Source organism: Neurospora tetraspora, assembly GCF_033439725.1.
Source record: "Neurospora tetraspora strain CBS 560.94 chromosome Unknown B0H65scaffold_3, whole genome shotgun sequence".
NCBI classification, from domain to species: domain Eukaryota; kingdom Fungi; phylum Ascomycota; class Sordariomycetes; order Sordariales; family Sordariaceae; genus Neurospora; species Neurospora tetraspora.
This window is the reverse complement of record NW_026944385.1, coordinates 1,503,005-1,572,848: the sequence shown is the minus strand read 5'-3', so window position 1 is coordinate 1,572,848 and position 69,844 is coordinate 1,503,005. Positions and strand designations below refer to the sequence as shown.

Genomic DNA, 69,844 nt, shown 5'->3' with positions numbered 1-69,844 from the left:
AGTCCCTACGATCAACCTGTTGAACCGTGGCCGTCTTAGCATTAAGCTCGTTGAGGTCACAAAGCAGCTTGAACTGACAACACGGAAGCTCGGAGGAACAGAGTGAAAACAGCACCCTGTCGTCGGAACTAGCCAAGACTGAAGCGCCTCGTTGAATAAGGCAGAATCGCCAATATCCAAGATGGAATGACCAATATCTAGACGATATCGTCTAACATCTGGAGAAAATGGTTTAATGTCTGGGAGGAAATACATGTACAAGTAAAGGAAATGGAGGATAGGATGAACTTGGGGGTGGGGTACCAGGGTACCATGTCCAAGTGCACGCTCCAACTGCCCCTTTCGTCAATACGGTCAATTGTGATTGGATACTAAGCAGAATAGATTGACAGGCAATGCCTGCAGAGGTGCGCATCCCCTCTTTGACATTTTTTTTTTGACATTCTCTGGTATCAGGACGTTGAACTCTCCCTTGCTTTTAGGTTCCAGGACCATTTGAATCATCTTTTTAGAGGAGATGGGCACCCTATTTCAGCTTGTCACCAGCCCATAAGCGGACTACAACACCATCGCCGTTCGTGGATGACCCGATGTAGAGCCCGCGACGGTGGTTCGGCTTCTCTAATATAATGAGATGGACGGCCCATCTATTCGGGGTGCCGAGGATGTGGGTCGGGAACTGCTTTAGTTCCTCCTCAATGGTGGGAGATTCTTTGTTTGCATCTGGCACTGCGAAGAGGTTCCATGCAGATGACCAGACGGGCTTGGATATTAGCTTTATTACGCTGGATAGCTGCTTGCAGACTGCGTTTCTCATTGTTTTTCCCCCCGGTGATGGGTAAGTTTCCCTCTTCTGTTTGATAATCACTCACCGTCTTACTAACCGCTTTCACAGGGCCCTATGGACTAATTCCTTCTTAAGGTAATAAGTCGTGTTAAGTTCAACCTCGCTACCTGCCGCGTTACTTTCACTGATCAATTGCTCGTATCCAAAGCCCAGCCGCTTATCTCTCTCAACCCTCTCACGCCTCCTTTATCAGCCCTTTGTTTCTTTTACCAGTCTCGTACGACAAAATGTCTTGAGGAGTTGTATAACGTCGACGATCATAGTCAAGGCATACGGAACACAGGACCGTATTCGGTGACCGAGGAGGATTTACGTACCGTGTTGGAGACTATGACCAGTGTAGCTGTGCGCGGCGGCGTACCTCTATACGTCGACCACTCCGTATACGATCAATATGCCCGTCTGAGTCGCGCTACAAAAGACGGCCTCGGAGGGCAGCCAGAGGCACAGTTCGTCAACAAGTACGCCAATGCAGTGGTCCCAAACATGAGAAGGAGGGCTGCCATCAGGCGGAAGTATCTCGAGTTTGTTCCGCGACCTGATCTGGCGCACCGTCCCATCCAACCAAAGCCGTCAAATCACGCTGGCGCCCAGGTAAACTCCGTCACCGAGACAGGCCCCGTTGTCAAGTCAATCACGGCTGCTGCGTCTCCGGCTCAGTCTCGGCAGTAATCTGTCACATCCATCTCTTTTTTCCGTCGTCAAACCTGACTATCAGATCAGACGATGTGTGGTCTGCCTGATTGTCAGAAGGGAGTCTAATGCGGATGGATGATGCTTGGGGTTTACTGACGCCATCTTGGCTATCTAGCCGTGAGAACGATTCTCTTTACCCCTGGAGGCAGTGTTTTGGGAGTGCGAATGAGCCTTAGTAGCTCAGTACTGTTTTATTATTGATAAGAGATGATTTTGTTAATGGATAGTTGGAGGAATGGCTGGACGAAGTGGGAAAGGCGACAGTTAACTGAGAATCGAAGAGAAGAGGTGCGAGTGAGGAAGGAGGGATCCATAAATAGATATCGTTCGATGTTGATACAATCGGGCACTCGCTGTGTCAGATCAGCTGCTTGATCCTGGGTCAGTGTCTGGGCCGGACGACTTGTCCTGTTTGTTTCTAGACTACCATATGAGACGGAATAATAGATACAAACGAGACTGTGGGAATCGCAGTTTTGAGCCTTTGAGTCTGATTGACCTTTGAGCGAGCTATCCCTCATGTGAAAATGACAGACATTGAGCAAAATTTTGCCCGTCTTGCCCGCGACTTTACTTTGCTTTGTTGCTATGGTTTGTTCTTTAGTTTGTTGTAGTTGGCTCGTATACATCGATGATTCAGCTCGTATCCGTCTGCCAGTCACACTGGCAACACTGTCAGTTTGATGCCCCACGCCTCGCTCGACTGCGCAAATTCGCAATGAGTCTATGACAAGCTGTTTTAGACGGGGTGGATGAGGAGAGGGTCGTGCCTTCCGCTTTGCGCCCTTCACTCCGGCCGCGCTTCCCCTTCACTGCGTATCGGGCCCACTTGTTGCCGTCCTTCTGTTGACTTTCCAGGCTTCCTCTTCTTTTTCTAGCTCTTTCCACTTCTCCCATGAAGCGCACGAGAAATTCCATTTGTCCCAAACAACCAACTGCATGAATGAGACTTCTAGCATCGATCCCAATTGCCGCTTTATGTACAACAAGCACGACGACCTCCACACAGACAGACAGCAACCATGGCTACCCCCAGCGGACAGCAGGTCCACAACATGGCGTTCAACTTCTACGGTTGGGCCGTCGCAATCCCTCAACACGTAGATGGCTACGAAGTTATCAAATTGATGACCAGAGCCCCCTCATCTCGGCCCTCGATCAAGGCGATATCCGACCGAAATCTCCGGATTAGGCGAGACCTGCAGTTCACCGACCAAGAGTTGCAAACTCATAACGACCCGACGACAGGGGCGGAGGAAGTCTTGCTCGTCGGTTTTACCGTCGCCGACCTCCCCGACGCCGCCAAGAAAAGCGCGAGTAAGAAACTCGGCACGGCTGTTGGTACCGTTGTCGCGCCAGATCGTACGATAGCCGTCCATGACGACAACAGACTGATCATGGTCGTCACTCCTATCAGCGGTCTGGACGGCCAGATGAAGTTCTACGGTCTTGTCGACCAGCAGGATGAGGATGGGCTGTGTACCCCGCAGATCATGGACCAGGAAAGCTGCTTCTACTTGCCCATCTTCCGGGGAGGGGTAGAGTCTGCTTCCAAACGCGAGGTCAAGAAACAGTGGAACAAGAACATTCGAGACATTGTTGGAGGTGGAAGCGAGGTTTCGCCTGATGTCACTGGTAGTGCCAGTGCCACTGCCGACGACGGCGGCGAAAGACAAGTGTCTCCTGAAGCCACAGAAAGTCCCAAGGACAGCGAAGGGCAAGCCTCTCCTGATGCCGCAGCCAGTGTCAGGAACGACGAAAGACAAGTGTTTCGCGAACTCAGCACTCGTAGTTCGAGAACACAGAGCAGATTGAGACCCGATCACCCACAGTGGCAAGCCCAGAAGTTAACAGCCCAGCTTATGCCACTCCTTCACGACGTTATCGGAATCGAGCAGACTCTGAAAGAGGTCATTACCGCGGCAGACGAAACGGTCACGTCGTCAATGGAAGAGGTTGCCCCTGGAAATGGAGAAGTTGATCCCCATTCCGAGGAGGAGATTCGCGAGCGCAGTGTTTCTACCCTGCTCGCGGGCGGGTTCGACAAGATGTACAGGGATCTTGTTTGGATGACTGAAGTCAAGCGGCTTCGCGGCGATCAACGGGTCGTCAACACCATTCGTCAGATTGTAGATACCACACTGACGCCTTTGGTATCAAGGCTGCGGGAGATGGAGAGATTGATGGCGCCTGAGGAGGATGTCGGGTCTGATAATGGAAACTCTGAGAATGTCGACTCTGAGCACAGCGACTCGGATGATGGACTCAACGACAATGTCGACGAAGGCAACGACGACTCGGCGGATGGTACGCTTGCCAACAACAGGGATTCGGATGGCAGCCCGGATAGCAGTCAGACCGATGAGGAGTCCGACAGCCGGAGCGATACCAGTGAATGGAGCGGTATCCACGACTCCGAAGACGACGTGGAAATGGGAGAAGACGAGGAGATGGAAGACGACGCAGAGATGGAGGATCACCAAGAGATGGATGGCGACGAAGAGGTGGAAGAGGATCAAAATGTGGAAGGCGATAAAGATACGGAAGACGAGGAAGAAACAGAAGACAACGAAGAGATGAGTGACCAAGAGGTGGAAGACGAAGAGATGGATGACGATGTTGATTTGGTGCATACCTGGAATGAGAGCATCCGCTCCAACCACAGTCCGGATCAAGACCACGATGATGCCGCCAGCAGCTCAATTTCCGCAGAGGGTGCAATCGACGTTGCCAACGAGATCAACGAAGACGGCTCCCTCTGTCACAGCGTCTCCTCCCCCGTCCTCGGCGAAGACATAGTCCCGATTGCCGCCATGGCCGGCCGGGTGGCCGACAACGATGACGACGACGAGGACGAGGAGCTGGGTAAGTACTGGGAGAAGAGGGCTCGAGAGGCACAGGTGGAGGAGGCGGAGGGGAAGAGGCGACGGTCGTTGAGGTTTTACGAAACGTAGTGGTTAAAAAGAGTAACACTACCCGCACCCACTTCAGATCTACCAGCGCTAGAAATAACTCAACTCGACTCAACTCGAGGGTTCGAGTTAGTTGAGTGGGTTAATTCGATATTTCGAGTTGAGTCGAGTTGAGTTGAGTCGAGTTGAGTCACGTAAGTTGACTAGAAATATCACGATTTCTGGTGTTTTGGGCTCAAAAGTGCTTCGATTCTTACGATTTCTAGCTCCCTAAATCTCCCTTAACCTCCCTACAACTGGCAATCCCTCTATAAGGATAGTTATGGAATCGTATATATACTTTACTCTTCATCCTTATTAAACCCTAGTTCTAGTACTAGCCAAAATTTTAAGCTTTCGATAGTATTAATAGTCTCCACATAAAGACTATTCCTTTAGCTATCGATAATCAATTTAGCACTGCTAAAAGAGCACTTACAATCGTTTACTATAGAGGAGATAGAATAGAAGTCAAATATTATATAAGCAAGTCGCGGGTAAGTAAATTCGTTAGCCTTCAACTACCCTAGTATATTATCAATAGCGTAAATATCGTCGTTAAGGTAGCGCTCTAACTTATTCTCCTTCTTTAATTATAAGAGGAGGGTATTATAAAAATTAGAGTTAACTAGCCAATCCTCCTTTATTCTCTTTACTTATTAATTACTAATATTAATTAGCGGGTTAGCGATAAATTAGTTAGCGTAATTCTTTTTGTAAATTAATTAGAAGTTTTTAATAATTTATTATAATTATATTAAGTGAATTTATAATATACTTATTTACTATAGTAATTAGGGTAGAAGATATACACTATTTAGTATACAAAATAATCTTCTATTAAATTTCAATATTTTTTAAACTTCGTAATAACTTTATTTAATATTAGATTAACGGCTTTAATACCCTTATTAATTATATCGTTAGCGTAATTAATAAGATTATACTACTCTTATAATTAGAAGGAGGCTGTTTAGGAGGAAGCGGCTTAAAAGGAAGTAATACGGGTAAGGGTAGGCTTATTGCGTAATTAAGGGGTAATCATAATAATATTTAAGTTTAGGATTTCTAAACCCTTAAACAATTCGAAGGTAATATTACCTCTATATTATACGCACTTAATCTCGAACTTATTAATTAAATAATAAAAATTAAGTATAACTATTAAAAAAAAGGGACCCTTCTTTTCGTACTTCTTAGTAAAGTCTTTAAAAGGTTTTATTATATTTATAATAGCTACTAGAATACCTTAATTATTATTATTAAACCGGTCCTCTTTAGGGAGTCGCTTCGAAATATTAATGCAATTTATAGTCTTAGTAATATAGTAATTAATAAACTGATGAAGCTTCTAAGCGCAGCGGATTATTCAATAGTCCAAATTCTAACGGGTTGTATTATTAAAAATTATAGTAATTACTAATAAAACTTTGTCCTCCTCTATCGCTTTACGTATTAAGAGATTAAAGTTTTAGTTAATAATAGTATCATTACAGCCTAATTATATAATTTCTAAGAATTTTGCGCGCCTTTGTAGGCTTCGACGGATAAATTAAATAACGTTATAAAACCGACCAACCGGCCCCTCCTTACGCTACTCCTAGAGAATAATATCTTTATTAGCTATAGATAAGCGGGCAAATAGATTAGTAAATTCGGGTATTCGAATACCCCCTCTTTTAATAGCGGCTTTAGCACCGAAGTTTAAAACGTAACCGAAGTAGTAAAGGCGGCGATAAAGTAATTTAAATTTAAACTTCTTATAATTGAATGAGGGGAATAAACCTTAGAACGTAGTAGATATAACGATCGTTAGAATCGACGTTATTATATTAGAAGTAACCGATATTATTAATTAGGATTTCGAACTTTTCGAAAATATAGAAAATCGACGCCGCGATATTCTCGCCGTTATAATTACTATAGACTTTAAAAAAACAAAGAAAGTCGTTTCTAAGTATACGCTAGATATTTACGTAATAAATAAAGATCGAAAGGATAGCGAAGTGTTAGGTTGCCAGGGACTTGTTAGGCGTTGGACCCGTGCCAGTACCGAGGAGCGCCGATATCCGCACAGCACAGCGCCGTAGTATAGTGTCGGAACGGTTCGGAGCCGTCGCGGATTTAGCTACTATAGGATAGAATTTACAATAATATAAATAGCCGGTCGAACTCGCCTCTAAAATCATCGGGGTTAATTATTAATATATTTTTAATCCTCCCCTTACCTTAACGTCCCCTATATATTTACGCTATTTATAAATATTTTAACCTACTTTTTTCTACGATCCTAATATATTAATGGTTCTTCCTACGGGAATTGAACGATTACCAATAGGATATAAATATATAGCGGATAATCCGTTTTTTAGACTGCTAAAAAAACCCTTCCCTCTATTTCTAGTACGTAAAAATTATTTATTACCCTTCTTACCGTAGCCAACGATAGCCTTTAATAATAACATCCTCCTTCGTTCTAATATTATTAGCCGACCGTCGAAAAAATAAATAACGATAATTCGGATAGCGACCGCTCTTTTACCCCTTCGTACATTTCGTATAATCCCTTCTACTATTTAGAGAATAATATTATAATATAGAAATAAAGATTCTTTAAATCTTATATAGCGGTTATTAAATTACTTTTAATTTAATTCCTATTATATGTATTTCTTTATAATTAGAATAATTTCGTAGACCTATTAAAGCAAAATTAATTTGATAATTACCCTCCTATTCCTTTCAGATTCCACTACTAAAATTATTTCTTTTATAATTAAACGCACTTTTCGACCCTCCTTATTCCTATTATTACTCCTTAAATTGCGGCGCCTATTATTCCTATATCTATTACACCGATTTAATTTATTACTTTATTTAAATATTTCCCCAAATTTAATATTTTTAAATTTATTAGCGAGAACTCTTCCCAAGTATGTAACTTTATTTTCAATATTAACGATTATTATTTCGAATACCCCCGGATACCCTTTTTTTCGCTATTAATTATATCGAAGGTAATTTTAAAAATATATAAATTAAATATATTATAACCTTTAAGAAGAAGATTAATTATAACCCTATCCGTAATATTCCTATTTAGAAAGACCTACGTACCTTTTTAAAGAAGGAATATAACGGTAATATTTAAACTATTGAACGTTCTACCCTTACTAATTTTAAACGTATATAATAAAGCGCTACCGAAACCGTTCGTATATTTTATAACTATTTCTATACCGAAAAGTTCAATATATTTTACGAATAATCGGAATATTCGCGCGTCTTATAATAAATTAACCACCTACGTCCCTAATTATATAGCGGCGTTTTATTAGTAAACGGTATTAATACATTAACTGAAGTAATAGCGTATATAAAGCGATTAAAAAGTTTAGAAATTTTAAAATTAATAATATAATATTAGCGCCCTTAAGTACTACGTCCTTACTTATCTTCTCCCTCTTCTCTTCCTACTTTTATTTCTATTTCTACTCCTATATTTATTCCTAATTCTATTAATTTCTTTCGTCCTCTCCTTATAATTTCTACTAATTCTAATATTATTTATTATTATTATAATTAATTTAAATATACGTATAGTTAATACTGGGTAATAAAATTGCGTAATACTTACTATAAATATAATAAATTTCAACATTCGGCGTTTTCCTATTTTAAATATTCTTATTATAATTGCGGTAAATTAAATTATATATTATATTAATACCCTATTCCCTATAGTATTCTAATCTAAGGCGCGAATATTAAGCCGGTAGTACTAGTAAAGATTGTAACCACTTCGGTTTAAAGAAGCGTAGGTATCTTGTAATTATATTTAAATACGAAATTATTAGTAAAAATATATAGAAAGTAGCGAAAAACTTATAATTTAATAAATTCCAACGCGGAGTTAAACTTTATTAAAAGGTATTTACTCCCGTCGGATACTAAAATAAAGTTTGTAAATTACTATTTTATTAATTTCTCTCTCTAACCTGTTCCTGTACGTAATTTGATTACTTCATTTATTAAAATGCGCGACTCCTCTAATATTAAACGGAAAAAAAGGATTATATTTATAATTATCGATTCCCTTAGCGTAAATATTATTTTTAATTACTTTTAATTATACGAATATAATTTTAAAATTAATTAGCGTCGGAAGAAGTTCCAGTTTCAGATTGAAATATAAAATTTAAAAACGAGTAAAAAACCGACTAAAAATATATATAAAGCTATAATATTTCTTTATAGTCCGTATTAAAATTCAATCCCTATATTAGACCCGAAAGAAATATTAAAGTCTTCTAATAATTTTAACTCCCTACCATATTCGGCCGTCCTTTTTAAAATTCCCTTACCCTTACGCATAGAATTTTCAACCCTACTGGATATCCTAGATTTCTCCAATATTTCTTCCAATATACCTACTCTTGTAACGGGTCTGCACGAATAAAGTACAGCGTACAATCGTATAGTTGAAATACTATATTTAACAGAGGAAGTAAGAGAGGAAAGACTACACCAGAAGGGTATAGTCGAAAGAAGGTTTTATATAACCAATGCTAAGACCGTACGGGCTAGGTAAGTATGTGGGTCTGGCCAACTAGAAGGCTCGTATCTTTATCGATAAAATAGGATACGGCTTGGTAATAGCTAAGTTTAACTCTTAGGTTCTAGCCTTATAATATTACCCCCCTACTCCTCCTTAGGAAGCGCGGTCTTACCACGTAGAATTTATTATAACTAAATATATAGAAATAACCAAAATCCAATACCAAACACGCCTAACTAAATACCTATTTAAACGAGGAAGAAATTAATAATATTAAGAAAAATATTTATATTAAACCCCCAAATAAACGTTATACGATTACTTATTTCGTACTCGAATTAGTAGCGATATACCTATTGCCTACCCTTATAGAGTTATGCTATAGCTTAGTACTAAAATTAAATTAGCGGATATTTCTAGACTTTGCCTAATTTAAGGCCCTTTCTTATTATATTATATTAGTAATCTATAACGGAAATAATTAGTATTAAAGTTATTATTTAATACTTCGTATCGTTCTACTTTTCCTACTAATAGTAACTATTATTTCTTCCGCTAAAGAATAACTTTAATAGTCCTTATACCTACGAAATATAATATTTATTACCCTCCTATAGTTACGTATTATAGTAAATTCTCTTAGAAATATACGTAGAAGGGTAGAATAAAATTAATTAACCCCTAACCAATAAATACTATATTCAAATAATTATAAAAGTCCTTTCTTTACAGACTTATAAACCTCTTTCTATTATAATGTTATTAAAATTACCCTCAACAAAGTACTACTTAATTTAAAAATTTCTCCTTTTGATTATTATTATTATAACTATTTAAACCCCCAACCGGACTAGGCCGTAAATTATTTATCCTTATTTTTTTATATTATTTAAATTAGTAAAAACTACTCCTATAGTTCGTATACTTGCCTTCTTTCTTCTACCTATTTTTTTACTTTTGAAACGATAACGAAGGTTTAATTACCAAAGTATCAATAGAGGTATCTATAGGATTACTAGTGTTATTATTAATTAGGGCCTACTTTAATAAAGAGAAAGTTAAAAAAAAAGTATTACTATTAAAACGATAGAAATATTCTAGCAATGAAAAATACTACTTAGGCACGTCAATTCGGTCTAAAAAATGCTATTTCCAATCGTAATTTAAAATAATAAATATTTAGTTAACTTTAGTAGCATCCGGTTACGAATTTATATGAGCGTAGTAGAATACTTCTTCGAATTTCGTAATAAAGGCTACTATCAGTTCCTTAGGCTTTTATTTAAATTAATATAATTTTTAACTAATGCGCTTAATAGTGTTAGGGTCCCTATAAATAAAATAGAACTTATTAATAAATACTAACGGCAACTATAAAGATAAAGAATTAGCGAAAGCGATAAATAAGCGAGTAAATAATAGAATTACGCTTTTAAATCGCTAATAGCGGGGCTATCTATATAGAGTTTAGCTTATGCGCTCAAAACCTAAATTTCGAACTCTTTTTTACTACTTAAAAACTTTTCAAAATGCGGGAGGATTAGCTTATATAACGGCGAATTGAGAAGAATAGTTTTAAGAGCGGAAATCTCGAAAATTATCTATTTAATCGAGGAAGCAAATTATTGCTAACATTCTTAAGAATTCGTAGACTAAACGATTTAAAGGAGCTATTATTATAAAATATCGTAGATAGGGAGGGGAAAACTCTTTAGTATATTAGCGAGAGAAGGGCAATGGTATTAACTTAAAAAGAGGGTCAAATATAATATAACGGGTCTATACGAGTAAAGTATAACGTATAATTATATAACTGAAATATTATATTTAATAGAGGAAGCAAGAGAGAAAAGATTACACCAGATGGGTACAATCGAAAAAAGATTTTGTACAACCAGTGCCAAAACCGCACGGGCCAGGCAAGTATATAGGTCTAGCCAACCAAAAGGCTCGCATTCTTATCGATAAGATAGGATACGACTTGGCAATAGCCAAGCTTAACCCCTAGGCTCTAGCCCCATGACAACTCCTATATCTATTAATATATCCCCGGATATACCTTTTAGAATTTTTAGAATTATATTAAATAGAATTTACTTACTGTTAGAACCTTTATTAAAATTAGTAATTCCGAAGCCGCTCGTCGCCAAACTTATGGAGGAAGAGACGGTTGCCGCCGAACCGATAATCCTTCCGAAGTATAAAGAATTTTAATAAATATTCGAAGTATCGGCTATACCCCTACTATAATATAACTATTTAAAATATTACATCAATTTAATCGAAAGAGAGTCCGCTTCCTAAGGTCCTATTTACGCGTTTAATATTAAGGAATTAGAAGTATTCCGAGGATAATTAACGGAAGCGTTATATAAGAGATAAATTCGTTTATCTATTAATTTAATAAAGATTCCTATTATTTTTATTCTAAAGAAGGGAAGTAAATTAAAGTCATATATCGACTACTATACGTTTAATAAAGTAATGACGAAGAATTATATAGTGTTACCTCTTATTTAAAAGATTTTAGATCGGTTATCGTCGGTGAAGATTTTTATAAAATTAGATTTAAAGGACGTATATTATCGTATTCGGATTAAATGGAAGCAGTAAAGAGAAGACGGTATTTCTTACAAAGTACGGATATTATAAATTCTTAATTATATTAATAAGATTAATTAATATTCCTATTATTTTCTAAGCGTATATTAATAATACGTTAATAAGTTTAATTAATACTCTTCATATCGTTTACTTTAATAATATTATAATTTATAATAAAAATAAAGAAGATTATTCTAAAAGCGTTAAGGAAGTTTTCTAATATTTATACGAACGTAATTTATATATTAATTTAAATAAATACAAATTCTATACTAAGAGGGTATTGTTTTTAAATTATATAGTTTCGCCTAAAAGTATTTCGATAAATCCGGAGAAGGTTATAACGATTATAAATTAGGAAGCCCCGAAAAGTATTTATAATATCCAAATTTTCCTAGGGTTTATAGGGTTCTATCGATAGTTTATAACGTCCTACTTCAAAATTATAATTCTATTAACGTATTTATTAAAAGAAGAGAAATAAAAATCGTGCGAATTATCGGAACCGATTAAGGTAGTATTCGAAGAATTAAAGCGGCGATTTTAAGAGGTACTAATATTATAGCATTTTGATCCTTCCTTACCAATCCGAATAAAACTAAATATATCCGATTTCGTAATTAGCGTAGTATTAACGTAATTATATAAAATATATTAGTACCCTATTATATTCTTTTTTTGTAAAAAGTCCCCGGAAGAAACGCGTTATAATGTTAACAACGGCGAATTATTAATAATTATAAGCGCACTAAAAGTATAAAGGTAATATTTATTATATAATAATGAACCTTTGCTTATTATTATAAATTATTTAAACTTTTAATATTTTAAAAATAAGAATAGGGTTAGCGTATAATAATATTAATAAGTATTAGAATCAGCAGTATATAGTTTCGGTATTGAATATTAGGCGGGGAAATTTAATTTAACGGACGGGTTATTGCGGAAGCTATAATTATACGAAATTATTAAAGTAATTAAAGAAAATTATTTTTTAATATAAATTATTAAGAAAGGTAAAGAAAAGGGAAAAGTAATACGGAAAAAGGTTATACCGGACAATAGTATAAAGAGGGTATTATTAATCGGTTAGAAAATATAAAGAGCCGTAGCAGAGAGGAAAGAATAATACGAAGATAATGGAAAAGATATATTGGTTTAAGTATCGGATTAGGAAAATAATAATTAGGAAGGGGAGTATAAGAGTTATAGTACTAATAAAAATAAAGAATTATTTAAAGAGTATAAGGGTTAGAATAAAAACGAAAGGGTATTAAAAAAGAAAATATAATTTATAGACGAAGTCGCCGTGGGTTATAGAGGAGGGGTAGATAAAATCGTCGTTAATTATATAAAAATATATATAGTAGTTGTAAAAGTATAAAAGGAGGATAAGTAATTTCCTCCGTTAAATTAGTAATTATTAGAGGCGTAGAGATTAGATCCTTTTATATCGGAGGAGGTATAAAAAGAATTAGAAAGAAGTCAGAGAGTAAAGAATTAAAAGATAGGAAAAGATAGAGTACTATTTTATTATTATTAAATTTATATATTAGAGAATATACAATTAGAATGCTTTTATATTTATTATAATAATATTATAGCCGGATACTAAGGATAACGGAAAATATTTAAGAAAATTAATTAATATTATTACTAGCCTACTATCGCCGCCAACGTAGAGGACTATATCTATAAATATCCAATATATTAAAAAACTAAATTTCGGAATTATGAACTATATAGGCTCCTTATATCGTTGCCTATCCCAATAGTGTTATAATAAGATATCTCTTATAATTTCATTACGAGCCTACCTAAATTTTACAACCTTATATTTAATTGAATTTACAACGCTATCCTAATTATCGTCGACCGTTTTACTAAATTTATATTCTATATTCCAATATAGAAAATAATTACCGTACAATAATTCGCATTCTTATTTTAATAAATTATATTCCGGCTATTTGGGCTCATAAATTCTATTATATTTAATAGAGGGAGCCTTTTTATAAATAATTTCTAAAGAACTTATTATAAATTGTTAAATATTCGGCGCTGCTTAAATATTATTTAATACCTATAGATAAATAAATACACGGAACGATAAAATTAAAGCTTAGAATTATATTTACAGATTTTTTATGATTTAAAGTAGGTAGATTGGGCCGAAAAGTTAGCGATAGTAGAATAGATATATAATAATTACTTTTATATTACTATTAATACATCTCCGTCCGAATTATTCTACGACTATTACTTACCCGGTTTAGCCAATTTAAATCGGGGTCGCGGAAACGTACTCCCTACAGCAATTACCGAAAGGATTATAAAATTAGTTAAAGAATAAACCGCTATCGTTAAAGCTTTAGAGAAAATTAATAAAAATTATGTAAAATAGTATAATAAATTGCGTAAATTTAAAGATTTCGAAATCGGTAATTAAATTCTCCTTAATACGAAGAATATAAAATACTAGAAACCTAGCGTTAAGTTAGTAAATAAATTCTTAGGGCCTTTCTAAATTATTAAAATTGTTAGCGACAAAAAGATAGTTTACCGTTTTATCCTTCCGGAATATTATTATTTTTACCCGGTATACCCTATTACTTTATTAGAATTATATTATAGCGACCCAAAAGTAGTAGATTTCGTATAGTATAAAGTAAAAATAATTATAAAATATTAAAGGTTGGGAACGAACTAATAATATTAGGTAAAGTAGAAGGGGTATTCGGATAATAATAACGAATAAATATTATAAAAGGATTTAAATTGCCCGGAATTATTAAAGGTGTATAAAGTGAAGAAGTTGTAAAGGAGGAAGGCCGAAGGGGGCCCAGTAATTAAATTAATAAAAGTAAATTAAATAAGTTAATAAAAAGAAGTTAAAACAATTAATAATTATAATGTATTAATAATTATAGAATATTAGTAATTATAATATATTTAAAATATTAAATAATTATAATGTATAGAATATTAAATGATTATAACATATAGAATATGAAATAATTATAATATATAAAATATTTAACGTATTAGATTAGAATTAGGGGAATTATATTAAGAAGGCGAGCGATAGCGTATAAATGAAGGGAGGAGGAATTAATTAAAGAATTATAAAGGATAACGAACTTGGAAACGTAGTAGTACGCTAGTATCTAATTATCGATTATCTATTAAATTAATATTCTTCCCCTTAAATAATAATATTGTTAATGAAAGTAAAATTAGAAAATTATAAAAATAAAAGGCTAAATATTGTAATAACTGCCTCATCTAATCTTCGAATTCGAACCCAAATTATATATTAATATAAACATCGAACTTATCTTCTTAAAAATTAAATTTTCCCGCGTAACTACTACGCCTATTAATAAATAATTTAAATTTAAATCTTACCTTCGTCTATTATTATATTATTAGCTGCTAATATTAATACGTTCCTATCGTAGGGTTACAGGGATATTTTAATAAGTAATAAGTAATAAATATTAATATAGGCCGAATATATAATTTAAAAGATATTAATTAGACTAATTATATTTATAGGGGTAGCGGGAGCTATTAGGAGAGCGGGAATTATAATATCGAATTATTCGCTATCGAAAATAAAAATAATAATAAGGGTAATTTAATTAATAGGGTAAGTATTAATAGGATAGTAAAAGTCGTAACGCTTCATTTATTCGTTAAAGTGGCAGCTATAAAATTTAGAAAGTATTCAAGGAAAAATATAAAGGCGTTCGCAAAGGATATAGATTCTAATTATTAAAATATTAACGGAATTATAGAAAATAATAACGAGGGTAAGCGCAATACTATTTATATTTCCTACGTAAATAGCAATTATTTTTCTCTAAAATGAGACTGTGTAATTATAAAGGATTAAAAGGAAATTATAAAAGCGCCGGTTTAAAGTTTTAGGATACGCTAAATATATATTATTATTTACAAAAATAATTTTATTAGCGCTAATATTAATAAAAAAGGAATAGGAATTCAATAGACTTTATTAAATATAAACAAAGTAATTTATAGTTAGGATTATAGCGACGTTAATAATATTAGGGGGTAAATTCGCGACGGCGGTCGTAGCCTCCTAAAAAAAAGATAATATAAAACGGATTATAAATAGTATTATTAAATAATTAATATAGGAAATATAAAGTAGAAAGGAAAAGCGTTTATTAAAGTTAAGGGCGGTCGGGCCTAATAAAAAGGGCTAAATCATAAAAGGTATATTAATTAACGGAATTTGGGAAAATAATTATAATTATAATATAAGTAAATATATAAACGCGTACAAAGGATGGAAGAAAAAGAGTATGAGGAAAAGAGGGGAAGGAGGAAAGATTTTTATAATTAGAATTAAAAATATAAAATAGGGTGGAATCGGGGTAAATAACTAAAGTACGAAAATACGGGTATTATTAAAAACTTTTAAATAGGCTAATTCTAAATAATAGGGTAGGAAAGGTAATAGAAGAAAGCAGTAAAAAGGAATGGAAGAAAGGCGAAGAAGATAATTTAGGACGAAAGGACGGCCAATAAGCGTTAAAATAGTAACGGGGGGGCAAAATATAATAAACCGGAAGGCGGTCAATTTAGGCCTAAAATAGTAAAATATAATAAAATGGAGGGCAATTAATTTAAATTTAAGATAGCGACCGGTAGAAAATAAAAAGATAATAAACGGTAGGTAAAAAGCGAGTAAAGCCGGCGGGGACATTGAATTAATAAATATTAGATAGTAAATTAATATTGATATAAAAATAAAAGAAAATAAAGAGGATAACGTTTTAATAATAATATATTCGGTTATAAAAGTAAATTACGGAGGAATAGTAGCGGAAGAGCGCCGGTAGGGAGGCTACTGACGTAAAGTATTTATAAATTTCTAAAATAGAAACTTAGGAGAAGGAGGGTTATATTAGATCGTTAGGGACTTATTAGGCGTTAGACCCGTACTAATACTAAGGAGCGCAGATATCCGTATAATATAGCGATTAAGTATAGCGTCGGAACGGTTCGGAGCCGTCGCGGACTTAGCCACTATAAAATAGAGTTTACAACAATATAAATAGCCGGTCGAACTCGCCTCTAGAATTGTCGGGGTTAACTATTAATATATCTTTAATCCTCCCCCTACCTTAACGTCCCCTACGTGCTTGCGCTATCCGTAGGCACTTTAACCTACCTTCCACTACAATCTTGACACGAAGCCGTTAGGCAAAGTTTAAAAATCGAAAGAGAAGTACTTTTAAAAGTACGAATTAACTAACTTTTCTTTCAAAAACCCGAAATAGAATTAATATTTGCTTTTTATCTAGGTCAATAAAATATAATATAATTTAAGAAATAACGTATCGGCTATATTACGATTTATTAACCTTATTAATTTATAAAATATAGAATTTTTAATAAAGGTTAAAAGTAATTTCGATAATACAATTATTTTTACTAATAATTTGTAGAAAGTTTTGCTAATTAGCTTTATAATAGGGGTAAATTATTATTTGAGGAGGTCAGTTACCGATTTAGGCCGTTTAAAAGGTAATTCGTCGGCGGTATTACGGTTAGATAATTCCTTAAATTTGTAAACGCAACGAAGGTAGCTTACAGTAGAGGACGTAGCGAATAGAATATAAACCTTATTATAGAAATTATAATATTAATAATTTATAACTTCGATATCGCTAAATATTTTAATTAAGTACGTACTATAATCGCTAATCTACGAATTTCTTTTATAATGCTACTATAGTTATAATTTTAATATAAACGTTCCATCTTATTACTTGAGCTTCGGGACTTAAAATATTTTCGCAGGTAAGTCGTCCGGGTATATCGCTTTAAATAAGTTAATTTGCTCCCTAATAAAGATACGGCGGTTATTATTGAACGCTACGAAGGTAATAATTAAAGCGGGCGAATCTTTAAGGGAGACGGTCGGCGGGTTGTCCGCGGTGGAGGAGGTTTTAGGGTTGTAAACGACGGGTATTATAACAGCGGTATTAATAACGTTAAATAGAGGTTAATACTAATTAACAATAAGGGAGAGAGAGATTAATAGTTATTAAGAATATATCGAAAGCGATTGAGAATATTGGAGGCGGTTTGGTAGCGTCCAATTAACTAGGGGAAAAGGTTGGCAATATAATTTTAAAATGCTCAATTTCGATTGCAATCTAGAAATACTAAAAATTTCACTAATCTGGGTAGTTTGGGCGGCTATACTGGCTATTTGAGCGGGTATAATTCGATGGATGGCCGAGGGTATACTTTTGGGGTTGGGGTGGGTTAATCTTTTAAGGGTAAAAATTATGTATTTTTATACTTTGAACCCTAACCTAAGGATTTTGCCGGGTGCTAAGAAAGGCGGCCAATTCAGTAATTCAATTCGAGGGTCCCAAGTTGAATTGCAACTCCAGTCAAAATCTTTGAATTAAGTCGAATTGAATTAAGTTGAGTCGAGTCGAGTCGAGTAAGTTGAGTTATTTCTAGCGCTGAGATCTACACGTACCCTTTCTGTTCATATGTTAGCTGTCATGTGAAATAGGGGGTTTTAGCTGTATTTTTACCTGTAATCAATATCTGTCACATTACCGTCTGAATTACCCTTCCCCATGTGATTCTCACTGTGATTCTGTGCCTCCCCATGACGCAAATTTGGTGATATTTCATGGTGTTGAGTGCAAAAATGCAGTAAATTGATCGCTCTCTATAATCGCTGCGCTAGTCGCTGGGCTCAAAGTCGCTAAGCGACGAAAGTTCAGAAGTCGAAGATATTTCGATGGGCCGTCAGTTCAATATTAGTTTGTTTGCAGCTCGAGACCTCGCGTCAACTCCTTTAGGTGTTTTAATATCTAATTAATGCCTTTCGTTCCATCTTCGAAGGCTCGTCTCATCCAGAATATGCTGATTCCGATGTTGAATACGTCATGTTAAATCTTGTGAAGGTATTTCCGATCGGTACCTAGGCAATTTATTGTGTCTTTGTGAGGTTCGGGACAGTTCGGAGTAGGTCTGGTCCAGAGTGCTAAGGGGTGCCTCCATGAGGTTAGGTCTGTTGGTATTACCGCTTGGGGTCTTCGTGATCCTATAAGTGCTTGTCGTCCCCAGGTTCTCGATTGTGGAATTGTGATAGGAACAATGATGCGGATGATGAGCACAGGACTCGTGGAAACGAACTGAACGAATAGTGTATTCTCGATGGCTCTTTTTCTCGCTGTCGATACTGATGTGCTCGGGTATCCCAAAATAACAATGATACCAATGCAAAAGTTCTACAGTGTCACTCAGCCTCATGCAATCTCCGTGTCATGTCTCTTTCGTGGACTTCCGCAACTCCTCCCACTCTCAATCCCGATACGCCGTCCTCCGAACGAACCAATACTGCATAACATGTTCTCATTAACTCGATAGCAGCTATCCACTGGAACCCCCCTGCCAAGCCCTCTGCCTACACAGAATCACTCTGAATCTCATCATCCGCATCCGAGTGCCTCACATTCTGTTCCCCGGCCATCTCGTCAACCCCCACAGTCGAACAATTCCCCGCATGACTCGTGGGCGGTGACAAAGGTCTGGAAAAGTCAAAGGGTGGTTCGTCTCCTCCCGAGCCGTGCTGAACGAGTTGCTGCAAGGTATGCGATGCCTGATGGAGGCCATGGCTATGACCATGGGTATGGTGAGGATGCGCGTGACCCTGGGACCAAGGTCTCCCTTCCCACATGTGGCTTGCGCTCCTAGCGGACCTCTGCAACCGCGGCTTGGCGAGGGTGTGGGCAACCGGCGCTCGGGCGTGCGGAGTGACGCTCCCAGGGCGAGTGTGGGCACCTCTATGGTAGCTCATCTCCAGACGCTCGTCCTCTTCGGATTGGTCATCAGTTAGGTAGTCGTCGTCATGGTTTTGGTACATCTTTCTGTGTCGAGAGGCGAGGATCTGGACGCTGCTAGCAGAGCTTCTGCGGTGATGATGCCGGGTGCGATGATGCTGATGCTCGCCAGGCGTGGCTTCTCCGGAGGACGGAGGGCGCAGGAAGCCAGGGGTGGGCTGGCCAGCTGGGCCGAGAGTGGCGCCACTGATGCGACGGAGGTCGACTTGGCTCTTACCAAAGACGACGCGGGCCCGCAGGGCGTGGACGGCCTGGTCCAAGGCCAGCTCGATGGCTAGCCTGTCTCGAATCCGGCTCAGTTTCGGCCAGGTTGCTCGTTCACCTATGAGACAGTTTCGGATCATGAACTCAGATGTTGGGTTCTTGAGAATGCGAGGGAGGTCTTGCATTTCAAGTTCTGGCAAAATGGTAATGTCCCCAGAATATCGCTGGCTAAGGATAGACCGGAGCTTCGTCAGAAGACCGGGAAAGATGCCAAACTCAGTCAGAAAATGCAGTCGGTGGACGGCCTCATCTTTGGCAAGAGTGGTAAGGTAATAGAGCCACTCGCTGTTGTTTTCTTGTGCGGCAGCCTTTTGTTGGCGAAGGCGGCCGGGATGGTTCCGAGGATATAACCTGTCATCTTTAGAGAGAAAGGGAACGATATGGGGGTTGACCTGGGAAACGATAAAGTGGTTGACATTGAACATCTCGGCGAGACGGGTCATCGGTAGGTCGTTGTCCACGGAGCCATCAATCCAACGTTGCGGTGTTGGGTTCCACGGAACATGGGCGCCGGTCGTAGGATCCTTGACCAGCAACGGGGCTGCTTGGAAAACGAGCGGGACGGAGCAGGAAGCGGCCACTGCGGACCAGATCATGACATTCGGAGCCGTAATGTAGTTGAGCAACCGAGGTAGCTCGTAAATAGAGGCGGTCGAGACGCAAATGTTGCATATCCTTCGTGTCCGGTTGTAGGCCTCCTGAAACGTTAAGTCGCCAAGCAGGGATCGCATCACTCGGGTAAGGTTCGTTATGTCGGCCCAGCTCCCTTGGGTGAAAAGTCTGCGCAGACTGTCGGAGATGCCGTCGTTGGGGCCCTCGAAGACGTCGAGATCGCCATAAGGAAAGGTCTGGATCAAATCGGGTATCTCCTCGTCCTTCCTAGTGCAAAGGATAGAGCACACAATGGAACCAGCAGAGGCGCCCGAGATGATGCGAGGCAAAAGATTCGCTTCGAATAGGGACTTGATGACCCCAATATGCGACATGCCAAAAGTAGCTCCTCCACTCAGAAGAAGGGCGCTCCTCCCAAAGCTCTGTCTTGCGTACAACATGCCCTCCAGCAGATCCTTGGCCTCCATGTCGGCAGGCAATGTTTGGGTGCTTTGGTCCACCAGTGCGTCAATTGATTTGACGGCCGAGTCAACATAATCCTCGATCAATTTCTTAGTCCCGACATACGAATGGCGGTACAAGTCGATGTTGCCCATTCCACCGAGGTCGCGTGAGAGGGCCGTGCGGACCAGATACATCATTTCCCTTGTGTCGCCATTTTCCCGATCATGATCCAGGTCTCGTAGCTTGGTCTCGATGATGTCGGGGTGGTAGTCGCCGGTCGAGGGATCGAGTTTCCACGCGTCGTTGCCTTCGAGGTGGTCGAGTTCCTTGGCGGCCGTTTCCCATTCCTCTGCGCTGGTGGCCTGTATGTTACAGAAGAATGGTCAGCATTGTCGGAGGTGTGACGTGGACCAGCATGACTTGTGAACAGTTGGACAAACATTGTGCATGACATCCTCTAGGAACTGCATCCTCTCCTCGATCCTCCGCTTGTTTTCCCTCTCTGACTGGGTGAGGCCGTCACGCCATGACAGAACGTAGTTGCTGGCGCTGCGGATGACTTTCGAGAGGGGCCGGAACACGACGTGCTTTTCGACCTTGTTATTCTTTTTCTTGAGTGCCGAAGCCAAGGGTTGGGAAGAGCCCTTTTGAGTGCCACAATCACTGCATTCGGGGCTGCCGGGGCTGACACGGATGCCTGGCGGCCCGTGGACGAGGAGGTCGGTCATTGGAGTACGGTATTAGGAGATCGGACGGTCGGAGCACGGCGTCGGATGTTTACGTAGGTGCCTGCGGTGCGAGGGTTGGAGTCGGGTATCGATACGGAGGCCGGCCGTGGCGGAAGGGAGTCGGCTTGTAAGCGCCGGTGGGGAGATTCGGGCTCTAGGGTGGTGTAAGCGGAAGAATTATAGGCGCAGTAGCGTGCAGTAGTTGTTGTTTTTAGGTTATCGAGTTGTGGAGTACTGGCGACTGATGGGACTGGAAGCCAGGGAATCGGGAATGGTTCATGGCTGAGTGGCCTGTGTTGGGAATTCGACATGGAGATATGAAAGACGGACGGGGAATCCTAAAAGAATGAGAGCGAAAAAAGGTTGGCGGTCAAGAGATCGGTTTGTTGAGTTTCATTGCAGCAAGGCATCCGGGATCCTTCCTGCCCGGGTCCGTCCTGCCGTCATCAGAAATTCAGGCGCCCGGGTTTGGCGCGCAAGGGGAAGGGCCAGCTGACACCTTTCGGGCGCTGTCCCCGACGAAACAGGCTGGAAGGGTCGCTGGAAGGTGGCACGTGGGGGGCACGGGGGACCACCGGACCAGACACAGGGGAATGCAAATCGTGGAGCAACCCTTGCATTGGTGGGGTCATCAGTCAAGACGGACACGCGCGCACTCCCGGGCCATGGCCCTCTGGGTCCTCATTGTGCAATTTGTGTCTGACTAAGCCAGATCGGGACATTCCATCATCGGGAACATCCATCATCAAGAAGAAAAGGATCCGAAAAGGATGTCTGGGACACGGAATGGAATCTGGGGAACACACACACCGCATTTCTCACGGGTTCACACAGTCCACACCCCCCTCAGAGATCTGGGGCATGATCCCCGCTTGGTGACACGGCTTGGCCAACTAACTCTAAATTCTCGAAATAGACGCCTCGTGTATATTGCATGTCCATGTTCTGAATTTCAGCATGAATTACATCTTTACCTCTTGGGTAGGTGCTGAGATGTGAATGGTTACATTCCAATGACCTCAGGAACAGCCAGGCTTGGTGACTGCCCTTGCCTTAGTGCTGCCGATGATAAAGCAAGACATGACCAATGGTGTTGACACTGACGCTAAAACAAGGCGATCATTTACGTGGCTGATTAATGTGAAGAAGACTCGGCAAAGGCTTCATTCAATTCAGCAGGCAGTTCAGCGGAGTTGTTGCCATGGCGTTATGTACTGGTTAACCCATACACTTATTTCATAAATATCGAAAACTAGACTCAATTAGGAGGCATTGGAATCGAAGGGACAATACGACAATCGGAGGATAGCAATTGAGGGCTTTCACATGTCAGCGCAACTTGTCCAACACAACTCCCATTCGCCCAGTGGATGACGTGCATGCATTCTTCAACCATAGCGCAGTTGCTACCAGGGTACTGAAATCCAGGCGTCACCACCTCACTCAACAACTTTCCAACCCCTACTAATCAGCATTGATTCCATAGAAAAGGGGTGGAAATGGACTGTCTCTATGAGATCGACTTGAGATACCTACTGTCTCTTGTTCACAATCAGCAACATTGGATCGCTTGACAAGTTGAGACTGACTGCGAAGAAACAGCAGAAGCAGGAACCCAGGACAAAGAAGTGGACAAGAAAGACGTAGGCTTTGAGCGATGAAAGGTCGTCCGATTGGAAATGTCCGTCAGGAGTTCGGGCTCATATCGAATTGGACGAAAGAGGCGCGGGGCCCGGGAAGGAAGTCGGCACTCCACGCTGGTCCGCTGGAAGCTCCCGTGTTCCGGGTGGGGGGCCGAGTGGATCCCGGTGACGAGAACGGGCAAGGCGCTCTCCACTTCAGTTCAGTGCAGTTCAACCGCTGAAAAAAAGGAAAGAAGAAAAGGAAAACAACCTCACCAGTCGCGACCGCGTGGACCCGCCTTCAGTCACCTACACGACAAGGCGGAATTGACTTTGGAGCTCGTGCCCGTCGTACTCTGTTCTTTTTCTTTTCTTCGCTACTTTCGTCATTGCGCCGCCGGGCCAGTCTCGGAACTGCTGCGATTTGGCGCACTCGGCAATGACAGACGCCGACGACCAGCCCTCCCGGTTGGCAAGATCACTGCTTCCAGAGCCGACGCTTTCCTTCACCCTCCCGAGTCTACACGACGGCCTTGCCATCGATTGTCGCGTTTACCATCCTCAATCTCTCGACCCGTCGCCCTCCTCACCACCATGGCGGAAACATGCTGCCGTCTTCGCTCATCCGTATGCGCCTCTCGGAGGTTGTTATGACGATCCCGTAGTAGACATCGCAGCCGGAACGCTGCTCAGGCTCGGCTTTTTGGTTGGCACCTTCAACTTTAGGTTGGATTACCTCCCTACTCCCAGTTGCCATCCCGAAGCTTGCTGACAATACCTCGTCATCCTAGAGGCGCACAAGGCTCCGCCGGTCGGACCTCTTGGACTGCAAAGGCCGAGCAGGCAGACTACACCTCGTTCGTTGGCTTCCTATCCTATTACGTTCATTTTCTCGATCCCTTCCGACCACATGTTTTCGAACCCGTTCCGACGACGACCCCAATTGCCGAAGCATCGGATTACATGGGGCCCCATGGTGGCTCTAGACCCGTTACACCTTCTGCGTCACACGATACCAACAAGCCATCATTGTTCCTAATGGGCGGCTATTCGTATGGTTCTATGATTACCATGCAACTTCCTTCTCTCGAAACCATACTCCACCAATTCGACACTCCAGCTTGCAGCTCCCATGCTGCTGAAATACGACTCCGAGCTCAGCACCTTGCAGAGGTGCAAAATACAACGTTGGGAAGTGCAAGAGCAGCGGCCCTGGAGCATCAAGCCAACACATTGTCCCACTCGCCGACCGGCATGCGTTTCGGGGGAGAAGAAAGCAGCAGAAAACACCATCATTCACGATTGTCCTTCTCCCATGATACCGAAGAGAAAATCCACAAGGGGGTTTCGGAGCTGATGGCCAAGGCAAAGAGTCATAAGAGACGTATTTCCGGAAAGGACCACAGCTTTGTGGGTGGGGATGCAGCACACGACACACGTGAGACAAAGCAGCAACCGGCCAAGGATTGTTTACCTTCTGTACCAGACCGAGTGGTAGCTCGCCCGGCCTACTTGCTGGTTTCGCCTTTGCAGGGCCTCATCAACAACCTCGCGACCTTCTCCTTGCTTCCTCGAAGGCCATCGTGGAAGGGTCTTACCAGATCCTTGTCTTCTCCAGCTGCCACGGCTTCGCCAATGGGTGAGCTTGGTCCGGATTCTGAGACTGATCTTTCACTCGAAGAAGCCGAAGCCAAGTTAGTACGAAACCCTACGCTCGCCATTTACGGCGACAATGACGGCTTTGTGCCTGTGCGAAAGTTACGGCCGTGGGCCACACGCCTGGAGGGCATTCCTCACTCTTCCTTCCGAGCCCACGAGGTTTCCGGAGCCAGCCACTTCTGGGCGCAAGGCAGATCAGCATATACACTCAAGGATGCTATCAAAACGTTTGCCGGGTCAATCCTGGCTACAGACGGAAGTTGAGTTCAATACATATCTAGCCAACAATTATTTATCAGTTCACAGATTTTCCAGTGCCCGAACTCTGTTCTCGAATGCAAGCTTCGAGACCCGAATGTCCACTGCCACCATTTCAAACGCATGCGGAACTCCAGGGTACAAGTGCAGCTCTACACTGACGCCAGCCTTGAGCAGTCTGGCACCAAACTCCACGTCTTCGTCCCTGAACAAGTCCAGCTCGCCGCAGTCGATGTACGTTGGTGGCAGTCCTGACAAATCCTTCGCCCTTGCCGGCGCAGCATATGGCGAGATCTCCTTCACGCCATCCGCACCCGCATAGGCCCCCCACGCAATCCTGTTAAAGGCGCCCGTCCACATCAGGTACGGGTTCAACGGATGCTCCTCGGGCCAATACGTCCTATCATCCAACATCGGGTACGCCAGCACCAGCTTCTTGATGGGCGGCGAGACCTTGTCATCACGCGCCTTGAGGGCAACGGCCGCAGCAATCCCAGCGCCGGCACTGATGCCGAAAAGGGCAATGCGTGCCGGATCAATCTGCTCCGAAGCGGCATTGGCGTGGAGCCATTCCAGGGCGGCGTAGCAGTCATCAAAGGGGGCGGGGAAAGGGTGCTCGGGCGCGACACGGTAATCGGCGGCGTAGAAGGTGAGGCCGCTGCCGTGCGCGTAGCGCTTTATGTCTTTGCGGAATTGGTCGACGGTGTTTTGGATGAAGCCGCCGCCGTGGTGGTGGAGCACTGCAGCACGAGGGCCAGGGGTTGCCGCCGCCGCCGCCGGGGTGAAGCGGTAGAGGGTGATCAGAGTGCCGTCCTTGGAAGGGATTTGGTAGGTGGTCTCGGTGATGTCGGGGGAGTCGGGGATGGCGGCGAGGACGAGCTCGAAGCTGGCACTGTTGGCGCGGAGGGAGTCGATGTCGGTGGTGGGGACGGGAGGCGGGAGGGATTCTTTGAGCGCTATCAAAGGCCGGATGGTCTGGAAGTACTCGGGGTCGAACTTGTTGTCGGCCATTTTGTTTGATGTTGCTGAGGGGGGCGTTGGTGTTCAAAAAGATCGCGGGGAACTCGAGATGCGGGATTGCAGCTAGCGATGCCGAAGCTTCTTATACTTCCCGAAGCTTCTTATTCCCGAACTCCGCCTGTCGATCATCCCGCCCTAACTCCGCGATGGTTGCCTGTCGATGCCGAACCGATGACGGTCTGTAAGGTGGATACGTGGTGGAGTTCCGCGCTCACCGCGGCATTGGTTATCCAGACCCATTGAGACTGCCCTTGGGAATTGCGCCGTCGCTTCCTACCTGAAACGTGCAGTTAGCGTCATGGCCTGAACGTTCCATTTGTCAGCCGTACTTGAACACCAGTGGGATCGCCAACGTAACGGTCGTTTATTCATCTAGTCGCCACCGACGATTCATAGTCCGCGGGTACCGAACGGCTGTAGCAGTTGATCCCGCGACTGTTTGCAGCTTTTCACGTTAGGAGGCTGTAGAGGCTGCTTCGGCTCCAGGTCTGACGATAGACACATGCGATGCGCCGTTGTCAGCTATTCATATGGACGCTTCCGAACAGGTCAAGGTCTTAGGAACATATCCAACCAATTCTTCAAATCCTCTCCCATATCCAATCCTGATAACTCATTGTACACATATGACTCCCGTACCCAAGCCCCAGAACGCCTCCCAATGCTTTTCGTCCACGTCTGCCATCGTCCTTGGCCATCAGCGTTAGATCCCGTTATCGTTCAGCCAACAACGGCCGTGTCTCCCCCTCCTCCTGATCTTCCTCCTCCTCTACATCTCTCAAAGCCCTCACAGCGACCCTTGCAACACTCTTCCCCTTCCCCTTCCCCTTCCCCCTCCCCTTGGCTTTGCCCTTTCCCTTCGGGCCCTTCCTCCCGACCGTGGTCTCATCCACAGAACCAGGCCTGTCCGCTCTGACTCCGAAAATCAAGAATATCGTCGCCACCGCACACAGTACACAAGACACCATATACGGCAGTCCCCTCCACAGCCCCTCCAGCCCCAAACTCCAACCAAAGCTCCAAGCCACTACCGGTCCCGCCATTAAGCTACCTGCAGTATCCATCATGGCGAGCGTGGTAAACAGAATTCCAATCATGTCCGGTTCCACCAGGCTCGCCAGCAAACTCCGACCAAAGGGATAGAATCCAGAACCGAGGGTGTAGAGAGTCAAAGAGACAAAGACGTAGCGGAGCGAGGGCGCCCAGACCAAGACGCCGAAGCAGGCGGTGACGAAGCAGAAGGAGATGCGAGACAGGATCAGGTCCTTGCGCAGGGCGGCTACGCCGAGACGATGGGTGATTAGGTAGTCGATGGAGGGGAGGAGGATGGTTACGATGAAGAGTTGGGTGAAGGCGCGGAAGGAGTTGAGGAGGTTTGCCTGGGGTTTGTTAGTTAGCAGGGAGAGGGGAAGGGGGGGCCAAGAAAGGATGAGGATAACATACCTGAGCGATGGGGATATGGTAGCGCGTGGAAACGAACTGCATCAGCATAACTAGCGACTCGCGCGAGTAATCGGCGACCAAAAAGGCGAGAACGACGAACAAGATGCTAGGGTGGTGGAAGATGTAGGCAAGAGTGTGGGCGGCGTGGCGGTAGACTTGGATGGCGGATTTGTTGACGTCCTGGCCCCTCTTTGTGTTGACTCCGTTGATGACGGACGCCTCCGTGTCGTCGTCGTACTCTTCCTGGGGTATTAACGCCTCTGGGTCGACAGCTGCTCCAGACCCGGCCCGCTTGAGATGCATCGTCTCCGGCATGTTCGCTGTCAAAACAGCGCTCGTAACCAGGCACCCAAACCCAACTCCCAGAGGAACCCAAAGCCCCCACTTCCGCATCATCAGCGTACTAGCAGCCGGACCCAGCAACTCCGCCGTGATCAGCGTCGACAGCGCAGCGAAGAACACGCGACTGCGATTCTCCTCCGTCGTCGCGTCCGTGACAATCATCATACCCACCGCGCTCGTGACCGTGCTTCCTCCGCCAATGATCAAGAAGTAGGAACTCAACCAAGTGGCTTTGAGCGATAGCAGATGTGCCCAGCTGCCAATGATCCCATCGCTGTCGCTGCCTGCGCCAGAGCCGGAAGAGAGCGCCGAAGCAGAAGAGCATCGCCAAGCAACGTAGAGAACCCAACCCGCTGCTAAGACTTGACCCAGCAAGGACCGAAACAACACCGCACTGCGACCCTTTTTGTCGGCCAAAACGCCGTAGTACATGGCTAGTAACAAGCCGGGGATGCCGTCGAAGAAGATCTGCCATCCGAAAAGCTCGGCGAGGGCGTCTTGCACGGGTGCGATTTTGCATTGAGATTCGGAAGGCGCTTGCGCCGGGCTGAGGTCTAGGTTGGTGGTGACGGAAAGAAGGGTGGTGGTTGTGGTGGTGGTGGTGGTCTCGGTCGTCCTATTATGAATAGCATAATACTTCCTGCAAATGATATCCTCAAACAGACGCGTGCGCGGAGCGAAGGAGATGACGACGCCCATGGCCGAGAGGAAGACCATGAGCTGGATTAGGATGATGGGGGTCCAGTGGGTTTGCTTTTGTTTTTGATGGCTGTTGTTGTTTTGGACGGGTGGCAAGTCATTGTCAGACGAAGAAGATGACGAGCAGGAGGTCGATGACCAGTAGGTTGAGGACGCAGCTGAAGGACCTTCGAGCGGAGTGGGCGGCATGAAGAGGAGGCTTTGGTGGTCTTCTGCTTCTTCGTCTCGCTCGTCGTGGGTGCTCAGGCGAGCGACGGAGCGAGGCATTGTGGTGGTGTGGTGTGGGAGGGTGGCCGAAGCCGGTCGCCAGTCGGGACGGTTCGGATTCTGAAACTGGTGGTCAGAGTTTTTGATGGTGGTTGTGAGCGAGTTTCCTTTCATCGGGTGAGCATCGTGAGTCGACTTCAGTCTCGTCACTCAACTCTCAAGCCGCGCGCAAAGAATCAAGATGAGCGGCCGCGAAACAGACTGAATGACTGAAGAAGAAAATGGGAAGATGAAGCACGAAACACGAGGACCCGCGATAAGAGAATTCGGAGCGCCGATCAGCACATGTTCGCCTACCTTTCCCTGCTGGGCCTAGGCCGGCGTGTCCGGGTGACCGGGACGGATGCCGTTGAGGATTTTGGACTCCACTCGTGATCAGATCAGATCTTGTGATAACTGATAAGATCTTATTCTGCGCGGTGATTCGACGCCAGGGCCGTGAATGGTGGGGACGGGAGTGTCGAGGTCAGCCCTAACCCTGGAGTTCTGCCGACACTTTTTCTTTTTTGGACTTGGGTACCCGTGAGTGTTTGTTTACATTTCGTATCACACACCCAGCTTCATGTTTTCACAAGCATGGGTGCTGGAGTTCATGTCATTGTTCAATGATCTCGGCGAAAATGAGGCCCGTCCTCTGCATCGGTCGACAACCACAGTGATGTCGGCTCATAGAAGGCGAGCTCGGCGGGGACCGCGGGGTAGCGGGGTTCCTCATCTACAATTTGACTTCGAAATGGAAGGGGCGACGAACTGCCCCTGGTCACGCACTCGCACCTCTTCAGCTTCCTGCCTCAACTGTTTGCTTTGCAGACTCTTCCAATGCGGGGTGACTTGTACCTCAACCCAAGTTTCTCAACACCATTCAACGTGACCGTCGACCATGCTCTCCAAAAATCCAACCAACATCACCGACTGTTCCCCGCCAGCATCATTTTCCTGCCCTCAGCGAGTGATACAGAAGAAGTGCGTATGTCAACTATGAAGACAACGCTCTTGCAATGAATAACTTCTGGCCGCACAATACCAGCACAGTCCACGACATGGACGCCATCAGCAATTTGACCCGGAACCTCCGGCCCGGACCCGGGCGCTTTGTTGAGGACAAAGGTGATTGTTGACATTAAGCTTCTGAGCGTGTTACGGCCCATTATTCACTGACACATCCTATTGTACAGTACGGTCAGGTACCCGAACGTACAGAAAGCCATTCTCGACAATGCCACATCTCGGTCTAATGTCCAAGAACAAGGTCTCCGTTTCCAGAACACGCCACCGAGTTGTTCCATGAACAATGAGTAGCCGGTTTTTACATAAACTCCCATCATCCCGAGCCGTCCGACATGGATGTTGCTGGAGAAACAGACCACCGTCACACACAAAACAAACACCACAGTTAACAACAACCACAACCATCAACATGCCCTCAACTATAGATTCCCCCTATCCGCAAGCCCCAAGCAGGACATACCTTCGTCGCTCTTCCTCCACCATTGCTTCATTCGCTACCGCCCTTTCCTTCCTCCCGCCGCCTACTGAAGGTGACATCTCGCTTCGCCGGCTATCTTCCTCAGACGCTCCAACGGTACCTACCCCCGACCCGTCGTCGACTCCCCGACGGTCTTCCCCACCGTCCGAGACTCATACCGATACACAAGGTGCAGACTCTTTTATCATGAGAGCATTTAATGCAGACGACATCGAGTACGGCCCGAAAACCTTGGAGGACTTTCTGAGGGGAGAAAATGCCGTCCAGAGGGCTATCAACTTCAATCGGTACGTACAGATGAAGAAGTCCTCCCTCTGGTTGTCAGTTATCAAGGCTACCCTATCCATGGCACTTTACGGCTATGCGCTAATTTGGTTTGTAGAACTGAGAGACATGTGGCGCAAGCTTGACCCCGAAGACCTCAAGAGCCGCGAAGGGTGGTTTATTTGGTTATCTGTCATCAACGGAATGTTCTTCATCATGACTCTGTACCGGTTCATCCGTGCTATCAGCCGCTTACACGGTGCTCCGTACGAGAAGCACACGTTCTTGGACGTCGGTGAGGCTTTTGATCCATTCATGCCCGGCAAGGCAGATGTGTACATTTACTTCCTTTTTAGCAGTGCTGCTGTCATAGCCCACGTTGCGAGTTCAATCGGTATTGCACTGTGGGTCAAGGACTGGATGGCAGGTGGCCCAGCTACCAGTAATCCCAAAAAGGACATCATTGTGGGTGCCTTTTATTTTTGCCTCCTGATGGGGCACCTTGTCAAGACACTAACATGTTCAACAGTTCACATCCGCTATGGCGCCCGTTGGGACAAAGCGCCCAGTCGTGATCCCCGGTCGCTTGTTCCTGCCGACAATGAGGACCACCTTCTGCCTTTGTACGAACTCGGCGGTTTTCATCAGCCCCACGATAACCACGTCCACGGCCTCTGCTCAACCCATGATGTACATTATCATGGGCATTATCCACAGGACAACCATGTCCACGGCTTTTGCTCAGCCCATGATGTACACCATCATGGACACCACGCCATTGATATATGGGAGGGCATTCCTCGAGGCCGGTCGCGGTCGTATTCTGTGTCTTCTGACCTTTCCGAAGGTACCATGGATACTTGGATGACCATCGACATGTCAATATACGCACAATGGCGGTGGGTGGGTAAGTTGAAGATTCACCTTACAGATCCTTCGCTCTACCTGTTCTAGGAAGAACGCCCCAGAGCGAACCAGGAGGATAGTAACGTGGTTCTAGGTGAGTTGAGCCCCATCTGTTCCCTGGTCAGAGACACGTGCTACTGATCTGAGCAAGTCAGGGAGCTTGAATTGTACGATAAGGTAGGTGAGACCGTGAGAGCACATGGTTGATTTGGATACGCTAAGAGAAAGACATAGAAAATAAACAAAGAGAGAGTTGAGAATAGAAAGTCACGTTGAAAGTTGTCTGAGTAAGTTTCCAATCCTAGTGACAATCGTCTTTGTGCACTCACGAACCCGTAGTCTTCAAGCATCTCTCCTTTTGCTCCTATTGGCCCATCTACTTTCATCTCTTTGTGCTATTGCCGCTTGTCGGGGTTTGCGCCTCTTCTCCAGATCTTAAGCACCCGAGCTGACGTCTGCAAATGAATAGGCCTACAAACCCATGTACCTGAGAAGACCGTCCACCCCACGGCCTCGTCCTACCTAACCTCCCCCCGATCCCTTTCCTATTCCGCCCACTTCAACAGTATCCAGCGCTGGAAATAACCCAAATACAAACTCAAATACAAATAAATACAAATAAATAAATAAATAAATACACATGTCCGGATATTTGACCCAAATAAATACGATGTCCATATTTGATTTGGCTATTTGACCGCCTTTCTTGGCGGACGGCAGAATCTTTTTGGGTGACAAAAATGTTTCCATTTTGCCCGCGGACCGGACTTTGGACGGATGACCGGGGTCAGGGTAAGGGTTAGCAGTGCACCCGCGGTCTTGGCAAATATGGGCAAGTAAATAAATACAAATAAATACAAATAAATATAAACACGTATTTGACCCACTCAAATAAATACAGATCCATATTTATTTGTATTTGACTTGTTTCCAGCGCTGACAGTATCCTCTCTCGCCCTTCCCACGAACCCCTCTGCACAATGAACCCTCGGCCCCAAGGGTCCGGTCCTGGTGTCAACTCACCGTGCTCGGGCCCTCGGGCCCTCTCCACTACCGTCGCCCCCATCCACTCCTTTGCTTTGGTTATCGATTCCTCTGAAACTCCACCCTCGGACCCCGGCTGTCCTGGGACGACATTCTTCAACATGACCTTGACCATCTTCAACGCCCCCAGTCTCCGGTGCAGAGAGAGATGTCCCCCGCCATAGGACATGGCACTTCCCAAGGGTGTTCGTCCTTGGGCATCTTGGATGTCCAGAGACGCGCCACGACGAAGCAGATCCACTACATCTCCTCTATGCCAGCGGCCTTGATCTTCGCTTTCGTATAAAAGGGAGAGGTCCCCACGGTAAAGCGGGGCGCCGGGCTTTATCGCTCCTTGGTCCAGGTGTCTGACCAGAAAGTGCAAAGGGCTTTGCCACTGTGGCTGAGTCTGGACTGGGTCAGGTCGGTCGCCGTTGATGTCCGCGCCGAGGTCGAGCAGTTGGTGAATGGTTTCGAAGCCACGGTCTTCCAGCAGCGTGTGGAGCAAGGGGGTCATGCATCTTCTACCTCCTTCGGTCCCTTGGGCGGTGGGTGGAAGGGGTCCGAGGCTGGCGCCTGCGCCAACTAGCGCATGGAGAGCTTGTTCCATAACGGGAATGTGGTTGTATTCAATGGCCATCTGAAGGAGGGTGAGCCCACCTTTGTTGACCGAGTTTAGGGCGGCGGATTTCGCGCTTTCAGCGGTGATGCCCAGGGCCAAGTGGTCGAGGAGCGCTGTTAAGATGGCCAAAGGCTCAAATTTATTATTTCTACTATTGCCCAACTCGGTGGAAAGGGTGGCGTGGAGGGCGTGTTCACGGTCAATTTCCTCTGCCACGTCGAGAGAAGCTCCGCGTTCTAGTAGAGCCCGCAGCGTCGAGACGTGCCCAGCGCAGGTTGCCAGATGCAGAATCGAGCGGTTTCCTGTCGGAGCGCCGTGTCTCTCGCAGCAGCGGCAAACGTCGACAGAAGGATTATCAACGTCGTCGAGTTCGGCTCCCTGGTCAAGAAGCCACTGCACGGCATCGTCATGCCCGTCGTGGACGGCAAGCTGCAGTGCTGAGCCCCACGCATAGACAATAGGTGGTGGTGCGTTGGGATTATAAGGGCCACTCCAGGTTACCCAGTCCACCCGGCCAATGGCATACTTGACTTGTTTGTCAAGGTCGGCTCCGTACGCTTTCGCCTGTGCCATGACGGGTATGGAATTGTGGCGAGCTCCCCATATTAGAGCATGCTGGCATGCCGGGTTGTCGTTGTCGTCACTCTCAGGTACGAGCCCCTGATATAGCGTTGGTTCGTAGGACGAACGGAGACACCTTGAGGTCCTAGAGAGCGCTGCTAGGGCGTTGAGGCTACCATCTTGTTTGAGGTTGTCACCGATAAGAACGTGTAATTCCTGTGGAAGACGTAGGAAGAGAGAGCTCGCCATCTTGGTTTGGGTCGTCAGTTCCAGGATGTCGTATTGTAACTTTTTAAGAGAACGATCAGGGAGAGTGTTTAATCGGAGATTCAAGTCGGCGGAAACCTACACGAGAAAACGGAATCATTTGAACGGGGTCCAGGCCATTTTATAGGCCTTTCGTTAGCGCATTCGCTTCCCGAGTCGCAACTACTGCCGCTAATTCTTACTGGTAAGAGATTTGCCAAACGTGGCGGCATTGGCTAACGGGCAGCGAGCTTTCCCCGTAATGGTAGCCTAATCCAAGTGGAACCTACCATCCAAGTCCTCAGCAGTGTCCATATATCCATCACTTACCCACGTAGCCTCCTACCAAAAAGTAAACAATATACGCCATGACCCCATCCCTATCCAAAACCAGACAGTATGTCAACATATTATACACCAAACATCTGTCAGCTATACCAAATTACACATATCATCAATCATCTGTCAGGTCAATAATCTCCACCCCGTCCCCGAACCTTATGCTCCGAGATCTCCTCACACCTGCCACAGGAGCGGGCGTGTAGCGACTCGACCCAGAAGCACCCGCTCTAGATCTACCCGTGACATGCCCCGATGCAGACGCCAAAGGTCTTGATGCCGGTCCCGGTGCCGGTGCTGTGCGTCTGGCTACCGCGGAGTTGGGGTATGTATCCTCCATGCCCATGATCCTATCAAACTGGTCACCCAACAAGACCCTCAACTCCGGCGTAAGCGGCGAGTGCGTCTGAAAGTCCCGGAACCTCTTCTCCGCGTACCCCTTCCTCTCTTTCCACTCCTTCATCAACTGCTCCTGCTGCTTAAACGTCTTGGTCACCACCAACGTGTACGGGGTCGAGTTGCATTCAGACACGTGCGTGCAGTCGATGTTGTGGTGGTCGAGCATCTGGTGCAGATGGTGCCGGCGTTCTTTGTTGACTTTGAAGCGGTTGACGCGCTCGGTGGGGCTTTCTAGGAAGTCGTTGAGGTCATTGCAGTCGATGCAGAAGGGGGAGGAGCAGTTGACACGCGGGCGGACCAGTGAGGTGGACTGGACGGGCTGCTTGCCGACGAATTTCTTGATGTAGCGAGTGAGCGTGGAGCGGTAGAGGAATTGGTACACGGGGGTGGTGAGAAGGATGGCGTTGGCGGTCAGGACCGGAATGAGATAACAGAGGAAGGGAAGCCAGAGTTCGTGCATGTGGTCGACGGGTAGACGGGGGACAGCGTCGTTCAGCTTGGTTATGAATTTTGTGGCCAAGTCGTCGTCTGGGGTGCTGATCTTGACTAGCGTGTCGTAGAAGTTGACGAGTTCATCGAAGGTGATTGTGGTTCGGAGTTGTTACGTCGTAGGATTCGCGTTGCCGCCGTGATAGCTGGTCCGTTGCCGCTTGTTTCCATGCTCAAGTTTGATCCCACCTTCGGATGTTGCCTTGGAGAAGTCTGCTGAGGCAAGAAACCGCTTGGCTATAGTCCTGTAAATGGCATTGCAATCGTCACGAGAAATGGCGCCGGTTGAGCCTTCCTTCCACAGCCGGGCCAAAAAAGCGATGAAGGAGGCTATTGAATGACGCGCTGGATCCAGCATTAGAACTACGCTTGGGGAGGGTTAGGTTATATCCATAGATTCACCATGACATTGAGGAGAAAGACATACCTAGCAGTGAGGAAGCGCGATGGATCCGGAGCGATTAAAGCCATTTCGATCATGGTTTTCCCGTCGTCACTACCGAGTTCCTGCTCCTTGAAAGAGTCTTCGAGGCAATTCTTGAGCTTGTCGTGCGCCCACGTGGATATTTTATCACGTAGGCTGGCGGACCAGCCCGCCTCTTCGGGCTTCGGGGTGAGGTTCGTAAGGGCTGCTAACTGCTCAGGCAGAAAGGGATATGCCTCGACAACGTAAGTCAACCTAACGGTGTATCATTGTTAGTTTGTGTTCATCATCCATATATGATCTTGATGGCACAAAACGTACCCTTGTTCCATGATGTCGTCGAAGTCCGAATCCGATGTTGACTCCTTGAGCCACTGCTTGGCCCATGTGAAAAAAGAAGTCGGAAGTACATCTCCGTGCATCATACAGGCCTCCTCGAAGAAATCATATTCTCCCAGCTCAAGTGCAGCCGTGAGAATATTCACAAGGTCGTTCCCATCGATTGCTTTTGGTTTCGACCTATGTCCGAGGCGTTCATTGGATGGATACCAAAAGCTTCCGCAGAGTTTCGTCACGGCCCGAAACGAGAGCGTTGCACGGTGTTCATCCGACTCCATATAGCGCATGCTTGACCTGGCACAATAACTGATCAAGGATCGGAGATTGTTACTTGAAAAAAGGCTTTGGGCATTACTGCTGAAGAATTCGAAAATCGAGGCGGATGGGACAAGGAGGAGAGCCTTGGAAAGAGGGCAGTTAGTGATGGGAACATTTAAGGAAGCGAGAGGAAGATATGAAAGTGACAGAATGCCTACAGTGATTCGGTACCAATGTGTCGCGCTCGGACCCTGTTGAGTAGGTACGTTAGTATTGGCTTCGCTGTGTTCTAGACCGAAAGGGCAAGATGTACTTACAAAGTTGCCCATGTAGCCCTCGTACTCCTCCTCGGGTTCAACACCGCTGAACACATCGTCGTACGCATCCTCGCCGTTTTGAAGGATGTCCTTCTCTGCGTAGAGTGCTAGACCGTCGACAACTGGCCTACCATGCATGTCTCGAACTGTCTTGACCTGGTATTTGACATCAAGAATCTCTTCCAGATGATGGTAGGATTCCTCCTCCTCCTCCTCCTCCTCACTGTCTTCACCCCACCCGCGATACCGAGAGCCCCTGTCATATTCATCATGGTCTATCTCAGTCTCTCCAAACTCTTCCTTTTCTAGAAGAGCAAAGAAGACTTCAAAGTCGAGTTCTTTGGACACGTTGTTCAGGACCTGGCCAAGTGCCAAGTCACGCGTCTTTAGGCTGTTCAGGTTGATGCTTGCTTCGGTGTAGTCGTGGTCCAGGACATAATAAAGGCCATTCTGCCGCGACTCTTCGGGTTCCTGGAGCCATTTGCGCAGGGTGTGGCGGAGAGCCTTGGTCTCGGAGCGTACAAGACCGGCTGAAGGGCGAACGGCATTCGGATTCAGAGCGAGGTTGTAGGTCAATACCCATCGATATCCGGATTCGACAGGGCACACCTTGTGGTGTACATCAGAGTACCAGCAGATAAAGGACTGCCTATATTCCGAGGTCTTGAATGTTTTTGTCTCGCCGCAATGTTTGACCACCACGTCTCCGCCTTTGTGGGCAGAGGGGAGAGCGATGACAAGGGTGCCGAACTGGCCGGGGATTTTCTCGGTATCGGTATGGCTTTTGAACATGGCACCGCGCTCATAGATGAGCATCTTGTATATCTCTGCCCGGATAGGCGACTTGATGCCTAGGTCGGCGGCCACTTTGGCACACACAGACTGGATATAGCCCGGCCACCTTTGGTTGTTGAAGGTGAACTGGGCTGCATCGAGTTCCCAGGTATTTCGAACGCTTGTATCGACGATGGTCTCGCTTCCCCTGCCGTAGGGAGCCTGGCGTGCTTTTGCAATTAACTGGCGGGCTTGGGTCTCGCCAAGAGGCATAGAGATGTCGCCAACGCCATCGACGTGAAGACCGGCAGGAGGTCTATGTTGGAGCTTGCGGAAAGAAGCAAAGGAACCGGCGACTTTGACATTATCGAGAGCCTTGAGTAGATCATCCTTGAGGCTGACCGTATAGTCCTGCGTGCTCAGCTCACTTGTTACGCTGTCTCGATCGGACCCATCGTCGGCCTGACTATATTCTATATTCGGTGCCATCTGTTGGGGGTCTAGCGGAGGGGACGTTGTTGGTTTGGAGGGCTGGACCAGAGTTGCTATTCCCCTCGACTGGAGGTGCTTGTGTTGGCTGATGGTCGGCCATGATGTCCGAGCCTCCGTTACCAGATGAAAGGAGACAGAAGCGTTGCCCTGACGACAAAGAGTCAGAGAACACAGGGCTGTCTTTTATGTTCAAGACGCGTTGAAAAGACGCGATGAAGAGGGGTCGATTGGTTGGAGGAATCTATCTAGAGCATTCGAAGCCTGTTTGTGGGGGGAACACATCTGCATGTAACATCATGATCCATCCTATTGGCTTGTGAACTAACAGGGCGAGCAGGAATTAGCCGTTAGTTCTGTTAGTGCTAGTGCCTTTCTCAGGTAACGACTAATACTGCACTAGTTCTTGGATCATGCCCGACAATGCACGTCACGTAAAGCGTTTGATAGTACAAACGGATGAGCGGGAGATATTGAGGATGCCCATTCTTGCTTGTTTAAGCATCCATCAAGACGGAACCGGCAGAATGGTTATTACCCGTTAGGGAGAGTGGAGCAGTTCCTGTCTGTTCCCCAACTCTGCTACACAGAGTTGGTCACAAAACCACCGGACATCACAAAACCCAACCGGACAGCAAAATGCAGCCCCGAAAAGGCTAAACCTCTACCTTTCAACTTTGTAGTACTATAAGTCTACTAAACCTTAACTAAAAAATTTGATTTGACCTTCTATTGATTCCCTTCTTCTTTCTCAATCTAAAGAACCTACTTGCACGTATCCTACTATAATAACCAGCCTACTACAAGTTATAGAACTAAATACCTTATTTTAAAACTGTAGCGTTTCTCACCAAGTTTGAAACCTTATAATTCTATCGAATTGGGCCTAATTATTAAAATTATACTTTTATTTAATACTTCTTTACTTAATAGATCTACTTTATCTTATTATATATACCGTACTCTAATAATGCTAACTCTATAAAGAATTTAAGAAAAGATAATTTAAATAGATTTTGATTTGAAACATATAATTGTATATATTTTTAAATATAATAAAATACTTAGAAAAATAGGATAAGTACGGAAAGGAATTAAAATTGAACCCTAATAATGAATTTATAAAAAAGGTATTAAATAGAAATTTATATATATTAATAAAATTTAAAAATTGGATATAAATTTTTATTAGTTTTATAAATTACAATTTTATAATAATAAACTTTATAAACTAAACCTATTGTTCTTTAGAATATTTATAAAATCGTATTTAAATATTTACCTAATAGCCGCGAAAATATTATATATAAAACTATAGAGTTATTAATAGGGAAATGCCTAGATTTTTATATCTTTCCTATATTATAGCTTAGTCTAGTAATAACAACCCAAATTAGCTAGTCTATTATAGAGACGCCTATACTAGGTTTAATCTTAGCACTTAGAGCTTTAGCCACTCTATAGCCCATACCCTAGGCCTATATAGTATATTCTTTTTATATAAACGGCTAGCTAGGATAGCCTCCTCCTTCCTTTTATATTAACTTCTTCTTTTATTTCTATATTACGTTTTTCCTATTATATTGTAATATATAGAAGCCTTATCCTAATTACGTAACCCTCTATATTAACCTCCCATATTAGTTCTTAACCGGAAATAATTAGTAAAATTGAATTTAATTTTCTAATATTAAGAAATAGGATTATTTAATAGAATTTCGAAGGAATAAATATTATAAATATATAAAGGAGTTAATAACAAAGAGAATAATATATAATTTGTATAAAAATATTATAAATTAGTAGAAATATCCATAAATAATATTTAATTATTTTAAAACCCTTTTTCCTTCGAATAATTTTTTCCTCTTATAATCTTTTAGGCGGTATAGTTATATAGTTAGGAAACCAATTATATAGTTAAATCCTTTATATTTGAAACATTTTGAAAATACTTTATTTATTTTTATAAATTAGAAATAAATAAATGAATTTATTTTCGAAATTAAAATATTTGTAAAATTAATAAATAATAAAGGAATCTTTTATTTTATAAAGGGCGTTCTTTATCTTATTTATTTATATATACTACGTACGCTACGTACGTTACGATTATATTTTAAATTATTTAATATAATATAGATGATTTTTATACTTTATATAAAGGTTAATATTATATATAAAATAGAATTTTAATTACGAATATATATTCGAATATAATTGGATATATCTAATTAAAAATATAGGGTATATAAAAATATTACATATTTTTATTATAATATCTCTTATATTAATATAATATGATCTTAACTTGCATATTTGTTATATATATATAATTATTATGTAATATATATATTAAACTATTAATATTCTACTTTATAAAAGAATATTTAAAAGTTTTTTAAATAGTCTGCTTATGAGATTAATTAAAAACTTTTTAAGTAATTTTAAATATAATTTTATGTATTATATTATAGTATTTAACTTTTTATATAATATTTACGATAATTTAAAATTTTACCTTATAATATTTAACCGTTTATATAAACTTTTTCATTAAAACTTATAAACGATATATTTTGTAATCTTAAATAATCGCTTCTAATATTTAACATTTGAAATACTTATTTTAATTAAATCTTTTGGAAAACCTTGTATATAATTATTAGTATTTATTTATTTTAACTATTTATATTTACTTTAATTAAATATTATATTTAACGTAGTCGTTTGGATTTTTCCTCTTAATATACCCTCCGACTATTAATATAAGGAAAGTATAAGCTAACGGTTTAAATTATAATTTTAGAATTCTTACGAAATTTGATTATATAAAAGAATTCCAAAAATAACTTATAGCTATTGAATCTATTTTAGTTATTATACCCTTTAATAAATTTAAATAATTTAAACAATAATGATAATAGTACGGTAATTAAATTCAATATTAGACAAATATTTAATATAATGTAATTGAATTAATTTATTTTATATTAACGTAATAATAGTAGTTAATATATAAATAGAATAGCACAATATATACATTATAAAGTAATTAATTTTAATATAATATAAATATTACGGGGCTAACGGTTAAAGGTATTTGCTTAATTTATACTTCGTATAAGCTAAACCTATACTTACTACGGGCTTACTTACCGCGGGCTTACTTACCACTATATAGCCTTAGTATTCTTTTTAGTATATTCTATACATTATTACCTAGTATATACTTAATGATACCTAATTTAAGTACTAGATTAGCTTAGACCTTTTCCTCTTTATTAATTATTATAAGCTCTTTTTAGGACTACTACCGTACCTACTTAATAGAACCCTTATAATAAGCAAATTACTTTACATTATATAAAAATAATAATTAAAATTAATATATAAATAAAGTAATCATATAATTAATATTCTAAATAAAGGATATAGTCCTAATATAAAAATATATAATTATATAAAGGATAAAGGAAACATTCGTAAATTATTTTCAAAAATTTTATTTTTAAATAAGGTATTTTATTATAAAGTACTATAATTAATTCGGTTATAGTAATTTTAAGGAATATCTTTAAATTATATAAATATATAATTAATTATAGTAGTAAACTATGATAGAATTACGTATAATAAAGTTTATAATATTAATTTTATAATAATCAAGTAATTAATTTTAATATAAAGTAAAGAAGTGAATCTTTTATATATAAAAATGGGAAGGATAATTAATATAAAAATATAGTAATAAAAGTATAAAATAATGAAATAATAAAAGATCAAGGTAATGAAGTAGTAAGTTTAAAGAGTAAGTAATTAAGTTAATTTGGATTCAACGAAGGTAATAGGTATCATTTATATATAAATAGAATAATAAAGTAGTAAAATTATTACTTTAAATATAGAATAAATAAAATAAATAATTCAAAATCGATAAATAAGGTTAATATATATAATGTAAATATTATAAAGAAAATAAACCTTTTTATATAAGATAAAGTTAAATAAAAAGTTTATTTTTAAAATAACTAAAATAATTAATTTAACTTTAAAAGGTACGATTTATATATATAATATAATCCTTCTATAAAAGATAACTATCATGGCATAGCTGGACAGGTTACCAGAGCACTAGCTACTACGCAATAGGGTGCTAAGTATAGGGTACTATAGTACATCAGATAGAATGAGGCTTATATTCTTATCGATAAGACGTACGGATTAGGAAGGCGGCGACGACTGGCAGTTTTGACTTATATATCCAGAACTATAATGCCTTCCTTTGACTACTTTCCTTTTCCTCCTTACACTTAATATTACTTTGATTTGTGGCTCCTAGTCTTGTAGTCGAATCTCTCGTAGGATCACGCTTTCACAATAACGTAGTTAATTTAAATATAAAATAAATAAAAATAATTATTATAGAAGTAATAACCGTAATTAAATTATTGAATAATATATATTAAGGAAACCCTTAATTAATGTATAAAATACAATTAATCAAACAATTCAATCTATTAGTTATTTATTTACCTATATATATAAAGATATATATCCGTTTTAAAGGATAATTCATTGGGTTTAGTTTATAAATACTTCTTTTTCTCTTATTGTCTTTATAAAACCTTATTAAATTTTTTTAATTAATATTTATATTAATTCTATTTAACCCTTTATAATAATTATATTCGAAATTATAAAATAGGATTAATATATATAGAATAACCCTTTTAAATAAGGTATAGTAATTAGTTATATTAAAAAGTAAGTGAAGTAATTAATTTAAAATTAATAATTAATATTAACATATATAAGATAATTTTGAAATAAAGTAACGTAAACAATTTGATTACAAAAAAAGTAGTTAATATAAATATAAAGTTGTAAATATCTCCGTTATCCTTGAAGTTAATATAAATATAATAAGCTCTAAAAAAAGTAAAAAGATTTATTTAAAATATATATTAAACAAAATAAAAGGTTTTAATAGATGTAAAACTATTAATGACTTACTAAATATAGTGTAATATTACTCATAATATTCTATAGTATTCTTATAATATAAATATGTAGTTCTAATAAAATAGCTATACTTGATTAATTTATATTCAATTATAATTTAATTTTAATTAATAGAAATAGTAATTAAATTAAAATAACAAACTAGAATACATACTATATATTACTTGAGTATATCCATGAATCATTAGTAAATTTAATAGTATTAATATAATATTTTATGTAATTTGAACACGTATATTAAATTAATTATTCAACGTTGTATTTAATAAATAATGAATAATTAAATTCAATAATTATTTAGAAAATATTTTTACTCTATTGTATATTATAGGTTAACTATATAATATAGCAGCTATAATTTGTATACTAATACTAAAACAATAAAAGGTTGCACGCATCTTGGAATTATATAGAATTTTTAATATAAATACCTAATTTTTGTACTTATCATAAAATGGAAGTAAAACTTGTAGCTTAAGTAGGAAGACATAGTAAAAATCATATTTACGTTATATAACTACTTATGAACCTATATACAAGTTTTGGTCATATTTGGACTATTGGTTGTTGTATAATTAAATACTATAGAAAATCCCTATAGAAAATACCCGATTTTTGCTATCCGGTGGGGTTTTATAATGTCCGGTGGTTTTGTGACCACCGTACTAAAAGGGGGGGGGGTTTAGCCAACAGTTATTCGACAGTTGAAACTTAAATTATTGTAAGTTTACTATAAAATGCTGTTAAACGTTATAAAATATTAACGTTAGCTATATTAGACGTTTAAGTAGACCCAACGGTAAAATATCGGTTGATATGGCCAAACGTTTGGGAATTCTTAGACGTTTAGGGTTAAACATCTACCTCAAAAATCCTAAGCTAAGAGTTAAAAGAGGGAGTACTTTCTTATTTATAAACTTTACCTTCGAATACTTTCTTTGATTAGATAGTAATAGTCTTTTAGCTAAGTAGTCTCGCGCGCAGATAGAAATTGATCTTTTACCCAAATCCTCCATTCGAATCCTAACCGTATGATATTTTTCGTAATATCCCAATTTGAAAGTTGAGTCTAAACACTAAAGTGTAACACCAAGTGAACACCAAGAAGATGCATCACCAAGAACACCAAGAAGATGCATCACTAAGAAGAAAAAAAAGAAGAAAAAGAAAAAGAAGCACCAAAAAGGTATACCATCCTTTTGTACTATAGAATAAGGCCTTGGGATAATTTTTAGACGTTTGGCCATGCCAAAACGACTCGGACTGCAAACGTTTACATTTTTACTAACGGTTGTTCAATCCTTGGCGCGCTGGTAAACGTTTGAAAATTTCAACTGTCATTTTACGCTAAATTTACTGTTTCCTGCGCACACCCCCATGCAGTACGGCAACTCTGCCTAGCAGAGTTGGGGAACAGACAGGAACTGCTCCACTCTCCCCAACGGGTATGATATCTCTGGCGATGCGATGAGGTCGGGTGTAGGTTCCTATAGCGGGAAAGTTATAGGGCCGAGGTCCCTGTGGCTTGGGTCTTTTTCGGCCCTTTCCGTTCCCGCCCGTCCCCCACCCCCCATCAGTGTCTCAGCCTCCCCTCCGAGCATGATGCCAATTTGGAACCACTTCCCCGGACTGTTCCACTTTGTGCCTGGACCATCTTCTTCTCTCCCACTTCATCCCATCGATAACGTCTCTCCTTGACACCGACACCTTGATAAATCTTTCCAAAACTCGAAATCACACGCCGCCCCGCTCGTCCGCATCACCCTGTGCCATTCAACCAGCTGCGCGACCCCATTGCCATTTTGATGGGCAAACAACCAGCAGAAGTCGCCGTTGACGACCCGGTCACGCACCAACAGTTCGCCGCCACACTGCCCGCCTGCAGACATCTGCGTTGTAGCCTTGATCGTGGTCGGGGCCGTACTGCTACAGTACATACCGATACAGTACCTAGGCATATCCTGCCCAAAAGATAGTGGCGCAGACACTGCCAAGTGCTAAAAAGGTCCAAGAATTGCTTCAGCATGAGTCCTGCGTCCGAGGCCACCGTCCCGCGTGAGTTTCTTGACAGGATGATACCTGAAGTCGATGTTCCGAACTGATTAAACCTCTTGTCGTTCCTTCGTTCCCCAGACAAGACACCTATGGCCACGACAAGTCGTCCTCGTCATAGGCTTTAGCCATCTTCTTTACCAGCGGACGAAGGAAGGGGATGCTAGCGGCTATGATTGTGGTGCACACTTCGAGGACCGCAAACATGATGACACATCCTAGGGAATACATTTCGGGTAACTTTCCCAGTGGAAACAGGTGATCATAATATGCCTTCGTTCTCAAGGCTCCCATCATCGCCGACCTACGGGAAATATCAGCATTCAGTCGTTCCATCAAGGCAATTTACGCTACTCACACAAAGCCCACGCTCGTGGCACAGACGATGCCGATCTTGGTGGTCCGCTTGAGTGGCAACTTCCAAACGACATAGGCGGGAACGGCCGACAAAGCAAATTCCTAGAGGGTTCCGCTATTAGCACCAAAAAGAGCTTGCAGCATGGAGGGTCAGGGGCCGCATGACAAGTTTCTTACCAGGACAGTCGAGTAAATGGCGACCACGAAGCTGAATATGATGGCAAACCTGTTATTCAGACACCTTTTCTTTTTGCTCCCGGTCCCATCGGGCTCGAAATGGCATTGGTAGTACCCCAAAGTGGAAGCGGCAAACAGGGCGGCGGTGCTGAACACCATGAGGACCCAGAGCACGACCTTTTGCCAACGATTGGTGACGAGGCGAATGAGGGTGATGAACCAAGACACTTTGGAGAAAGCGATCGCGTTGATGCCGAAGAGTAACAGGTTTGCGGTCCAGAAAAGAAGAGCGTGCATCACCTCTGGTTCGACTATGATCTCATCTCCCTCGACGATGGCTGTGCCAACGCCGTGCTTGGCAAGCATGAGACCTATGGTGGAGGTTATGACCATCAGGATCTTCAAGAATTTGACGTTAGCTTCGTCGGGTGGGTGGTTATAACGATCGTTACGCACCCAGGAGAAAATCAACACATAATCATCCAGATAACCAGTCGTTGCCTTCTTAAGCCAACGCCTGCAATAAAGCCTGAGGACGATAAAGACAAGTGCCAACACCGGGAAAAGGTTCATGGTGCCCCACATGGTGGGCACGATGGTTTTGCCTTTCCTGTGCTCCATCTTGGAACGTCGTTTCCTAGGTAGCACTGGCGAAACCGGGTCGACGCTGGATCTGCGAGGTGCTGTTGGTTGCTTGCTTTCTTATCAAGTGAAAGCTTGGAGCTTTGAGAAGCAATGGCAGGATGCGCTACACCACCATCTTTTTAATGGACGGATGCCGTTGGGCATAAGGAGAGAGTAGGAGATGTCCAGGCTTCACACATTACTTGCGACGAGAAAAACATGGATGTTGAAAGGAATCAAGGGAGTACTTGAAGTTCATGGAGATACCGGCCGTCTTCCGAGCCAGACTGTGCTTATTCTACCAATCGCTGTTCAACAAACCTCTGATTCCACGGGTTAATCACATGTTTGCTATAACGCCATCTTGCATCAATCCCAGCACGATGTGTTGCAGAATCGGTGGTACGTCCGTCTAATCCATGTTTGCGATTAGATCTTTCACAAGACCAGATGTATCGGATAGACGAGCACGGAACGAAAAGATGGAGGAACGCAATGATGACACCGGTTACGCATCATCTTTTCTTCTGCAGCCTTAGCATCTTCCCCTTTAACGATTCCGCTGCCGAGAAGGATGAATACGCTTGGGCAAGAATTCCCAACAAGAGTTGTAGTGTCAATCAAGCTGCAAAAGCAAAAGCCCTGCGTGGAGTCAACATACGCCAGGTTGATGATCTCCAGGACTCCAGGCGCGAATTTTGGTGCAGGTGTTGCTTGGGGAGTTCTTTCCTGTTGTGGTCCCAAATTCTTATCTTGGCAAGATATGGAGGAAAGAACGACCTAGTCCAAAGTACTTCATTCATTCCCATTCGGGCGGGGCATTTCCTCGACTCGACTCTGCTCCCGTTTGCCCATTCTTTGCCTTAGTTTCTTTCAATGACCGAGGCAGAGGCTAATGGGTCTGTCCTGGCGTCTACAACTCCTGGAATTTCGACATCTATTCGGCGCATCTTGCAGCAGGACAACCTTCCATTTCTTCTCTAGTCTTTCTGGGCATCTGCTGCCGCTGATATGGGAACCAACCATTCAGTTTCGTACCGACGAGGTTCCTTTTGCGATCTGTGGGATCTACTTGTCAGGCCTAGAAACGGCGCAGTCCTCCCCTTCGCGAGCAAGGCTATCTTCACCCACCGGTGTCCATGAGACCTCGCAGGTTCCCGGTTTTTTTGGTTCCAATTACCATTTTCCGAGCTTGGAGAATGCTGTGGTTCTAGGTGAGTTGAGCCCCATCTGCTGTCCTGGTCAAACAGCTATGCTGCTAATCTGAGTAAGTCGGGGAGCTTCGGCTGTACGGTGATGGTAGGTGAGAGCACTTGACTGTTTTGCATACGCTAAGAAAAAGGTATTGAACAGAAACAAAGACGGAGATGACGGAACAGAGAAAGACGTTGAAAGATATTGTCGATGAAAAGAAAAGCAACAATGAAGTGAGACAAACACACGGAACAATTCTCCGTGCCGAGACAAAGCAAAGCGCTGGCGCCATCAGATATCGGTTAGCGTATTCCTCTTTCCATTCCGAAGCCTTTAAGCCACCACCGTAATGGTTCCGAGCTGATCAACGGTCTTCCCTTTCAGTTCCCTTGACCTGACCTGTCAATATCCACCCTCATTCCTCCCGACAACCGATTAAGCGATTCCGAATGTCAAAGCGTCGTCTTCTAGGGCAGCGTGGACTCTACTGGCCCTACAGGCATGGATGTTGTCGAGAAGCGAAAACCCCTGGCTAAGTCCCAGAGCATCGATAGCTTCTGTTCAGCTCCTCCACCTCGTTTCGATCTCGGCATCCCACATGGACACCAAATTCGTGCCATCATGCAGGGAATTATCGCTCAAGTTAAACCAATAACGCCACCATGCTCCCTGATAGGTCGACTTTCTGCGCATGGATCCTGATCGTCCTGTCTTGGCCATGCTGGATTCGGTGAGATTCCGGTGTGTTGGCCCAGCGAGAAAAGCGAGGTGATCGGCAAATTGCAGAAGCAAAGAGGATGCCTACACGTGTACCGACCACTGTAAGGGAGCACTGGAGAGCCAACCACCTGGCAAACCGCAAGAATGTAAAATGAACGATGTGGGATGAGCCTCAGATTGGGATGAACACGGCTGGTTTGGGGGCCACGCAAACATTTTACTGGGCGAGTTGCAAACAAGCAAGGGCTGGCATGCAACGGGTAAAAGGCATGGCGAGCCACATGTTCTTATTGAATGACGGTCCGAACATACGTCGCGTGGCGCCCTCCACCCTTGTCTAGACGATCAAGTCTTCGCTAACGAACGTCTGGTGTGGAGCAGCTGAACTGATGTTAACAGAGCTCTTGTGGTCAGCTTGGCCCTGCCTCATCTTGCTTGTTCTTCGCGAATACCTTCGAGAGAACGTCAACACCATCAACCAACGGGAGTACCTGGTGGCGTCCGCCCTTTGTCTGGACGCCCGGATACTGCCTAACCCGATCTACGTACTTGTCTGTTTTAGGTTTCCAGCATGGCGGTGGTGTGGTCCAAGCCATTAAACCAAGCAAGGTCAAAGCACGGTGCTATTCCGCCCTTTGCCTAGCTGGCTGAACTAACCAACCAAGCAAGCCTGCTGACCTACTGTTGTCTGTGTAAGGAGCCTGATACAAAGCTAGTTCGTGCCCCCATAACCCCCAGGACCTTTTTTTACTTCCAAATCCTTGATTCCCATTCATCTATCTCTTTCCTTCACGGCCAGAGAACTAAAACCGCGGGACGATTCATGTTGGAGATATAGCGATTATCCGGGTCGATCATGCAGTTTCCGGAATGGCTGGTCTGGTACAAAAAGCCGGAGTATAGGAACTTCAAGGAATACGCCAACAATGCCAGCTCTGGAAAGAGGTCACCAAGTCCATATGCGGGAAGGGAGGGAATGATACCGAGTCGACTACGACTCGAGCGTATACTTCAAAACAAGACATGTAAGTGGACATCCAAGAGTTGCATCAGGTGGATGATATGCTGACAAGGTGGTATTGACAGGTAGTCCAATGTCACTATACGACTTTTACATGTATCTCAAGTACATTGAGTTTTCATCCGAGAATCTCGAGTTCTATATCTGGTTCAAGAACTACGAAGAGTCCTACAGCACAGGTCTTGCCTACCGCTACGAGAAAGACTCCGACGGCCTGGCCAAGACGGCGTCAGAAAGCGGAAGCGTATCGTCGTCTGTCTTCAAGAAGAGCCACTACCAGCCCAGTGATGGCGAAGGAGACGAAGACTCTGAGAAGGGTAGGTTAAGCGCCATGTGAACAAACATGATCCTCCGCACAGTGCACTTGACAGGAGTCCGGGTCGTTAGTTTCGGAACTCGGCCAATTGCTAACAAACAACAGCCACAACAGCGGGAGAAACCCTCCGTCGCATATCCTTGCTGATCGCCGCCTCCGCCCCTTGCGCCGCCAGCGTCGCCCACCCATCCTGCCGTCCATGCGGTCCCTGCGCCCCATCATCCAACCTCGCGTTCCCGACGACAACCTTCTTCAACAACTTCAACAACAGCCGAACCGCCGTCCTCGCGAGCGACCCGACCCCCGACCCTTCCGACCCGGCCAACAAGTCCACCACCCTCGGCCTTCTCGCCCCTCAACCGGGCCCCATCCCCCCTTCCGAAATCCAAACGATCATCACCCTCTTCCTCTTGCCTTCGTCACCAAAGGAACTCAACCTCCCCATGTCCCTCCGCCGCTCTGCTCTCGACGCACTTGCTGCTACACCCCACGGCACGCTACCGGACCCGAAAATCCTCCGACCGATCGCCGACCATGTCTACCACTTACTTCACTCGTGCTCGCATCGCAACTTCGTCAGGCTGGGAGTGAGCAACGGGACGTTTGAGACCATCTGCTTTGCTACGTTCCTGGGTTTCGTGTCACTGGCGTTGGGCTTCCTGGTGGTTCTGGTTAGGGCGTTCACGGAAGGCAGAGGTGCAAGGAGCAGGTGGGAGAGTTTCGACGGGTTTGGGTTTTGGGTGGTGGGGATGAGTTTGGTGTTGTGCGGATTGAGGGGTAGCTGTTTCTTTTTGTTGCTGTTCTCGAGGAGACAGAGGTTGCCGTGGGAGAGGTTGAACGATGGGGAGAAGACGGAAGGGGTAGAGATGAGTGGTGGACAGGAGGAAAATGAGGAAGGGAAGGAGACAAAGAGGAGGTCTGTAAGACAGAGGGTAGGCAGGATGATGATCTTTGATAAGAGATTGAAGGTGCAGGAACGGAGTCTGAGGAGGTTGCAGAGGAAGATTGTGGCGCAGAGTATGGTGGGTGGAACGATCTTTGCGGCGTTGTCGACTGTGGTGTTCTTTTTGCTTCCGATATGGAAGGAGATGGTTTGTGATGACGGATGAAGGATGCGTGGTGTCGGGGTTTGGTGTTCTGCTCCCATAAGGAAGGTCCTTGTCTGTTTTTCGTCCATATACCCCTAATAGAGCGTTTCGTCCGGCCCTTGTCGCCCTTGATCCATTTTGCGTCGTCATCCGCCGACATCTCGACATCACTATGTATATCACGGTTTAGGATCACTGGCAGCATCACATCGTACCTCGACCAGACTATACGCCTTGGCATCGGGACACAATATAAAACCCCATGGGCTAGACACAAACAGGGAAAGAGGCGATTCTATTCCCAGATGAGCCTCCACAGACTTCTAACGGCGGCTGTTCGGGTAGGGATTCCTGGCTGGCCAGTTGGCGGTCGAACGCAACCTTTCCCTCCGCGTTCCTGCATTTCCGGATGGTCGAATGGTCCACTCAGACCCCTGTCTTCTTGATTACTCCGCCAATCATCTTACACCATCTCAGCTTAGCAAAGAGAGGAGTACCATACCCATTGTTCCGGTCCAGATCTGTGATGCATGTGCAATAATGTATATCTTGACGATGATTTCTCATGTCTTTGTCGTCTTTGACTTGTCGATCATCCTGCGTGCTATTCTCTCCCCAGGACCAACTCCACGATCCACCATGGCAGCTCTCAAACTCGGCCTCATGGCTCTAGCCCCAGCGCTAGCTGTCGCTGCTGATATTCCCCTGTGGGAACAATGTGGTGGTGTTGGATGGCAGTCTGCCGGCTCGGCTTGCACTTCGGTAGCTACTTGCACGTCGTATAACGACTATTACTGTAGGTGACGCCTCCAATTCGGCCACTCTTCAGTTCCTCAAGCCGTCACAATTACTGACCACCAACTTCCAGACCAATGCGTCCCTCAGCCGACCTCCGCCGCGGTCGTCACCACCAGCTCCAAGCTCGTCACCGTCTCTGCTACTCCCACAACCACCAGCAAAGCCAGCACGACCTTGTCAACCTCCATCAAGTCGTCCAGCTCCAGCATCAAGTCTACTAGCTCCAGCTCCGTGCCCGCCCCCTCCGCCACCGCCGTCAAATACTTCATCTCCTTCGGCGACTCCTACTCCCAAACTGGCTTCGACATCAACGGCTCCAAGCCCTCGTCCTCCAACCCTCTCGGCAACCCTGCCCTTCCCGGCTGGACCGCCTCGGGCGGGCTCAACTGGGTCGGCTTCCTGGCCTCTCAGCTCAACACCTCGCTCACGCTCTCCTACAACTTCGCCTCGGGTGGAGCCACCACCAACGCCTCGCTCGTCACGCCGTTCGCGCCCACCGTGCTGAGCTTCGTCGACCAAGTCGCCCAGTTCAGCGGGAGCATTGCCAGCCGTCCGGTTTATGCGCCGTGGAACAGCGAGAATAGTCTTGTTGCGGTCTGGATTGGTGTCAATGATGTGGGCAATAGTTGGTGGTTGGGCGAATCGGAGACGGATGCGTTGTATGGACAGATCATGGATAGTTATTTTGGGAGGTTGCAGGTGTTGTATGATAGTGGTGTGAGAACGTTCGCGCTTTTGGGTGCTGCTCGTGAGTCCTTTTCTTTCTTTTCTTCTCTCGTTCAGCGTTCTGGGACCTAGACAATGTCAGTTGCTAACAACCCATCGCAACAACAGCCATCTACTACACCCCCCTGATGATCGGCGAGGGTGCCACCACCGTCGCTACCCAAAAGGTCGCCATCGCCAAGTACAACTCCCTCCTGGCCTCCAGGATGGAAGCCTTCCTCGAGGTCAACTGCGATGCCACCAGCAAAGTCGTCGATACCGTGGCGCCCTTTGAGACGGCCATCAAGAACCCGACGGCGTATGGAGCGCCCGATGCTACTTGCTTCAATGAGGACGGCGTGAGCTGTTTGTGGTTTAACAACTACCATCCGGGTGTGCAGATCCAGATGTTGGTTGCGCAGGCGGTTAAGAGTGCGTTTACTGGCACTTTCTTCTGATGTCGTTGATGAAAGACTGGGGGTGGTCGGAAAGAACGGAATGGGTGATGGTGATGCGGAAGGGCCGTGGCGGCGACAAGGTCATGGGAAGACTATGTCTGTCTGCCTGAGGTGTTAGCTTCCATTGTACATAGGATTGAAATCGAGTCAGTACATACCTACCAACCTCTCGTGCATGGTTGAATCGAGGAAAATCAGGAAGTGTTGCTCGGGTGCAAAACCCAAGATGACCTGACGTAGGTGAAAAGGCGACGCTCCTTGTTTCTGTGGTGGTAACGAAGAGGAGAAACGGAAACCAGGGCAGCCGGGACAGGATTGCCGGTGAATGGGCGCCAAGGCACAGCCAGCCAGCAAACTGGCCTTTGAAGGGGGTTGATAAAGGACCTCAGGTTGACAAGTATTCAACTAACAGACAAGTGGCAGTGTGGTCGAGCGGTGTGGTGCGCTGAGCCTAAAAACCCGACCTGTGGGGGGTTGCGCAACCACGGGCTACAGGAACCCCTGGCGGGCTTGTTCACCTTAAATGGTGGACTCGCCCCTAACAGACCAGGCTCTTCCAGTGGAAGTAACGGCTATGGTGGCGTCTTCGGGCTACGCAAATAGGGCTCTTCTACTCCCTTCCACTACGTCGTGACGTCAGCTGTTCGATCCCTGCTCTTGTCCTCTTTTTTTTGCACTTTTTGGTTTTATTTTTGCCATGGTGATCGATGAACAACTGCTTTGTTTTCTTGTGGATGCCATCTAGATACCTAAAGCGGATGATGACAATGAAGCTATCACCAGATCTTGGCATTATTTAGCTTATTTGCGTTCGCGTAAGGACTACCCTTGTCCATGTCGTTGAACTGTGGGTCCATCGTCGACAACGACCATCCTTGCTCGTTCTTGTCAACTCGGGTTCAATGAAAGATATTAACATCAGTTGTCACGGGGCAACTCCGTGACATTCGTTATGTAATGCGTGCTGCATTCGAGTTTTGTTTGGCAAAAAGAATTACGATCCATCTTTCTTTCTTTTTTTTTTTTTTTGCTGGTCTTTCGTTCCCATTGGGCATTGCACGTCCTGCTTCGTGACATCAGTGTTTGTTGTCAGTGCTAGAAGACCTTGCCGGCTTACTAGGCTGCTCCTCAAAGCCATGTGAGCGGAATAAAACAACGGACTTCAAGACCTTCTTCATTCATGACCATTTTTGAGTTTTGGAGCCCGAACATGCACCTCCGTACCATCTCACGGTCCGCCAGCCACCGAGCCATCTGTGTAAGCATGCACTTTTTACTCTGCTTAGGAGACGCAAATGTATGGAAAGCCACATGCCGGTCCGCCATTGATAGACAGCGATGGTGTTGGGTATTTATCTTTTTGATCTTGTTTTCTCCTTCGTTTCCTACTTTCCCCTCCACCAACACCAATCTAACAACATCTTCTCCCTTCACAATTCTAACACCCGAGACAATCATCTCGAAAAAATTACCCACACCTCTCCATCACTATGCCTGCCAGACTCATAGGTGTCATGATGGGCTTCAACCACGACAGGGACATCCGAGCCGTCTCCCACATTCCGGACAACTACTGGGAAAAGAAGCAATGGACCCGCTTCATTCTGTTCTTCCTCTTTGCCGCCGTTCACACGAATCTCAAAATTCTCCTCGTCGCCCTATTTGCTCTATACTACCTCGCCTGGGTACTACCCCTTGAAGTCGCCTGTTGGAGCATCATCCGACTCTGTGAACTATCTGGCAGATTCTTCTGGGTTACACGAGGGCAATCGAGCAAGGGACCAGAAGAATTGTGCAGCACTTGGGAGATGTGCAATATTCGGTGGGAGGAATTTGTTCGATGGGCTCTGTTCACGCTTTTCGACGATGAAGATGAGGAAGAGATGCCCTTGATGGTAGGAGGACTGATGCCATCGAGAGGAAGAATGGTGAGAAGGGTAAGAAGAAGAGGGGCGTTTTGCGAGGTGGAGAGGAGGGAGTGGATGGCGCGTCGAGGTCTGTCTTTGGAGAAAGAGCCTTTCGAGGCTGTGATGCCCTTGTCGTCGCCGAAATTGATGGTTGCTGAACGGGATAGCGGGTATGCTCAGATTAACTCCGCAGCTTGATAGGAAGGAACTCCGAAGGTACCCGTTGAGGATTGGAGGTCAGTGCTCTGTCTGTTTTCCCAACTCTGCTGCAACGGAACTGCACCGTGGACCTCTTGGAGGGGAAGTGAGCTTCGCTCGTGCAGGACCACGCAAAAGGAAAAGTCTAGAGGAATGAAGAGGGTTTTACCCGTTGGTAAGGCTGACAGTTCCTGTCTGTTCCCCAACTCTACTCCACAGAATTGGTACCAAAACCACCGGACATACCAAAACCCAACCGGACAGCAAAAATGCAGCCCAAATAGGGCAAAACCCTACCTTCTAACTTTGTAACAATATAAATAGACTAGTACTTGACTAAAAAAAATAATTGAACTAATATTCTCTTCCTCTTTTCTTTGCCAATCCGCTATACTAATTTGTATACCTATTATTATAATAACTATTTTACTATAACACCCTAAACTAAACCTACCCTTTTAGGATTATAGTGTTTCTTATTAATTTTGATTTATTTTCTAATAATATTTAATTCGTTAGAGTTAAAAGGTTGGTTATAGGTTACTAGGTATATGGTTCTTAGGCAGAGTTCGAGTTTTAAATCGTAGGACTAGTTTGGGAGCAGGATTTTAAAACCTTTCTATCGAAAGGTATTAATATACTATTAATATTATTTAGGTAGGTTCGTTTGGATTTAGGCGTCAGTTTCAGGGGTTTTATTAGCCGTTTCGTAGAACTTAGTAATATTTTTTAATATAATTTTATTAATAAAGATATTATTAATTATAAAGTAATTATTAATAATTCTTTTATAGTAGGGGAAGTTTTCGTTTTTACTAGTAAAATAGATAGAGTTAATTACCTTTACTACTTGTAGCGCGGTCTTATTTCCTTTACTAACTAGGGCGTCGATTTAACAATAGAAATTATTATTAAAGAATCGCTTATACTTTTAATTTCTCCCTTACAATACTTCTTTTATTATATTTTTTTTCAATTATTACCGACGTTACTAGGGTTTAAAGCTCTTTCCTCCTCCTTTACTTTATCCGTTTTAACTATTTTCTTAATATTTTCTTCTATATTAGTTCGAATTATATAGATAATTCATAATTTATATTTTTCGGTTAGTTAATTAAAATTCAGTACGGATAATTCTTTAATATTATTAAGGTCGATAGGACCTTTAGGGATACTATAGAATTTTATTGGTATATAGTAATTAATATTATTAATACGGACCCCTCTAACTACTTAATAAGGAATTAGAGAAATGCGGGGGCTAGCTTAAAACAGTATAGCGGCGAATATAAATATTTAATTTAGATCATTAAAAGTTTTGCTAATAGGTGTAATTCCTAATCGGTTAGTTACCCGGTTTTTAAAGTAATTAAATTATTAACGAATAAGTTTCCTTATAATCGTTAAAATTAAAAAGCGACATATAGTTTCCGATTATAATAATTTTTGTTCCCCTTCGTTAAGGATTTTTTCGTAAGAAGGTTTCCGGTACGTAGGATACGTATTAACTACTTTAATAGGAGGTACGTACTATTTAGCTAGCGGAATATAACGAAGGTAAATTGAAATTCTATAAAGGAAATAATTATATTATTCGTAAGTGGGGCCGAAGGAGAGGGAATTATTAGGCTAATCAATGCCGGGCGCGTAATAAATTAATTAAAGATAGCTTTAAATAATAGGGTTATATTTTATTAAATTATGGATAAATAGGTCGATTATTTCGTAATAAACGTTTACCTATATTATTAATTTAGAACAGTAGGTAATATTACTTTTAGTATAGCCGTTGGCGAAATAAAGAAATTGAAGGGTTGTTAATATAAAATAAGAGAGTTAGTAATAATAAATAAAATATTAGTCAATAAAATGAAGAGTAGTATAGCCGCTATTAACGAGAGTAGAATAGTATAATTTACGTAGTCTATAGAATAGGAGGATAAAAAGATTTAATAAATTAGAGTATTTATAATAATTATTAATTAAAGATTTATTTATCTTTACAATATTTAATTATATAGGGATAGGCCCCTATCATCCTCCTTGTCTTATAAATTAGTATTTTTAAATATAATTTAGTTAGGAGGTTATATATTTCCCTAACTTTAAATAAAATTATGCTCGTCGCTTATAATAGGGCTAACGAAATTAGGCTAGTAAATGGGGATTAGGTAGTAGTAACCGCCGAGGTTAAGGGTACTGGGAATTAGAGTGCCTATTACTATACTTATAGTAGGAACGGTATTTATAATATTAATTTAATAGCCGCCGCCATTATAAGGACGCTATTGATTATAACTATATTAACCCTAAGTAGATTATTAATTACTATTATTATTACTATTGTTATTATTATTATTATTACTATTGTTATTATTATTATTATTACTATTCTTATTTTTATTTTTATTTTTATTATAGTTAAAAGGTTTAATTTCCTTTTTAAAATTAATATAAAAGCGGTATTCGGCTGAGAAATAGCCTTTCTTACTATAGCGAATATATATTCCATTTTTTATACGGAATTTAAAAGTTTTATTATCGATTATACGAGAGAGTTAGATATCAGAAGTAAATATAGCATTAAAATCTATAGCATTACCACTTTAATTAATATTAGCTTTAGAAGTAGGGGGGTTAGAAATACCGGCGGTAGTACTAATCTTATAAAAAGGATTAGCGTTCTTCTTACACTAATTTTTATTCTTTGAATTCTTAATTAACTTGTAGGCCTTAGTAAACTACTCTTTATATTTATTATTAGCAGGCTAATCGTTTTAGTAAGTAAAGGTAATACGGACCCGCTTATTAATCTTTTAGCGAAAGTAGTAAACTTTTATATTATTATCGAAATTGTAATAATTAATAAGGAGGGTGAATTTTTCTTCAAATTTTTGCTACTTTATTCCTTTAATTATTTTTAATTTTTCCAATTTATAATAAGAATGTATAAAGATATCGATATTATTATATTTTTTATTGAATTTATTAAGCAATTCGAAGGTTATACTTTATTTAGTAGGCTTATTAATAAAAACTTTATTGAATTCAGTCTCGATAACTTCGAAGGGAAGGTTTTTAATAAAGTGTACGATTAATAAAAATTTAGTATGTTCGGTAATAAAAACTTTTGGTTTATTAATTTAAATTAATTTAACGCGGAAGCGTTAAGCGTAATACTTAATAATATATTCAATAAAACTACTTTTACCGTCGAAAGTAGGAGATGTAATAATACGCGATACTGATTTATAGCCGCTATTATCGTTAGAGGTTATTATTATTAGGATTTTTAGGAGGTAGGGACGGGATAGCGGTTTTGGGTTTAGGGACGGATTCGGCCTTGGAGGTGGTAATAAAATATTAATATAGGTCGTTAATATATTTTAAATATTTGTTACGTTGTTTCTTGTATGCCTTCTTAGAATTGGCGCGGAAATTAGCGAATTCTTATTTTAAGGCGATAATATTATTATTAAGGGTATTAATAATATTAGAGTAAATATTATATATAGTTTTGAATTCGATAGCGTAGTTGTTATGGAAATTATTAATAGCTTTATTATAATTCTTAATTATTTTTTGCGTATAGAGGAAGGTTTGAATTTAAATTATAATAATATTACTATTGCGGCGCTTAATATTACATAATACAATAACGAATTTAATTTTGGAAGTAGCGAACTTTTTTTATACTTTTTATATTTGAATATAGGCGGCGACGATATTATTATAGAGGAGGCGGTCGTAGGCTTTAAAAAGTATTTAGAAGACGGGAAGTTAAATAAAAGTAATACGTATTTGGTAATGATATCGATTTAAATTATTTAATTATTAAAGGCTTCGAAAGTTTAAGTAACGTCAGAATAATATTTTTAATTAGCTGGGTTTAGAGTAGCAAGAGCGCCGATTATAATAATAGTAAAAAAAATATCACTTATTAGGGGAGTATATAAAACGATATTAGATATTAATCATTAAATTAATATACTAGGTAGGTAGAAGGGAAAAGAGAGTACGAACTATTTAATAGCAATATTCGGTTTAGTAATTATTTAATTCGAAGCTAAGAATTGCGATACAGGATTTTAATTACTCTAGTATCCAATTTTAATTAATTCGAATCGGTAATATTAAATTAACGACGTTACAACGATTGGCAATTAATTGTAATCGTTCTTCCCTTAAATAAATACAGGTAGCGTAATAATATAGTATAATAAATTATTATGGGGTAAAAGGGTATTATTAGGGGTAGGGTAAAATATACGTTATTATACGAAGGAAAGAAAGAGAAGTGTGCGTAGAGGATTAGTTATATAAGCGAGAGCCTAAGTAGGCCAATCAGTACGCGCGTATATGAGATTGCACGTAACTAGAATATATAACTAGTGCGTAAGTGTATAGCTTTAGGCTATAGTACTAGCTCTGGTATAGTATATATGCAGTTAGTATAGTGCAAGTACATTGTAGGCTAGCCCTGTGATATCTTTAAAGGATATTCGGAAATGCTTTTTCTAAGGGCTATATTATACAAAGCTTTGAAAATATAGGGCTTTAGCCTATTAATCCCAAAATAATCCTAAATAAATTTTAACGGGAGATATAGAAGATATATATTCTTCAGTAGCATAAAATATAATTTAACCTAGAACGTTAGATTAAAGCTATAGAAATTATAAAATTATTAAAGAAGCTCGTTCCTAAAATTAATCAAACCCTTTAAAAATTTAATTAGTCTATTAAGGATTTATTAGAGTAATTTAATAATTTAAAAGCCTATCTTTATAAAGGCTCTTTATATAAGAATTTTATAAATAGATTTATTAAAAATAAAAATAGCCGTTTTATTAATATAGTTAAAGAAGATTTTTTAGAAGGAAACTAAAGTTATTTGGTAATATAATCGATAACGTATTTATTCTACGGATCCGGGAAGTAAACAATAAGTTTAAAGAAAAATAAACAGAGAAGGAATACAAAAAATAATATAGAACTATAGTAAAAATATAAGAACTAATATTATATATTGTTTTATTATGCTAAACTATACTATAGTTTTATCTAGTAGGTATACGGTACTACTTCCTTTCTTAATCTAGAGGAAAAACCGTATAACGGATGAAAACCCCTAGCTACCCTATTTCCACCCCTAACCCTAGCCCCCGCGCCTAATGCGCCGCCTTACCGCGTTACGCACGGAGGAGATTTTGGTTACTTTGTTATTTATCGTCTTTTTTTATCGTTATATTCCATCCCAGTAGACTTTATTACTTCTAATTAATTAATTCTAAAACCCCACCCCCCCCCACCCAGCGCTTCAGTGCCGAGTCTTCGTTGGGTAGTTCTTCATCCTATTTTTAAAGTATAAGGGTAGAGGGGAGGGGTTTTATTCGTTAGAATTTTTCGCCGATTAACCTCTATCGGTTATTTATATATATATATTTATATAGGATGGGATTAGTAAGAGATAATATAATTAGTTAATTATTATAATCGTCGTATAGGTTTTGGATTTGATGCCGAGTTAGTATTGTAGCTCCGGAATAGATTTTGGAGGTAGGGTTCCAATTTTAAAACCCTATTGGTTAGAGCGGAGAAAGAGGCCGTTTCTTCGAGTAGGGATGAATTTTATACGTACCCAATACGTATTACTAAGGTTTGGACCAGAGCGGGCCCTCTATATTTTTAACGCTTATTTAGAGAGGAAAGTTGGGAAGAAATTTGATCCGAAAAATCGGATGAAAGAGAGGGGAGGGGGATTCGAACCTACGACCTTTCGGATGAAACCGAAGGTGAACTAAGCTCAGATCTTCCCAATTAAGCTATCCCCCCAATAATTAATATTAAAACCTTTAAAAGAAGATTACAAAGTTTATAAGAAGATAAAAAAGAATACAGTAATAGGAAAATACGGTAGAATAGTTTAGTTAATTTTCGAATAATATTTCGAAGTTAAGGGTATTCCGAACGGTTTTTTACCCTTAAAGCTTTGAAAAAAGTTTAAAGAGGGTAAGTAGCTTTTATTCTTCGAAGATACGGAAAAACGGATATAGGTCCCAAAGTCTTTAATAAAACCGTTTGATAACTTTATTAATTATTACAAGGTTAATAAAAACGGTAGAGATAGCAAAGGTAGTAAAGATAATAATAGAGGTAATATCTTTTTATTAGTAGTAGTAAGGATGGGAATAATAGGGAAGGTAGTAGAGAAGTGAGTTTTTTTCTTAATATAAAAGGAAATGCTAGCGAAGAATCCGACGACGATAATATTAGTCCTATAGTAGTTATTTTAGACTATTGTCGGCTTGGCCTAATTTATAACCCTAAGAAGTGGAAGGATGGAGATTATAAAAATAAAGAAGATAGTAGAGGATAATTTTCTATTTTTATTATAAATTGGGTAGAGAAGAGGGCAAGGACTATATTATCTAGTAATTTTTAGTGGTATAGAGTAAGAAGAATAATAAGAAGAATAATAATAAGAAGAATAATAATAAGAAGAATAATAATAAGAAGAATAATAATAAGAAGAATAATAATAACAAGAAGAATAACAACAATAAGAAGAAGAATAAACTTCCGAATTAATACGGAAGAAATTAAGGACTATGTTTATTACTTCGGAGGATATAATAATTGAGGAATAGCCAACACTAATTGATTGGAATAAGGAATAAAACTAAGGATATAAAATAGTTAGGACTAAAGTAAATAATATAATAAATAATAGATTAAAAAGAAGGCTTAATAAAAAGAGTTGAATTTTATATTCTAGCTTCTAAAAGGGCGCTACTAATTAATTATTTAACGATAAGAAGAATAATAATAAGAATAATAGGAATAAAAAAGAAAAAGGTAAACAATATAGTAATGAGAATTAAATCTAATTAAAAGGTAATAATAAAATAATTTGATTTTATTTTACCAGTAAATTAAAGGCGCTAATTTAATAGCGTACTAGTAGGCTTTCCTCCTTATGCTTTTAGGTAGTAATTCGTAAGCCGCTAGCCTAATAATATGAGGGAATTACCTTCCTACGCTCTCCGGGGTTCGGAATTTTTTAAAGTATAATATAGGGATTAGGATGCGCTTTCCGTTAAGAAATTACTATTTTTTGGAAAAGAATTCTACGAGGAAAAACCTAATAGTACGGTATCGATTAAAATAAGGGTTAAAAGTTAATTCTAGAGATATAAATATTAATTAAAATAATAAAATAAATTGCGTTATTTAGAAGCTTATTTAGTAGGATCCTTAATTTTCCCAGTTCTTACCCTACCTCTCGATAAACCCGGGTCTGGGATAGCCGGTCCTTAATTAAATTAAGTATTATATTCTTCACTTTATTCGTTAATTAAACCGGGATTGAAATCCTTAAAATATTTATTTATTTTATTTAATAACGGTCTTTTTTCCGTCCCTACGTTCCCTTCGTTAAATTAATATAACTATTAATTACATTCTAAATTAATAGGCTAACCGCTAATACTTATAGTGTATTTCTTAATATTAAATAATTCTTCTTAAATTATTAATTAAATAGAGCTTAACTAGGGCTAAAGGGGAATATATATATAACGTTAATTCCCCGGTAAATTATAGGGTAATTACGCATTATATTATTAAATAAATTGAAATTAAGGTTTCCTTTGTAGATTACTATTTACTTTCCCTGTTGGATTAATATAATTATTTACTACGTTCCAAATTAATAGGCCGGAGGTTTATTTTATTTACTAAATCCAATACTTTCCCCGCTCTAAATCGATAGGCCGGACGCTTATTTTATTTACTAAGTTCAATATTTCCCGCAATATAATCTAACTACAATTATTCCCGCTTTTAATTAAGATAAATATCCTTGGTAAATACTTTCACAATAATTAATTTCTAATAAATCTTAGAATTTCACTTCTATTTATTAAATATTTATACCCCCGAATATCCCTATATTATAATTAAGAATAAGGTCAAATAATCCGTCCCTAACTAATCTAACCTTAAAATCCGTCCCTAGAATTTCCTACTTAAATTAGCCGATAAATTAAGTTAAAATACTATTGTATAAATTAAACTTACCGTTCTTAGATTAGTAAATTATTTAATAGGAACGTTCTTACCGCCCGAAAGCGGAAGAGGAAATCGCGGTACTCTTATATTATTATTTATTTACGGTCTAAATTAATTTTCTTATCGAATCCAATATTTTCCCCTTACGCTTAGTATTTATAAAGGTATTAATTAAAGGTTTTTAATGATTTATGTATTATTATACCTAAGATTTAGAACCGAAGATAATATCCCGTTTAGAGGTATTAAGGTAAAACCCTAATAGTTTCGTATTAGAAAAAGAAGTTAAGGGAGGAAATTAAATTTATTAGTATATAAACCTATCAATATAAATTAGAAGTTTTATATGAAAACCGTACGGAAGCTATGTAATATAAATTAATTTCATTATGATTTAAATTTATTCCTAACCCTATGAAAGAATGCCTAAAAATACCCAAGTAATTTTCCCGTAAAGACTTTAATTTATTTAAATAATTAAACCCGTCGGCGACCCCTTAGGTAGTCCCTTTTAGCCAGACTTATAGTACGTACCCTTTTGAGTAACTCTTCTAAATAATCCCCTAAGCGGCCCCTTTAAACGGGTTTATAGGGCGTACCCTTTTAAAGGACCCTTTTAAGCGACTTTATATATAGTTAAATATTTTTACTTACTTTAATTAGTCGCTCTTATTTTAGCCAGCTACTTCTACCTTAATTAATCGCTCTTACCGCTTCCTTTCGTATACTTTATAACCGCTAATTTAGGGAAGGTACAATCTGATAATTTAAATTATAATTTTCCAATTTTTACACCATTCCTTAGTGTAATGAATTTTAAAAATCGATTTACAATTAATAAACCCAACCCGTACGTAGCACTTTCTATAGGGTAAATAAACTACTTCTCTTATTTAGGATAATAGGTAGTTAATATATAAATTAGCCAGTTAGGTAAATATAGGGTAGGCAAACTACTTTGCCAACTAAGGCAATTAATATATAAATTAACCGGCTAAGTAAATATAGAATAAGTAAATTACCCTCCTAATTAGGGCGGTCAGTATATAAGTTGGCTGGTTAGATTCAAGTAAATATAAAGTAAATAAATTGGTTTTTTTAATTAAGGTGGTAAATAGTTTAAATATAAATTAAGCGGTTAAATTTAAATAAATATAGAATTAATGGATTTCCGCTTCTTATTTAAAGTATTTAATATATAATTTAACGAATTAAATTTAAATATATATATAATAAATAAATATTCCTTTTCTAATAAAAGTAATATATATAAGAAGCGGCTAGCCCGTTCATATAGGAAACTAAAAGTTTTCAAGATCTTATATAATAATTTAATTAGTTCGTAGAAGTCCGGTGAATGCTAGGTTTGGGATAAAGGTTTTTAGAACCTTTGTTGCTAGTTTAGTATTTAAGTTAGGCTGGGCCCTAGGTTTCTAGATTTTCTCTTTTTATTATTATTATTTAGAATATAATAGATATATTAGCTTTATCCTATAGCGCCCCATATTTAGTATTCCTCGTAGATCCCTATAATACCTGTTCTAAATTCTAGAAAATAATTAATTTATAAAGTAAATAAATAATATTAAATATAAAGAACTTATATATAAAAAAAACTGAAAAATATTAATAAATAATCAAACTTTTATATATAAGTAAGTAAGGCAGTTAATTTAAAAAAATCCTTATTCGTTAGGGAGTATATAACGGCTAGTATTAATTATTATAGATTCTTTTATAAATTCTTTTATAAATCCCCTTTATAAATGGCTTTTAGAACTGGCTTCTATTATGGGTAATTTAAATATAAGTTCTAAACTTGGTTCTGATTCCCTCCTAGAGTTTAAGATATAAAACCTAGTCCTTCCTATTTAGCCTTCCCCTTTAAAAATTCTTCCTTCTTCAATTTTTTATCTTTAGTTTAAGTTAGCCAAATAGTATAATCATTACCTTGTATTCGTACCGTTTAGCTACGCCGTAATAGAGAATAGAGTAATTCTTATTTATTTACGCCTTTAGACAGCAATTTTTAAACTACTAGCCTAATAGCGTAGAGAGGGTTAATTAAAATTTTAAGCCTTAAATTAATTTAATCTTCCTCCTTACGCATTAGATAGTAACCTTTAAATTATTAGCCTAATAGCGTAGGGAAAAAAACTTCTTATACGGTTCGGAATTTTTTAAATAGAGTAGAATGTAGAGGCTAAGATACGTCTTTTATTTAAAAAATTATTATTTAATTTTGGTAAAAACTTTTAACGAGTTAAGATTTAACAAAAATTTAGAAGGACAACATATATAAAAGTTAAATTTATTTTTAGAAGATATAAATATAAATTAAAGTAATAAGGTAAGTTTAGATTTAATTAAGGGTCAAATTCATTTTAGAAAATATAAGTATTAATTAAAGTAATAAAGTAGGTTTATAGAATTGGGTAAGGGTTTAATTCTATATTATATTCGGATCCTAAATTATTTTAATCCTTACCCCGCCCGTTAGCTGGGCCGGGTTTAGAGCTATTAAGGTTCCGAAGTTAAATTAACTATTCTAGTCCCTACCTAACCCGTTAGTTGGGCCGGGTTTGAAATAGTTAAAATACTTTAGTTAAATTGGTTATTCTAGCCCTAATTTAGCCTATTAGCCGGGCCGGGTCCGAAACGATCAAAATTATTAATAATTTAATTATTCGTTCGATAGGCCGGTTTAAACTGCTAATATTTATAGGGTATTCCTTAGTATTAGAATTGTCTTTCTTAAATATTAATTAAGCGAATTTAGAATAGGGTTAAGGGGGTGCGTAATATATATAGCGTTACTACCCTAGTAGATTGTAGGGAACTATTCGCTATATTACTATAAAAATTAAAATTAAAGTTCCCTTCATAAGTTGCCTTTTTACGTTAGACGATCGATAGGCTAAAAGATTGATTTATTACTTTTAAATTCGATTTATTCTCCCTACCTTTCCTAGAATATGACTTAAACGTTTTAGGAAGCTTAAATCTTCGCTCTTTATTAATAAAAGTATTCTTAATAAATACTTTCATAATAATTAATTTTTAATAAGTCTTAGAATTTTATTTCTTTTTACTAAATATTAATACCCTTAAATATCCTTATTATATAATTTAATTATAAACGATGCTAGGATTCTAACAGCTATTAGTGCTAGATTTATCCTCTTAGCAGCCCGAATATATAATTTAAGGGTAGGTAATTTAGTTCCGCTTTGCTTACTTCCTCTAATACTTATATAATTTGTTAATGAATTTAATTAATAATATTAATAGTATAAATATAGCTTATCCAATGGCCTTTAATTAAGGATTTTCTTAAATACTGTTTATAGAGTAGTACCTTTCTAAAATATATTTACGAATTAGTATTAAGGTAGTAGCCTATCGATAAATTTAATTAATATTACTAACTTTAAAAATAAAGCTTATTATAAGATTTTCTTAAATACTATTCGAAGAATAGTATTAGGGTGGTTTGCGGTAGAATTATAAATCCTCGGCTTAAATTAGTTTTTTTATAAAAGGGAAGATTTAAAAACGTACCTCTTATACTTAGTACGAAAGTAAGAATGTTAATTTAAGAGTAGTTTATATTTTAATCCCTAATATAATTATATATATTTCTATACCTAACGAAAACTATGGAAAAACTATAGAACTACGGAAAGGTATCGAAACTACGCCCTAATAACCTTTTTATAAATAAGAAATTTATAGGAAAGTATTAAAACTACGCCCTAAACCCCCCCCTTACAAAAAAGCGTAGAATAAAGATTCAAATTTATTAGGAAGGTTAAAAATAGGTTATAAACCTTTATTTATTATTATTAATTAGAACCGGAAGCCAACAATCATAAATTTAAACCTATTATTATATAAATCCTAAAATTTGCCCTACGGAAAAATATTTAAAAATATTTAAGTAATTCTCTTATAACAACTTTATAATATTTAACCTTTCTAAATAGTCCTTTAAACGCCCCTTTAAACAGCTTACTTTCTAAGAGCATTTTTTTAAATAATCTCCTTATACAGCCCTTTATACAGCCCTTTAAGCAGCCTTATAGTACTTTCCCCTTTAAAAGTACCCTTTTAAATAATTCCCTTCTAAATAGTTCCCTTATATAACCCCTTAAATAGCTCTTCAAACGGCCTTATAATACTTTACCTTTTAAATAGAGAAACTCTATCTATACGGCTATATTTCTCTATTTATACCGTACTCTACCCCATCCGTCCAATTAAAAGTGTTGCATTCCGCTCCTTACTTTTCTATTATTTAATCAGCGCATTTACTTTGCCGACAGGGCATTCAAATTCCCGATAGGGCATTTACAACCCCGAACAGCCTATTCACAGCCCTAAACAATGTATTTGCAACCCCGACGCCCGATAAGGCATTTCTTCCTCGAGAGCGATTGAAATAACGAAAAAATTAATATACGATAGAAATTAATATGCGATAGCGTTTATGTTTGATTTGCGATATAAATAATATATAAATGCTCTGTATGGTGATGCGAATATTTTGTCGGGAATGCGAATACGTTATTCGGGAGCGCGAATGCCTTATTGGAAATACGAATGCGTTGGAATTTAAGGTAGGGTCAATACGCAATTATAAGGTTGGGGTTAAAAGTGAGGAAAAAAAGTGGGATATGGTATAGATAGAGAAATATAGCCGTGCAAATAGAGTTTCTCTTTAAATAACCCCTTGAAACGGTCTCCTTAAGCGGCCTTATAATACTTTACCTTCTAAATAACCCCTTTGAGCGGTTCCCTTAAATGGCCTACTAATACTTTACCCTTTAAATAACCCTTGTAACGGTCCCCTCAAGCGGCTTTATAGTATTTCACCTTTTAGATAACCTTTTTAAACGGTCCCTTTAAACGGCCTTATAATATTTTACTTTCTAAATAACCCCTTTAAATAGTCCCTTCAAACGGCCTTATAATATTTTACTCTTTAAATAACCCCTCTAAACAATCCCTTTATACAATCCTTTATACGGCCTCTTAAATAGTCTTATAGTATTTTCCCTTCTAAAAGATTCCTTTAAGTAACCTTATATATATTTAATTATTTTTACCTACTTTAACTAGTCGTTCCCACTTTAACCGGTCGCTCTTACCCTCCCTTTTTATATACTTTACGACCGCTAATCTAGGGAAGGTATAGCCCGACTATTTAAATCGCAATTTTTAAATTTGTATGAAATTTATTTATATAAGAAATTTTAAAAATTAAATTACGGCCACCAAATTCAACTCCCCCGTTGTACTTTTATATTAATTTAGCTAGATTTCGACGGCTATAGGGGTAGGGTAATCGATTCGAATACCGGGTAAGCAAACTAATCTAAAGTAGGCAAACTACCTTTACCCGTACAAAATTAGCGGCCGTAGTTAATATATAGATAAAATAATAAAGTAATCAATTTAAATGCTAGGTAAGTATACTATCATCCCCCGTACGAAACTGGCGGCCGTAGTTAATATATAAATAAAGTGATAAAGTAGTCGATTCGAGTACCGGGTAGGTAAACTACCCTCCCCCATATAAAGTTAGTAACCGCTATTAATATATAAATAAAATAATATAATAATTAATTTAATAAGGATAATAAAGTAATTAATTCGAATAAAGTAGTCAGTTCGAAGAGGGTAATAAAGTAATCGATTCGAATAACGGGTAGGTAAGTCCCCCTTCCCTATACGAAATTAGTAGCCGTGGTTAATATATAAATAGAGTAATCAAATAATTAATTCGAGTAAAATAATCGGTTTAAATAAGGTAATAAAATAGTCAGTTCGAATAAAATAGTCAGTTCGAATAAAATAGTCGGTTCGAGTAGGGTAATAAGGTAATCGATTCGAGTGCCTGGTAGGCAAACCCCCCTCCCTAATACGAAATTGGCGGCCGTAGTTAATATATAAATAAAATAATAATGATTTGGGGAATTTTTTCTGTTTTTTTTAGTATAGACCAAGGGGGTTATTAAAAGCAGAGTGATTCAGATAGGGAGGAGCAGATCTATCGGACTGTCTCACCCAAACTCCGAAAGTAAATAATTATAATAGAAATCTCTGAGAATAAAAAGGGTAGCACTCTTCCTTAAAACAAGAAGGAAGAGGGTAGGCAATTTAAACTAAATATTATTTTAATTAGTAGAATATATTTGAGTTTTATTCCTAAAAAGATTTAACCGTTATATTTACTCGTAATCCCTTCCCTAAGAACCTGACCTCAAAATTTACTCCTAATTCTAAGGCAACTAATTTAAAGGTAAAATTCTACTTCCCCCTCCCTCATTCATTAATTAATAACTACAATTTAAAAACTTTATTCTAATATGCTTACAAAACTATTCCTAACCTTCAAATTAATACCTTATTCTAAGGTTTTAGGTAGGCTATCCTTATCTATAGTAATGTATTTTTATACTACTTCAAATAGTAATAAGGACGAAATAAATTTAAAACTCCTAACTAAACTGGCTAATACGAATACGAGAAGTCTCCGGCCGGAACTTCTTATAAACGCGGAAATTATCCCTATAGCCTTCGGGATATTAATTTAAACGCTGGAAGCCGAATAGCGAATAATCAATTAATTCCTTCGGTAAAAGAGTCTTTCATTCAATTTAATAGAAACTTTAATTCCGGATATATATGGATCTCTACCTCTTCAACCAATTTGTAATTTGCTGATATTAATCGATAAGTACCCTAGCCCCTTCCTCCCTTATAATTAAATTAGTAATAACTTGAATTATAAAACGAAATTAAGAAGAAGTTAAATCAGAAAGATATTAATAAGAGACCGAAATAACGAATTAACGAAAAAAAAGTATAAAAGCCGAAACGAAAGCGAGGAATAAATCCGGTCTTTATTTATTAAAACCCTTTAATAAATAAATATTTATATCCTCTACGCCGAATTCCCCCCCCGATTAATCGGACCCCTACTCGGTATAATTATTATAATATTCCGAATCTTACCTTTAATTATTATAATATTAGAAATATTCCTAACCAAAACAAATTATATTAATTAGGAGGTAATCTTTAACAAATTAAATAGGGGATTTCGCTACCCTAAATAATAACTAACGATAATATACCAAACGTTATAAAAGAATAGATTTTTGACCGAAATTTATAAAAATTAAATACCGATACTATAGAGGTATTAATATAAATAAAATTATTTTAATAAAAGATATTAAATTAGCTCCCCCCTAATTATTTATTTC

At 40.5% G+C, this 69,844-nt stretch overlaps 12 protein-coding genes and 1 pseudogene across 13 annotated transcripts; 6 read left to right on the top strand and 7 right to left on the bottom strand.

Moving 5' to 3' along the window:
* Positions 1-2,565: 2,565 nt before the first annotated feature.
* On the top strand, positions 2,566-5,574 carry B0H65DRAFT_441326 (uncharacterized protein; the record flags this gene model as incomplete). The annotated part of the gene is made up of 5 exons (XM_062825519.1): positions 2,566-4,408; positions 4,894-4,991; position 5,293; positions 5,457-5,501; positions 5,558-5,574. 5 exons carry the CDS (start codon positions 2,566-2,568, stop codon positions 5,572-5,574), a joined length of 2,004 nt encoding a protein of 667 aa, XP_062682807.1.
* Positions 5,575-19,108: 13,534 nt separating this feature from the next.
* On the bottom strand, positions 19,109-21,784 carry B0H65DRAFT_154016 (patatin-domain-containing protein). Its single transcript, XM_062821122.1, has 2 exons — positions 21,324-21,784; positions 19,109-21,245 (listed from the first exon to the last, which is right to left on the bottom strand). Exons 1-2 carry the CDS (start codon positions 21,609-21,611, stop codon positions 19,128-19,130), a joined length of 2,406 nt encoding a protein of 801 aa, XP_062682806.1. The 5' UTR covers positions 21,612-21,784; the 3' UTR covers positions 19,109-19,127.
* A 1,790-nt stretch (positions 21,785-23,574) lies between these two features.
* B0H65DRAFT_153861 (Alpha/Beta hydrolase protein) lies at positions 23,575-25,174 on the top strand. The gene is made up of 2 exons (XM_062821119.1): positions 23,575-23,959; positions 24,025-25,174. The coding sequence occupies exons 1-2, from the start codon at positions 23,673-23,675 to the stop codon at positions 25,154-25,156; spliced, it is 1,419 nt and encodes a 472-aa protein (XP_062682805.1). The 5' UTR covers positions 23,575-23,672; the 3' UTR covers positions 25,157-25,174.
* On the bottom strand, positions 25,175-26,522 carry B0H65DRAFT_153894 (Alpha/Beta hydrolase protein). Its single transcript, XM_062821120.1, has one exon. The coding sequence runs from the start codon at positions 26,159-26,161 to the stop codon at positions 25,193-25,195; it is 969 nt and encodes a 322-aa protein (XP_062682804.1). The 5' UTR covers positions 26,162-26,522; the 3' UTR covers positions 25,175-25,192.
* Positions 26,523-26,883: 361 nt separating this feature from the next.
* On the bottom strand, positions 26,884-28,921 carry B0H65DRAFT_423098 (major facilitator superfamily domain-containing protein; the record flags this gene model as incomplete). Its single annotated transcript, XM_062824433.1, has 2 exons — positions 26,884-27,549; positions 27,614-28,921. 2 exons carry the CDS (start codon positions 28,919-28,921, stop codon positions 26,884-26,886), a joined length of 1,974 nt encoding a protein of 657 aa, XP_062682803.1.
* A 1,417-nt stretch (positions 28,922-30,338) lies between these two features.
* Positions 30,339-31,625, top strand: B0H65DRAFT_557074 (uncharacterized protein; the record flags this gene model as incomplete). The annotated part of the gene is made up of 1 exon (XM_062830077.1): positions 30,339-31,625. The coding sequence occupies one exon, from the start codon at positions 30,339-30,341 to the stop codon at positions 31,623-31,625; it is 1,287 nt and encodes a 428-aa protein (XP_062682802.1).
* A 387-nt stretch (positions 31,626-32,012) lies between these two features.
* B0H65DRAFT_547534 (ankyrin repeat-containing domain protein) lies at positions 32,013-34,032 on the bottom strand (the record flags this gene model as incomplete). The annotated part of the gene is made up of 2 exons (XM_062829526.1): positions 32,013-32,032; positions 32,601-34,032. 2 exons carry the CDS (start codon positions 34,030-34,032, stop codon positions 32,013-32,015), a joined length of 1,452 nt encoding a protein of 483 aa, XP_062682801.1.
* Positions 34,033-34,483: 451 nt separating this feature from the next.
* On the bottom strand, positions 34,484-38,102 carry B0H65DRAFT_587637 (uncharacterized protein; the record flags this gene model as incomplete). Its single annotated transcript, XM_062830984.1, has 6 exons — positions 36,595-38,102; positions 36,496-36,528; positions 36,002-36,420; positions 35,684-35,935; positions 35,446-35,624; positions 34,484-35,313 (listed from the first exon to the last, which is right to left on the bottom strand). The coding sequence occupies exons 1-6, from the start codon at positions 37,855-37,857 to the stop codon at positions 34,484-34,486; spliced, it is 2,976 nt and encodes a 991-aa protein (XP_062682800.1). The 5' UTR covers positions 37,858-38,102.
* Positions 38,103-45,024: 6,922 nt separating this feature from the next.
* Positions 45,025-46,089, bottom strand: B0H65DRAFT_422846 (uncharacterized protein; the record flags this gene model as incomplete). Its single annotated transcript, XM_062824421.1, has 4 exons — positions 45,025-45,238; positions 45,293-45,393; positions 45,469-45,867; positions 45,925-46,089. The coding sequence occupies 4 exons, from the start codon at positions 46,087-46,089 to the stop codon at positions 45,025-45,027; spliced, it is 879 nt and encodes a 292-aa protein (XP_062682799.1).
* Positions 46,090-48,734: 2,645 nt separating this feature from the next.
* B0H65DRAFT_153810 (uncharacterized protein) lies at positions 48,735-50,546 on the top strand. The gene is made up of 3 exons (XM_062821118.1): positions 48,735-49,031; positions 49,093-49,344; positions 49,449-50,546. The coding sequence occupies exons 1-3, from the start codon at positions 48,863-48,865 to the stop codon at positions 50,450-50,452; spliced, it is 1,425 nt and encodes a 474-aa protein (XP_062682798.1). The 5' UTR covers positions 48,735-48,862; the 3' UTR covers positions 50,453-50,546.
* A 435-nt stretch (positions 50,547-50,981) lies between these two features.
* Positions 50,982-52,522, top strand: B0H65DRAFT_461192 (uncharacterized protein). Its single transcript, XM_062826587.1, has 3 exons — positions 50,982-51,227; positions 51,300-51,977; positions 52,064-52,522. Exons 1-3 carry the CDS (start codon positions 50,987-50,989, stop codon positions 52,390-52,392), a joined length of 1,248 nt encoding a protein of 415 aa, XP_062682797.1. The 5' UTR covers positions 50,982-50,986; the 3' UTR covers positions 52,393-52,522.
* Positions 52,523-53,863: 1,341 nt separating this feature from the next.
* On the top strand, positions 53,864-55,174 carry B0H65DRAFT_538405 (uncharacterized protein; the record flags this gene model as incomplete). Its single annotated transcript, XM_062829091.1, has 3 exons — positions 53,864-54,329; positions 54,501-54,672; positions 55,155-55,174. Exons 1-3 carry the CDS (start codon positions 53,883-53,885, stop codon positions 55,172-55,174), a joined length of 639 nt encoding a protein of 212 aa, XP_062682796.1. The 5' UTR covers positions 53,864-53,882.
* Positions 55,175-60,245: 5,071 nt separating this feature from the next.
* Positions 60,246-60,332, bottom strand: B0H65DRAFT_t155 (annotated as a pseudogene). The gene has a single exon. The product of its transcript is annotated as a tRNA-OTHER (tRNA).
* Positions 60,333-69,844: the final 9,512 nt, after the last annotated feature.

Bases quoted from the DNA above. Each gene is read 5' to 3' on its own strand.
- B0H65DRAFT_154016 (XM_062821122.1), bottom strand. From the start codon at position 21,611: ATGACCGACCTCCTCGTCCACGGGCCGCCAGGCATCCGTGTCAGCCCC. The intron at 21,246-21,323 runs GTTTGTCCAACT...TGTAACATACAG, and splicing joins TAGAGGATGTCATGCACAAT to GCCACCAGCGCAGAGGAATG.
- B0H65DRAFT_153861 (XM_062821119.1), top strand. From the start codon at position 23,673: ATGACAGACGCCGACGACCAGCCCTCCCGGTTGGCAAGATCACTGCTT. The intron at 23,960-24,024 runs GTTGGATTACCT...TCGTCATCCTAG, and splicing joins GTTGGCACCTTCAACTTTAG to AGGCGCACAAGGCTCCGCCG.
- B0H65DRAFT_153894 (XM_062821120.1), bottom strand. From the start codon at position 26,161: ATGGCCGACAACAAGTTCGACCCCGAGTACTTCCAGACCATCCGGCCT.
- B0H65DRAFT_153810 (XM_062821118.1), top strand. From the start codon at position 48,863: ATGCAGTTTCCGGAATGGCTGGTCTGGTACAAAAAGCCGGAGTATAGG. The intron at 49,032-49,092 runs GTAAGTGGACAT...TGGTATTGACAG, and splicing joins TATACTTCAAAACAAGACAT to GTAGTCCAATGTCACTATAC. The intron at 49,345-49,448 runs GTAGGTTAAGCG...AACAAACAACAG, and splicing joins AGACGAAGACTCTGAGAAGG to CCACAACAGCGGGAGAAACC.
- B0H65DRAFT_461192 (XM_062826587.1), top strand. From the start codon at position 50,987: ATGATTTCTCATGTCTTTGTCGTCTTTGACTTGTCGATCATCCTGCGT. The intron at 51,228-51,299 runs GTAGGTGACGCC...ACCAACTTCCAG, and splicing joins GTCGTATAACGACTATTACT to ACCAATGCGTCCCTCAGCCG. The intron at 51,978-52,063 runs GTGAGTCCTTTT...TCGCAACAACAG, and splicing joins CGCGCTTTTGGGTGCTGCTC to CCATCTACTACACCCCCCTG.